The sequence below is a fragment of the Glandiceps talaboti genome, chromosome 21 (genome assembly GCF_964340395.1).
Source record: "Glandiceps talaboti chromosome 21, keGlaTala1.1, whole genome shotgun sequence".
In the NCBI taxonomy this organism is placed as follows: Eukaryota; Metazoa; Hemichordata; class Enteropneusta; family Spengelidae; genus Glandiceps; species Glandiceps talaboti.
Window position 1 is genome coordinate 18,780,212 of NC_135569.1, and position 72,089 is coordinate 18,852,300.

Sequence of the window (72,089 nt, forward strand, 5' to 3'; positions counted from 1 at the left end):
TTAAATATTCAAAATGGCCACCAAACCAGTAAAGTTATGAAATATTTTTCACATTTTTATAATTTGTATTGGTGAAAGTACAAAATTCTCAGTTTTTTATAGCATTTTAGCCCTCAATGTTACCAGCCTGTGGAATAATATAGAAATATTACATAATATGTAAAGATTTATGTATAAAATTTTGATTTTCACCCTGGTAAACGTAACATGTGGTAACTCGTTATTTTTGCATGCAATTCAAGGAGTGGAAGTACCATATTGCAGGATTGTTTGAGTCCAAACTGACCAATGATGATCTGATGAAACCATATATTTTTGAACTGGTCATAAAAAAAGCATCCCAAAAATATGCAAATATTGATCATGTGACCTCATTATATATTCACAATGGCCGCCTTTACAATAAAATTATTGAATTCTCTGCCCATTTTTTCAATTTGTATGGGTAAGAGTATAATATTTTCAATTTGTTATTGCATTTTAGCCCTCAATGTTACAAGGCTGTGGAATAATATGGAAATATTACATCATATGTAAAGATTTAGGAGCAAAACTCTGATTTTTACCCCATACAACATATGGCGGACATATAGTAACTCTTGAAGGGGGATTGTGAGAGTGACAGTGCCATATTACAGGATCATTTGAGTCTAAACTGACCATATTTGACCATACATAACCAAGTATTTTTGGAATTACCAAAAGATACTGGTCCCAAAAATATGCAAATATCAGTCACATGACCTCATTAAATATTCAAAATGGCTGCCATTACAGTCAAGTTATTGAATTTTATGCACATTTTTCAATTTGTATAAGTGAGAGTAAAATATTTTCAATTTTTTATTGTAATTTTAGCCCTCAATGTTGCAAGGCTGTGGAATAATATGAAAATATGACATCAGATGTAAAGATTTGGGCCAACAATCTTTGGTTTTTAGTCATTATTTTTCACAAATTCTTCAATTCATATTGCTGAAACCTGAAACATTCTTCATTGCACTTTGTTGTTCAATGTTATTAGCATGCAGAATTATATGCAAATATTTTATAATATGTAAATATTTGGGCACCAAATCTATATTTTTAGCCATCATGTACAGGGCAAACATATGATATATCTGTGTGACATGATGCAAAAAATGTAAATGCATGTATCATATTACAATACAAGTGTGCTTGAGTCCAAACTGGCCAAGTGTCATCTGGTATAACCATATATTTGTGGAATCAAAATGTAACATGGATCCCAAAAATATGCAAATTTTTGTCTCATGACATCATTAAATATTTAAAATGGCCTCCAACACACAAATCATAGTTTTCTTGATATATTTTTTTCTGTATTTTGAAGGTGGACATAAGACTTTCTTGACTTTTCATATCATTATATTGCTCATTATTACATGGTTGTGCCTTAGCATGCAAATATACAACAACAAACAATATCTATAACATAAAAATGATCTTTAATATTCATCAAGTGCTGAATGTATGTGGTAAATCTGAAACATCATCCCAATGACGTTTCAATTTTCCCAATCAGCAATGTCTTTAAAGGCGCGAAATCTTGTATGACATTAGGGTATTACAAAATGGCCTGTTATCACGCATGCATGCGTTTAAAGTGTTACCGAGCCGGGTGGGAAAGGTTAATAGAAGCAAAAAACTGCAGAACTGCCAGGGGAAAAAACCCCAAGGACACCCTCACCCCCAGAGGTCACCCATGCATTCAACCAACAATCAGATGCACCAAAAACCTTTTTACTGTCATAATGGTATTAAACTTTTCTTAAATATTTTCACTCTATTCTAATTTGAGATGATATTGTCTTTTAAAGATGTGAAATGTTTGCCAAGATAGTCTAAAATTGCCTTAAACTCCAAATCTCCCCTACCAATGATACTACCATTAGATGTGCTGACCTTTACTACATGTATATGATGATGCCATTTAACTTTTTAAGAACATATTTCAACCCAATGTAAGTTATAAAGAATAGTTTCTGATACTTCATTGTGCTGCCTTATAAAGCATGGATTGAGTTATTGCTTGAAAGGGTCTGAATAGCCTAAATATTGGCTTTAAGAGTAAAAATTCTCCAGGGCTTTTAGAGGGAGACCCCCTCGGACCCCCCACATGAGGTGGACATATCCCAGTCTCAAGCTCTTCCCCCTACCTTTCACTGTCAAGATGCTATCAAGCTCCTTTTGGAATACCCTGTGCAGTCAAGAATTATAATTATGATAGTGCTAACCTGGGATCTTATAAAGTAGATGCAAGACAGTCAAGCAGTCCAAACTGAGTCACGATCAAAAAATACCTGTCATGTGAATATTATATATGGGGGGGGTCATCATGTTTTAGAATTAAGTGATAGGGCTGGGGGGGGGGGGGGGTCAGCCAGTTTTTGGTTTTGCATATAGGAGGGTCAGTGAGTTTTTGCCGGCCCGATTTAAGAATCCACCCCCCCCCCCCAGGCTGGAGAAACTGACTGGTCCCTTATCAGCAAGAACTCTGTACACTTCATTTCAATCAGTGACAAATTGTGTCCACCCCTTCTGAAACCCCAAACACTGCATGAGACATAAGTAGTAACACCTTTTTTGCTTTGTTGCTTTTCAACTCTGGTGATGTATGGGAAAAGCATTGGAAAGTATTAACTATCCGTGACATATGGAATATCATCGTCATCCCCATGTCTTTATTCAATGGGTGATTACATTGGTTTCTTATCTCTTGTGTGTCTACTAATTCACTAAATGAAATTCATTGTCTAAGTTCATTAAAGTGGCCATATGGATGAGGATTGGGGATTTATTAATTTATAAAAACAATTTTATCATGGCTTCCTACTTGAAAAATTAATATGAATCAACAATTGACCAAGAGTGTGTTTTGTAACCCAATGCATTGTAAAACACTAACAAAACACATGTGAAAAGTTTGTTATTGTATGTACTATAGAATAGACAATAACAAACATTTTACACTGTATCTTTCGCAATGTATTGAGTTACAAAGGACTTGGCATATATTGTTTCACATTGATTTGTCAAGTAGGAAGCCATGATAAAATTGTTTTATAAATGAATAATTCAAAATAAATACACAATCTTCATCCATATGGCCAATTTTATACATCACCTCTAGAAGCAAAGGATAGGATCAAATTACGAGGTAATAGGATTAAGTTGAACTCAACTTTTCCAATGATTGGCCCAATAAATAACATTAAGTGACATATTATGATTGTCTACTGAAAGCGAGAGGGATTTTGATGATCACTCCCGGAAAAATAAAATCGAAAACAAATAACATAATACGCAAGAAATAGAGGTAAATAAAGAAATCAAGCCGTATTCACCACATCAGATTTCAATCAGATTGCACGACTATGTGAAGTGAAAAGTTCCTTCTGAACAGCGCTCTCAGTGGCCAAACTGTACAAACTTTTGTCTTTCTAATATAATAACCGCGTCACAGTTGTGATTACTTTGCCTCACTGGGAACAGACAGGTGTAGACCTATACCTAATATATATGTCATGTATTGACCTGACCATTGCATTTTACATTAACCATATAATTCATTGTTCAAAAACATCTATAACACAAAAACGTATTCAGTTTCAATTACAACTCACTTTGATAATCTTCTATCAACTGTTTCTGGAAGGATTTCTTTTTCATACTGAGGCATAATTGTCATTTAACTGTCTGGCCATTTCCTGTTGATCCATACATTGTGAACTCGTACTAGGTTATTTAGCTGGGCAATGACAGTCAGTCAGTCAGTCAGTCAGTCAGTCAGTCAGTCAGTCAGTCAGTCAAAATTTGTGATGACGGCATTGTGAAATTATACTAAATTGTCATTTCATTGCTAATAGCTAAGCTAAAATATCTTTAGTTAAATGTTATCCTTGCATTAATACAGCAGTGTAGTGTTTCATATCTAACGTTCTTTATGTAATTGTTTATGTATGTAGACTTACATTTAATTAATTAAAAGTGCACTATAAATTTATGTCAATAAACTAATACAATATAGTATTATACTATGTGCGAGTCTGTGCGCCACTCTCTCTCTCTCTCTCAGTCAGTCACACCATATATATTAATTAATTATGTCGGTTAATTATCATAAACCATGAAATTAATTATCCAATAGGGTGTAATATTAACGTTCAGCCTTTCATCTTCGTTAAATATTTGTTGAAGACGTCTGTCCGGTTCTTTGACATCGGCACTATATCATACAAAGTTTATAAAAATGGATGACTGTCGGGCAAATCTATAGTATAGCGGTGTGCGAGTTAATATCTTAACCACATGCACATGTGGTGTGGGCGATCTGAATGGAAGCCCGACAGATGAAACGGCGGTTGCTAGGCCAAGTCAGAGACGGCTATATCTAAACGCCGTCATTACCCAGCCACGTATTGTGATAGAATAGAAATATAAAGACTAGCCTGTCTTGTGTTTTTGTGAGAAAATCAGTGGAACGGTCCGGAACAAATCTAGGGATTCATCGAAGCGTACGGAAGAGACTGAAAACTAACCGTACTTGAAAGGCGACTCATTTATATTGTGTCACGCCACAGTGAGTTTAAAACTGCGGCTTCTTGTCCATACACCAATTACAAGCAATTGGGAAGGAGACAACAAATCAAATGGAAATCAGAAAATGAACGGTTTCTGAAATTTGATATCTAATGTAATTATATGAACAAGTGTGTTGCGTACGCTAACTTTTGAAATGTGTATTGCATATAGGGAAATGACTGCTCCAACGCCCACCCGACATTACACCGAATAATCATAACCGCTCTTTGCACTGAATGTTTTTTCCCCCGATGTTGACTAAAACTATTAAAGTTTCTTTTTATTTTCTTTATAAAAATCCGACTGCATGGGTCTTTAAACTTACAATGTGTCGTGCATATTTTACTTTAGTACACGGGTTACGTCGTGTAGTATCACGCTAATTGTTTAATTGTAATGTACTTGCTTTCCACTCTGCGGATCACTACAAAAATCACGCGACTGATGATGTAAGCAAACGGGGCACATGTGTTTTGAAAATGATTTCGGCAAATATTGCCGTTCCTCCTCTGGTCACAGTACTATATATCCTTTTCACGGATTCTGAAAGCGCCGTCTTGCGGTTTTCTGTATCGTCTTTCAACCTATCGTCTGATCGTCCTCTAAAAGTTTACGAGACTATACCATTTTGACAGAGGGGCGTTTCTGTCTTATGACAAATTTGATAGGTTTTTATACTATTTGCATTCCTCTTCAAACACTTTCATGCTTTGTAAGCAAGTCTAATTCCAAGAATATGAAAATACAACCCTGAATTTTTTACATGTTGAGTAAATGGAAGAAAAAAATGGTAATAATTGTGAAATAATATGTGCTGTGCCCTTTATTATATGATAATTTCATACCCACAATTAGTGTAATGATCAAGGCCAACAAAGGAAAAGAAGTTGGCAAATTGTATCGCCGCTCTCTGCACTTTTGCGGAAAACTCGTATGGTTGCAGTGTTTAAAATGAGGCCAGCGCGACCATTTACTGCTCCGGGCTTTCCACTGGAAGGTAAGAACATTCATTAAAAACATTAGCTTTTAAACATTATTGAAGGAACTGTGAAAATGTTTTGAGTACAGTTGCTGAACACGCGTGATGTGACGGCGCTGCAGAGCTGTACTTGAGTTCGAGCTAACACGACCGCCTTCAGAGACCTAGTATATATAATTATTATAGCAAAAAATGCACGTGTATGGTACTTACAGAGAGCTGAGAGGTAGCACAAAATATAGACATTTTATGCTTTGCAAAAATTGTGACTTTGTTGCAAAATTGTACTTGAGTGACGCTTCCTTCATTGTATCCACTGAAGCTGTATACATTGTATACCAATTTCAAATGAAATTTCACGGTTGACAAGACTCCGCGCCCGTGAAAATGAACATCGGAGATGCACCAGATGCAGCTCAGATATAGCCGATATGTTTTATTTTCAGTATATTTTTCTATTATGCTGTGTTGTACATTTTCAGGACAAGGCCGAGTGAACCAACTTGGTGGTGTTTTCATCAACGGGAGGCCTTTGCCGAATCACATTCGTTACAAAATTGTAGAATTGGCACATCAAGGTGTTCGACCGTGCCAGATCAGTCGCACTCTCCGAGTCTCCCATGGTTGTGTCAGCAAAATCTTGTGTAGGTACCAAGAAACAGGCTCAATTAGGCCAGGGACTATTGGAGGAAGCAAACCCAAAGTTGCCACCTTCGAAGTGGAAAAGAAAATTGAAGAGTACAAACGGGGTAACGCGGGCATCTTTAGCTGGGAGATCCGAGAACGTCTTTTGAAGGATAAAATTTGTGACCGAAACAGCGTTCCAAGTATCAGCTCAATAAGTCGAATCCTGCGAGGGAGATCATTAATAAAATGTGATGAAGTTATAATTGACAACGGGAAAGAACCGTCAGAAAACGAAAGTATAGACCACAGAACAAGGAAAAGTCACAGCATTGAAGGAATATTAAGCAGAAAAGGTAAAGTTTTTCATTCAAACTTCCTCGACCGCTGTAAACACACGAGCGTACGCGTGGAGCGACCGCTGTGGTACCGGGTTACACAACTTACGGTTGTTTCGGCAGCCGCTCTTCTTCTTTTTCTTTTGAAATACATAATATATTGGGATAAATGAGACAGTAGTACTTAGCAAAGCACGCTCAGTCAAACAAAACTTATTATTTTGAGGCAGACTGCCATCAAAATGATATTTGTACAAGTAATCGCCGTAATTCACCATGCAAGTATACAGGGGGAGCAAATCTTTGTCGATGAGTAAACCCTAATTAAACAGAGTCTATTTATTGAAACAGAAAAACACAATTTCTGGAGAAATTGTGAGAAATTGCGGTTTTCTTTTTCAATAAATAGACCTATTTAATTAGAGTTTACACATGTAATTCATTAAACGGACATCGTTAAAGATGACGCGACAAAACTATCTCCCCTGAGAAAAGTGTGAGCCCCAAAGACAGATAATTTTTGTTTTCGAGCAGTGGCATTTAAGCGATCCAGGCATTACACACATCGTTTACAGTGTTGTTCGTAGATAATTAAAGTGTGTGGGTAATATTTGGGAAAAGTTACACATGTACTAACAAATAACAGCGATGTTCTAGGAATGCTCGTGTAATATTTACCAGACGATTTACAAAAGAAATCAAGTGTCACTTGTACATGAGTGGAGAGGTGTGAAGTTGTTTACAGTTTTCGCAAAGTTCCATATTTTGAATGAGTAATACGTAAGAACGATGTCAGAAGAAAACTTTTAGTTTATGTACGTAGAGTCAATATGTGTGTGGAAATTTCTAAATGAACTATGATTTATATCTTGTGGCATGACAATAATTACGAGTAGAAAATAAGTAAAACAATAGTAGTGTATGCACATCTCAGTAGTTGGGATTTTCAAAAAATTGTCAAACTAAATAAAACACATTGTTGACAAACGTGTTGTGGACTAGTATTATTGTCAGTGAATTTAAAATGTCAATAAATTTCTTTTAAAACTTGTTTTCACCAATCCAAAAACAGAAACATGTAATGAGGGCTATTTGTCTTATTCAAACTGGTATTTTATGTTAGCAGAAACAATAAGGACAGAGTTATGCTTGATAAAATATTTCTCAGAAGAAATGCAAGTGAGAAAAGGTATACTGGTGAAAATGATTTAAAGTTTACTTCCTGTCAATTAAAGGTGCCTTGTTTGTTTGAAGTAATAAGCAGCAGTAAAGTTTAACTGAGTCATACTAACTAGTGAATAATTGTAAAGTATAAAATTTGAGTAAAAACTAAACTATGTGATCATTTTAACTGAATTTTTGATGGTAGATTAAGATGTTGATGTTGTATCTATACTTGCAGATTCAAATCCTAATATTGTAATAAATCAATGAAAAGTATTATTAACAAGAGGTACTCAAAAGTGGAGAATAGATGCCAAATGTGTGTGTGTTCCTCATCCCAGTACACTAAGTCTTACAATAGATGCCAAGTGTGTGTGTGTTCCTCATCCCAGTACACTAAGTCTTACAATAGATGCCAAGTGTGTGTGAGTTCCTCATCCCAGTACACTAAGTCTTACAATAGATGCCAAGTGTGTGTGAGTTCCTCATCCCAGTACACTAAGTCTTACAATAGATGCCAAGTGTGTGTGTGTTCCTCATCCCAGTACACTAAGTCTTACAATAGATGCCAAGTGTGTGTGAGTTCCTCATCCCAGTACACTAAGTCTTACAATAGATGCCAAGTGTGTGTGTGTTCCTCATCCCAGTACACTAAGTCTTACAATAGATGCCAAGTGTATGTGAGTTCCTCATCCCAGTACACTAAGTCTTACAATAGATGCCAAGTGTGTGTGTGTTCCTCATCCCAGTACACTAAGTCTTACAATAGATGCCAAGTGTGTGTGTGTTCCTCATCCCAGTACACTAAGTCTTACAATAGATGCCAAGTGTGTGTGTGTTCCTCATCCCAGTACACTTAGTCTTACAATAGATGCCAAGTGTATGTGTGTTCCTCATCCCAGTACACTAAGTCTTACAATAGATGCCAAGTGTATGTGAGTTCCTCATCCCAGTACACTAAGTCTTACAATAGATGCCAAGTGTGTGTGTGTTCCTCATCCCAGTACACTAAGTCTTACAATAGATGCCAAGTGTGTGTGTGTTCCTCATCCCAGTACACTAAGTCTTACAATAGATGCCAAGTGTGTGTGTGTTCCTCATCCCAGTACACTAAGTCATACAATAGATGCCAAGTGTATGTGAGTTCCTCATCCCAGTACACTAAGTCTTACAATAGATGCCAAGTGTATGTGTGTTCCTCATCCCAGTACACTTAGTCTTCCAATAGATGCCAAGTGTGTGTGTGTTCCTCATCCCAGTACACTAAGTCTTACAATAGATGCCAAGTGTGTGTGTGTTCCTCATCCCAGTACACTAAGTCTTACAATAGATGCCAAGTGTGTGTGAGTTCCTCATCCTAGTACACTAAGTCTTACATAAGTTTCTACACACCCAAGCTAAAACATATAGAAAAAGTTATACCTGGAGATATGATTCTTGATGTGCATGTATTTTATGCCACCCCATCCCCCTTACAGTTACTGCATATAGTTAATTTGAATATAAACCCTACAGCATTAACAATGGATGTTGTTTGACTTGAGAGACTCAGTGAAGTTTCAACACCCCCCCCCCCACCCTGTCCATTCAATGGTTCTGTCTTTGATATAGCTTGAGATCTGTTTATAACTTGTTTGTAGACTATTCAAGGTCATTTACAAAATTTCAAGAAGTGTCTGTTTTTCTACCAAGTCATAGAGTAGACTAGACAGGAAGTAGCCAGTAGGTGTGAAAAAGTTGAAAACCTGCACTGTACACCATACAGACACTAACTGCTGGGTTCTTATCTCTCAAGTTTAGATAATAGCAACTTTTGGAAAAAATATCAGAAGTGATGTGTTTAGTCTGTTTGCACTTAACATTTCTGTTAAAACTATCAAATAAAATTAGATGAAAACCATCTCAAAAGACTCTAGCTAGGATCTGTTTCATCCACTATTACACCTATGACTTTTCCCTTTCCTTACACACTAAATTATAGTCAATTAGATAGTTATTGTTTCAGTAATAGTTTATTAAAGGGACTAGTGTGTAGTGTAACCTCCTTACCTTACACACTAAATTGTACGTTAATTAGAGGAATACTTTATTAAAGGGACTAGTGTGTAGTGTAACCTCCTTTCCTTACACACTAAATTGTACGTTAATTAGAGGAATACTTTATTAAAGGGACTAGTGTGTAGTGTAACCTCCTTTCCTTACACACTAAATTGTACGTTAATTAGAGGAATACTTTATTAAAGGGACTAGTGTGTAGTGTAACCTCCTTACCTTACACACTAAATTGTACGTTAATTAGAGGAATACTTTATTAAAGGGACTAGTGTGTAGTGTAACCTCCTTTCCTTACACACTAAACTGTACGTTAATTAGAGGAATACTTTATTAAAGGGACTAGTGTGTAGTGTAACCTCCTTTCCTTACACACTAAACTGTACGTTAATTAGAGGAATACTTTATTAAAGGGACTAGTGTGTAGTGTAACCTCCTTTCCTTACACACTAAATTGTACGTTAATTAGAGGAATACTTTATTAAAGGGACTAGTGTGTAGTGTAACCTCCTTTCCTTACACACTAGACTGTACGTTAATTAGAGGAATACTTTATTAAAGGGACACAAGCTGATTTGTAGGGGGGGGGGGTTACCCTGTTTTTTAAATTGGCAGTAGCGTTAGTCATGCTGTTTTGAAAATTGTGGATATAGGGGTGGGGGGGGGGGTTCATTGTGTTTTGGATTGTGATGGAAGAAAATAATCCTTTTTCTACAATGGCATATAGCCTTGTCTTAAATGTGGTACATGTAAATATTTGTTCTTGTCCCTGTTTCTTACATGAATTCTTTAATATTACTTATTAGTTCAAACATAACTATATACATATATATGTATTACCTAGCTACCACACTAGTTACAGAACATGTCATGTAAATGTTTGGCTGTTTCACAATCAGTTCTTCACTTATATTGCACTTTGGGACAAAAGTGAACTTGATGGTTTCATAATGGTAATCTTCATAGATAGTTTATAAAAGAAGTTAATCTAAATTGTTCTACTCATCAGTATGAACTTGTCAGAAGAGATTAATACACTTTCTATTTTGGATACTACATCTCATCAGATTCAAGTTTCTATTATACACTAGGTATGACCACGTAAAGTTCTTTAACATACCAATGACTTTACTATACATGCAATATTAATGCCCCTATACCAATGTTATGGGCCCATTTTTATGTGACATGGGAAACTCATTAAAAACTTACATTTATGTTAGCTTTTCGAAGCTTGGAATTTACCTGAATAAACTAAACATTGCCTTAAAATAGAAGCAAAAAACTCCAGATCTGCCAGGGGGAAACCCTAAAGACTCCCTCACCCCCACAGGTCACTCATCATGCATTCAACCAACAATCAAATGCACCAACACCCTTTTTACTGTCATAATGGTATTAAACTTTTCTGAAATATTTTCACCCTATGCTATTTTGAGATGATATATGTTTGTCAAGATAGTCTAAAATTGCCTTAAACACCAAATCTCCCCTACCATTGATACTACCATTAGATGTGCTGACCTTTATTTTATATTTTTTATATATTTTTTTCACGTGTGGTGAGTGTATAGTTTAGGTAGTTATGTTTTCCATTGTTTTCCACATGGTCTCTGTGTTATTGGTTTCTTCCTATCATATGTACAGCCATTACAGATAGGAAGAACAGTTTTATATTGTCTTTTTAAGAAGATGTCAGTTTCAGCATCCACTATTCCTTATGAGATTTCACAATTTTGGTGATTTTATTATTTTTTTATATAAAATATGTAAAAAAAAAGTTTAGGGTCGGCAGTGAAAAACTAGATGGGGTCGGGTAACCGGAACCAAACTATTATTTTGTTTAGGCCTAGCATAATTCTAAGGACATGAGTGATTATTAGGACAATGTGCTCTCTCTAGAATTACCATTACATTTCCAATGTTATTGTGTATGGATTTCTACATCAATCACAATCACTCTCATTGCAAGTTGTCTATGGATTTCTACATCAATCACAATCACTCTCATTGCAAGTTGTCTATGGATTTCTACATCAATCACTCACATTGCAAGTTGTGTATGGATTTCTACATCAATCACTCACATTGCAAGTTGTGTATGGATTTCTACATCAATCACTCACATTGCAAGTTGTGTATGGATTTCTACATCAATCACTCACATTGCAAGTTGTGTATGGATTTCTACATCAATCACTCACATTGCAAGTTGTGTATGGATTTCTACATCAATCACTCACATTGCAAGTTGACTTTTTTTGCATTTCACATGTTTTTTGGGTTAAGTCGCATCGCAGTCTTTATTGAAGTATAACCTAGAATAACAGTGTCCAATAAATTTAGGAATATTTCTGTTAACAAAATGTTTCTTTTCTTTGGAATATAGATGTGGATTCTGATTGTGAATCACAACCTGATTTGCCACTGAAACGTAAACAGAGACGAAGTCGTACAACATTCACATGTGATCAGTTAGAACACCTGGAGAAAGCCTTTGAGAGAACTCATTATCCGGATATCTATACCAGAGAAGAGTTGGCACAAAGGGCCGGCCTTACAGAAGCACGAGTACAGGTAACATTTCAACACTTGAAATCAAAATTGCAGGCTACATTTTTTACGCTTGAAATTAACTTTATTTAAAGTTTAGCTATTTGCAAAATATATATAAAGTCTATTTGAAATATTTCCCACGTGATATAAAAGTTAAGCAAGTGTTAATTTGTAAAATTTTGTCAAGAATTCAGTTATTTGAAAGTTTTAATACCTATATTTTTTTTGTCAGTGAGAGTGATAATTATTCTTCTTAGTTACCCCAGGTAAGGTAGTGGGGATCAGTTATTGTTACCCAAGGTAAGGTAGTGAGGATCAGTTATTATTACCCAAGGTAAGGTAGTGGGGATCAGTTATTATTACCTAAGGTAAGGTAGTGAGGATCAGTTATTATTACCTAAGGTAAGGTAGTGGGGATCAGTTATTATTACCCAAGGTAAGGTAGTGAGGATCAGTTATTATTACCTAAGGTAAGGTAGTGGGGATCAGTTATTGTTACCCAAGGTAAGGTAGTGGGGATCAGTTATTGTTACCTAAGGTAAGGTAGTGGGGATCAGTTATTATTACCTAAGGTAAGGTAGTGGGGATCAGTTATTGTTACCCAAGGTAAGGTAATGGGGATCAGTTATTATTACCCAAGGTAAGGTAGTGGGGATCAGTTATTGTTACCCAAGGTAAGGTAGTGGGGATCAGTTATTATTACCCAAGGTAAGGTAGTGGGGATCAGTTATTGTTACCTAAGGTAAGGTAGTGGGGATCAGTTATTATTACCTAAGGTAAGGTAGTGGGGATCAGTTATTGTTACCTAAGGTAAGGTAGTGGGGATCAGTTATTGTTACCCAAGGTAAGGTAATGGGGATCAGTTATTATTACCCAAGGTAAGGTAGTGGGGATCAGTTATTGTTACCCAAGGTAAGGTAATGGGGATCAGTTATTATTACCCAAGGTAAGGTAGTGGGGATCAGTTATTGTTACCCAAGGTAAGGTAGTGGGGATCAGTTATTGTTACCTAAGGTAAGGTAGTGGGGATCAGTTATTATTACCTAAGGTAAGGTAGTGGGGATCAGTTATTGTTACCCAAGGTAAGGTAATGGGGATCAGTTATTATTACCCAAGGTAAGGTAGTGGGGATCAGTTATTGTTACCCAAGGTAAGGTAGTGGGGATCAGTTATTATTACCCAAGGTAAGGTAGTGGGGATCAGTTATTGTTACCTAAGGTAAGGTAGTGGGGATCAGTTATTATTACCTAAGGTAAGGTAGTGGGGATCAGTTATTGTTACCTAAGGTAAGGTAGTGGGGATCAGTTATTGTTACCCAAGGTAAGGTAATGGGGATCAGTTATTATTACCCAAGGTAAGGTAGTGGGGATCAGTTATTGTTACCCAAGGTAAGGTAATGGGGATCAGTTATTATTACCCAAGGTAAGGTAGTGGGGATCAGTTATTGTTACCCAAGGTAAGGTAGTGGGGATCAGTTATTGTTACCCAAGGTAAGGTAGTGGGGATCAGTTATTGTTACCCAAGGTAAGGTAATGGGGATCAGTTATTATTACCCAAGGTAAGGTAGTGGGGATCAGTTATTATTACCCAAGGTAAGGTAATGGGGATCAGTTATTGTTACCCAAGGTAAGGTAGTGAGGATCAGTTATTGTTACCCAAGGTAAGGTAGTGGGGATCAGTTATTGTTACCTAAGGTAAGGTAGTGGGGATCAGTTATTATTACCCAAGGTAAGGTAGTGGGGATCAGTTATTGTTACCCAAGGTAAGGTAGTGGGGATCAGTTATTATTACCCAAGGTAAGGTAGTGGGATCAGTTATTGTTACCCAAGGTAAGGTAATGGGGATCAGTTATTATTACCCAAGGTAAAGTAGTGGGGATCAGTTATTGTTACCTAAGGTAAGGTAGTGGGGATCAGTTATTATTACCCAAGGTAAGGTAGTGGGGATCAGTTATTATTACCTAAGGTAAGGTAGTGAGGATCAGTTATTGTTACCTAAGGTAAGGTAGTGGGATCAGTTATTGTTACCCAAGGTAAGGTAATGGGGATCAGTTATTATTACCCAAGGTAAGGTATTGAGGATCAGTTATTGTTACCCAAGGTAAGGTAGTGACGATCAGTTATTGTTACCTAAGGTAAGGTAGTGGGGATCAGTTATTATTACCTAAGGTAAGGTAGTGGGGATCAGTTATTGTTACCCAAGGTAAGGTAGTGGGGATCAGTTATTGTTACCTAAGGTAAGGTAGTGGGGATCAGTTATTATTACCTAAGGTAAGGTAGTGGGGATCAGTTATTGTTACCCAAGGTAAGGTAGTGGGGATCAGTTATTGTTACCCAAGGTAAGGTAGTGGGGATCAGTTATTGTTACCCAAGGTAAGGTAGTGACGATCAGTTATTGTTACCCAAGGTAAGGTAATGGGGATCAGTTATTGTTACCCAAGGTAAGGTAGTGACGATCAGTTATTGTTACCTAAGGTAAGGTAGTGGGGATCAGTTATTGTTACCCAAGGTAAGGTAGTGGGGATCAGTTATTGCTACCCAAGGTAAGGTAGTGAGGATCAGTTATTGTTACCCAAGGTAAGGTAGTGGGGATCAGTTATTGTTACCCAAGGTAAGGTAGTGAGGATCAGTTATTGTTACCCAAGGTAAGGTAGTGACGATCAGTTATTATTACCCAAGGTAAGGTAATGGGGATCAGTTATTGTTACCCAAGGTAAGGTAGTGACGATCAGTTATTGTTACCTAAGGTAAGGTAGTGGGGATCAGTTATTGTTACCCAAGGTAAGGTAGTGGGGATCAGTTATTGTTACCCAAGGTAAGGTAGTGGGGATCAGTTATTGTTACCCAAGGTAAGGTAGTGGGGATCAGTTATTGTTACCCATGGTAAGGTAGTGGGGATCAGTTATTGTTACCCAAGGTAAGGTAGTGGGGATCAGTTATTGTTACCCAAGGTAAGGTAGTGGGGATCAGTTATTGTTACCCAAGGTAAGGTAGTGGGGATCAGTTATTATTACCCAAGGTAAGGTAGTGAGGATCAGTTATTGTTACCCAAGGTAAGGTAGTGACGATCAGTTATTATTACCCAAGGTAAGGTAGTGGGGATCAGTTATTGTTACCCAAGGTAAGGTAGTGACGATCAGTTATTGTTACCCAAGGTAAGGTAGTGGGGATCAGTTATTGTTACCCAAGGTAAGGTAGTGACGATCAGTTATTGTTACCCAAGGTAAGGTAATGGGGATCAGTTATTGTTACCCAAGGTAAGGTAGTGGGGATCAGTTATTGTTACCCAAGGTAAGGTAGTGACGATCAGTTATTATTACCCAAGGTAAGGTAGTGGGGATCAGTTATTGTTACCCAAGGTAAGGTAGTGGGGATCAGTTATTTTGAAAGTGGAAAGAGTAATTTAAAAAAAGTTTTTTCGAGAGTTTTCCTCTGAGAGAATTTGAATTATGTCTTTTTTGAAACAGAAAAAAGTGTGTCATGATTGACAGTTTCTGCATAAGGCCTAACAAAAAATTGTGTGGCTCCGATTATTGTCAATTTTAGAATAGATGGAATAGGTAAATTTTTTAGTTTTAATGTTTAAAGTTTAAATGGGTCTGTACTCAGTTTAGTGGAAAGATTGTGTATCTCTTTTTTCATACAAGAAAGATTTTTTGTGTACCATGTTTGCTTTCTGGTTTTCTCTTTGTTTTTTGTTTTTTTAAAGATAGGTTTTTTTAGGCTTTTACCAGCTGCCTCGTGATAGATGTCTGATAACATAATGCCAGCCTGATCAACTGACTTCTTAGAATTATCAAAATGTTCTCTCTCAAAGTTCTTAGTCAGACTTACCTCCTGGCTCTGTAATGCATCATAGAAATAATATTTTGAATTTGTATCCCAAATGTATGTTTTCCATTGTTTTCCAAATGGTCTCTGTGTTATTTGTTTCTTCCCATCAGATGTACAGCCATTACAAATTGGAAGAATATTTTTTTATTGTCTTTTTCAGTTTTATATTATCTTTTTCAGTTTCCGCATTCCACTATTTCTTGCGAAACTTCATAATTTTCATGATTTTATTTTTTTCTTAAATTCATAAAAAAAAAGTTTAGAGTCGGCAGTAAAAAACTAGGTGGGGTTGGGTAACCGTAACCAATTTCTTTTAAATCATGTTCACAAAAAATACAGGCAGGAGATATTTGATCAATTGTTATTCTTGAAGCTCATGTCAATCTTTACTGAATGGTGGCCATTTATGCTAAAAATCAATATTTATTGCATAACGCAAAACTTTTATAAGAGACTTCATTCAAATCCCTACACCTACATGTTAATTAGATGTGAGCTTTTTATTCAAATATCAAGTATGAAGTCTTTCTTTATTCCAATAACAAAACATATCTCCATTTATCTCCAGAGGAGAGTTGCATAAATACATAACAACGAGGTACGATGTAGGTGGTATAGTGACAAGTTGTAAGTGGTATAGTGACAAGTTGTAGGTGGTATAGTGATAAGTTGTAGGTGGTATAGTGACAAGTTGTAGGTGGTATAGTGACAAGTTGTAGGTGGTATAGTGACAAGTTGTAGGTGGTATAGTGACAAGTTGGAATCTAATGAGTAAAAACTTTGGTTTTGAATCTGTCACCATGTCAACTGTACAAGTTGTAACTGGAGTATCATTTTTTGATCAGGCAACCACAATTCATTAAACTGAAAGTTGTTAAAATACCAATAATTAGACATTATTATAAATGTTTATCAGTCGTTTATATTATCCATAAGCACTACAGAAATAGGTTGAATCATGATCACTGCTATGAAGGTACCGATTATTGGGTGGGGACCCAAAAATGAAATCGATTTTGATTGTGTATACAGGCACAAAAATATGTCCATAGGGGATGCAATACTGTTGATGGTGTATGGTAATACAAATACGTTATTGTATCTAAAAATACATTTTCAAAGAAATGTTTGCAGTTGCAGTTTTGTGCAGTGATTTAGTCATAAATCATATGATTTATTTAAAGTTGTGTCTAATAGGACAGGTAGGACATATGACAACTCCAATCTAAACATTGCCAAGTTTGACAGTTTTATGACTTAAGTCAGACTAGAATTGACTGTTGTCCCAGTAATGGGAATGTAGTACACTCACTCAACTAGAAATTAGTTTACTTGTAGGGTGCATAGAACCATTTCAAATTGGAGTGCAAATCAATGGGCCACAGTTGATTACAAAAAAACACTTGATACACATACAATGGAATCTCCAAAATACACAATGGTGAAGGCATGAAATAATGAGAAACAGCCAAATCTAAAACAAGCTACTGTTTTCTCTTGTTAGTTTATCATGTTTTCTCAGAGTTCGATTTCAACGTTTATTAACTCTGAGTCACTGAAGCTTGAGGCAGCTGCTTTAATAGTCAAAATTACATTTTTGCAATTTTTTTTTCAAATGAAAAGTACTGTTAAGTGTACATTATGTATTCTTGCTACCCTCTGTCTTGTCTGTGCACACCTTTGGGACAGGAGTGCAGTAATGAGCTGTTTAGGGTTGTGGGTATTGGTGAAGGGATGGGGGTTACAACAACCAAATCAATACTCATTCATCCAGTCCCAAACTGATAAATTTCATTGACACACGGTAGGGTACAATCCATCAAAGCTAAGCATAAAGGTGTCATAATACATGTAGTGTGTTTTCATCATGTATATTCAAATTTACAACCTCACCATCTTTAATTGTTGTAAAGTAAAAACGTATTTTGAGATATATTTCTGATGATTGGTGAGATTTAAAGAGTTTCTTATGTACACCAGTAATAAAGTCATTAAAACAATTTCTCCTGTCACTTTAGGGATAAATACTATGATATTTAAAACTTTTCCCAAGTTTCTCCTGTCACTTTAGGGATAAATACTATGATATTTAAAACATTTCCCAAGTTTCTCCTGTCACTTTAGGGATAAATACTATGATATTTAAAACTTTTCCCAAGTTTCTCCTATCACTTTAGGGATAAATACTACGATATTTAAAACTTTTCCCAAGTTTCTCCTATCACTTTAGGGATAAGTACTATGATATTTAAAACTTTTCCCAAGTTTCTCCTATCACTTTAGGGATAAATACTATGATATTTAAAACTTTTCCCAAGTTTCTCCTGTCACTTTAGGGATAAATACTATGATATTTAAAACTTTTCCCAAGTTTCTCCTGTCACTTTAGGGATAAATACTATGATATTTAAAACTTTTCCCAAGTTTCTCCTGTCACTTTAGGGATAAATACTATGATATTTAAAACTTTTCCCAAGTTTCTCTTGTCACTTTAGGGATAAATACTACAATATTTAAAACTTTTCCCAAGTTTCTCCTGTCACTTTAGGGATAAGTACTATGATATTTAAAACTTTTCCCAAGTTTCTCCTATCACTTTAGGGATAAATACTACGATATTTAAAACTTTTCCCAAGTTTCTCCTGTCACTTTAGGGATAAATACTACGATATTTAAAACTTTTCCCAAGTTTCTCCTATCACTTTAGGGATAAATACTATGATATTTAAAACTTTTCCCAAGTTTCTCCTGTCACTTTAGGGATAAATACTATGATATTTAAAACTTTTCCCAAGTTTCTCCTGTCACTTTAGGGATAAATACTACGATATTTAAAATTTTTCCCAAGTTTCTCCTGTCACTTTAGTGATAAATACTATGATATTTAAAACTTTTCCCAAGTTTCTCCTGTCACTTTAGGGATAAATACTATGATATTTAAAACTTTTCCCAAGTTTCTCCTGTCACTTTAGGGATAAATACTAAAAACGGCATTGTAGTATTTGTGTTGTGTGTTCACTATGAAGCTTACTATGTAGAATCTACCTAAGTTCCCAAGTCATTTCACCAGGGTTCCCTACCAGTGTTTTTGTCATGGGTGGTAAGTAGGTAAAATCTATCTGAGTTCCCCTGTCATTTTACTAGGGTTCCCTACCAGTGTTTTTGTTAAGGGTGGTACACTGGTAAGTAGGTAAAATCTACCTAAGTTCCCAAGTCATTTCACCAGGGTTCCTAGCAGTGTTTTTGTTAAGGGTGGTAAGTAGGTAAAATCTACCTAAGTTCCCCTGTCATTTCACCAGGGTTCCCTACCAGTGTTTTTGTCAAGGGTGGTAAAGTAGGTAAAATCTATCTGAGTTCCCAAGTCATTTCACCAGGGTTCCCTACCAGTGTTTTTGTTAAGGGTGGTAAGGTAAAATCTATCTGAGTTCCCAAGTCATTTCACCAGGGTTCCCTACCAGTGTTTTTGTCAAGGGTGGTAAAGTAGGTAAAATCTATCTGAGTTCCCAAGTCATTTCACCAGGGTTCCCTACCAGTGTTTTTGTTAAGGGTGGTAAGGAGGTAAAATCTATCTGAGTTCCCCTGTCATTTCACCAGGGTTCCCTACCAGTGTTTTAGTTAAGGGTGGTAAGTAGGAAAAGTCGGTGAGGTATAAATGGTATGTGGTATATATAGATTAGAGGTGAAATGCCAGAATACGAGGTGAGATATACATGTCGGTGTAGGATCGTTATATCCATGTAAGTCCATATATATATATAAACTATATATATATATATATATATATATATATATATATATATATATATATATATATATATATATATATATATATATATATATATATATATATATATATATATATATATATATATATATATATACATACATACATACATACATACATACATACATGTACATACATACATACATACATACATACATACATACATACATATGTTGAGGGTAGAAGAAAATCAAGTCAGGTTTTTCGTCTCTACAAGCCTGTTTCGTGAGTAAATCACTCGTCAGGTATGTACATCAACATCTCCTGACGAGTGATTTACTCACGAAACAGGCTTGTAGAGACGAAAAACCCGACTTGATTTTCTTCTACCCTCAACATATACTCCGCTCTGCGTGCAGACGTATCGAGCACTGTACTACGGACAAATCTTACCACTGACTTCCTATATATATATATATATATATATATATATATATATATATATATATATATATATATATATATATATATATATATATATATATATATATATATATATATATATATATATATATATATATATATATATATATATATATATATATATATATATATATATATATATATATATATATATATATATATATATATATATATATATATATATATATATATATATATATATATATATATATATATATATATATATATATATATATATATATATATATATATATATATATATATATATATATATATATATATATATATATATATATATATATATATATATATATATATATATATATATATATATATATATATATATATATATATATATATATATATATATATATATATATATATATATATATATATATATATATATATATATATATATATATATATATATATATATATATATATATATATATATATATATATATATATATATATATATATATATATATATATATATATATATATATATATATATATATATATATATATATATATATATATATATATATATATATATAACATGGGTTTTGGATGAGAAATGCGTCAATCATGAAGATTTTTGTTTTTCGGATCGACAGGTCTACAAATTTGTTTTGAAGTTTCAGATGTCTGTAGGTTGTCAGTATTGTATTTTTCTTAGTAAACAAAAAGAACTGTTCCACCAGATTAAACTGTGTGGTTTAGACTAAAATCCTGCCAACCCTATTTTTCCTGTAAAGTGCTATCATCTCCTTACAAAGTAAAGAAACCTACAGCACAAAACACATCTAGGCACTCTTTTCAAGTCAATAGCCTGGGTAAATTATTTTGCCTTCATCTCAAGATTTCACCCTGGGGTAGAGTTAAGATGTTATCACAAACTTTGTGTATACTTTAACTTCAGGTGTGGTTCAGTAACAGAAGAGCCCGCTGGCGGAAGCAAGTTTCAATGCATCAACTGAATGGTTATAATCCATGGTATGGTCCTTTGACCACTACAGCACCATTAACTTGTATGTCACCAAGTGCTCCTTGCTTGTTACCAGAAGTAGCCAACGCATATGCTGGAACTACACAAGGTAAACAAAGATTTGTATTGAAATTCTCTCCAATAAAAAACATTTGATTTGCCTTTGTCAGTCAAAATGATGAAATATCCATTTTTATTATAAAATAGCACATAGTTAAAAGATTAAGATATGCAGGGATGTATATTTTGACAAGTTGCTCTTTGTTAATCATGGTTAAATTGGATTAAAAATGGCAATGTAGTATATGTGTTGTGTGTTCACTATGAAGCTTACTATGTAGAATCTACCTAAGTTCCCAAGTCATTTCACCAGGGTTCCCTACCAGTGTTTTTGTTAAGGGTGGTAAGGAGGTAAAATCTATCTGAGTTCCCCTGTCATTTCACCAGTGTTCCCTACCAGTACCAGTGTTTTTGTTACGGGTGGTTGTTGCATTGTTTGGCACTATTACAGTGCTTCCAAACCATTGCATTGTTTGACACTATTACAGTGCTTCCAAACCATTGCATTGTTTGACACTATTACAGTGCTTCCAATCCATCGCATTGTTTGACACTATTACAGTGCTTCCAAACCATTGCATTGTTTGGCAATATTACAGTGCTTCCAATCCATTGCATTGTTTGACACTATTACAGTGCTTCCAATCCATTGCATTGTTTGACACTATTACAGTGCTTCCAATCCATTGCATTGTTTGACACTATTACAGTGCTCCCAATCCATTGCATTGTTTGGCAATATTACAGTGCTTCCAATCCATTGCATTGTTTGACACTATTACAGTGCTTCCAATCCATTGCATTGTTTGACACTATTACAGTGCTTCCAATCCATTGCATTGTTTGGCAATATTACAGTGCTTCCAATCCATCGCATTGTTTGACACTATTACAGTGCTTCCAATCCATTGCATTGTTTGACACTATTACAATGCTCCCAATCCATTGCATTGTTTGGCAATATTACAGTGCTTCCAATCCATTGCATTGTTTGACACTATTACAGTGCTTCCAATCCATTGCATTGTTTGACACTATTACAATGCTCCCAATCCATTGCATTGTTTGGCAATATTACAGTGCTTCCAATCCATTGCATTGTTTGACACTATTACAGTGCTTCCAATCCATTGCACTGTTTGACACTATTACAGTGCTCCCAATCCATTGCATTGTTTGGCAATATTACAGTGCTTCCATTCCATTGCATTGTTTGGCAATATTACAGCGCTTCCATCCCATTGCATTGTTTGACACTATTACAGTGCTTCCAATCCATTGCATTGTTTGGCAATATTACAGTGCTTCCAAACCATTGCATTGTTTGGCAATATTACAGTGCTTCCATCCCATTGCATTGTTTGACACTATTACAGTGCTTCCAATCCATTGCATTGTTTGACACTATTACAGTGCTTCCATTCCATTGCATTGTTTGGCACTATTACAATGCTTCCAAACCATTGCATTAATTGGCACTATTACAATGCTTCCAATCCATTGCATTGTTTGGCACTGTTACAGTGCTTCCAATCCATTGCATTGTTTGGCACTATTATAGTGCTTCCATTGAAGTATGAACGATGAAGTACTGCCATATATTGATACATTACTGAACTTGTCTTGATGCATTAATGTAGATTTAGCTATAGTAAAGTCACAACATTGCCTACTCAGCAGCAAAGTTGAATAACAGTGTACTTTGATAATGCTGCCAAATGGGTGTACAACATTCATTGTTGTAAATAAACCCTGTCTATTGGTAGATATCACCATGACTAGATGTACAGAGTGATGTATTAGACAACAAACCTCAATAACTGTAAGAGGTGTCAAATTTGAAATTTGTTATGATTGAAGTTATCAATAATATGATGCACACAAATGTGGCACACCTTGAACACAGGCAAGGAAGTTTCTTGTCTGTGAGCTAATCCTACTAAATTCTGTACAAAGACACAGACCAATTTTGGTAATGTATCAATGTAATGTATGATGTAGTAGTTTGTTGTTCATACTAGTATAAAGGAAGGGGTCAATTTGTAAATATAGGGTCAAATACAAAATACAAACATCTACCCATCCAATTTTTCCACTCAGAATTGTTTATTTTGTCATGTTCATTTCAAAAAATTAGTTCTAATTATAATAAATAAGAATAATTAATTGATAAGGACTGTTGTTTTTGTTGATCTAGATTCATCTTTCCTGTCTGCACCTCATCCAGCAGTATCACAGACAAGAATGTTTCAAAACAGTTTATTTAACAACACATCCAGTCCCACCATGTGTACACCTGCAGCAAGATTTAACTTTCAAAGTTTTGCCGACCCCACACTTGTTACTAAACCTGTCAACAGATTGGCACATCATCAGGTAAGGCAATATTCACCAATATTTTTCTTTGTTCAGGCAAGGAAAGTACAAGTGACATATGGGGCCTTGTTACTTCAAGTCTCAAGTATTTTCCAACTGTCAATGAGTGATATTATGTCAAATGAATTTAAGAAAAATTGGGGGGAAATAATGACAATTGTAATTCAGAATGGTTTGACTTATATTTTGAGCACTACGTAATAAATCATGTAAACATGTGTTGTTGTGATATAGCTCTGCCAGACAGCTGGATTTCACACCAAAAATCTATGCCCTAATCTGACCTTGGTTTTTACATCATGAAAATATTAAATATTGTAAAACTATGTCCCTGGGGAGCATACAATTCAGTGCAGCCTCTGTAAGCACATAGGATTAAAGCATTCACATAGCAACCTCTATCCTATCAGGTCCCCATTTATAGCATACAGCTGAGTTTACTGGGTCACAAGCATGGTTAAAGTAACGACAGTGGCACTTAGTGAGAACCTGCAACCTATAGATACCAGGATGGCTGTACACTCTAACCTTTGGACTGTGTGTGTGTGTGTGTGTGCGTGTGCGTGTGTGCGTACGTGCGTACGTGCGTACGTGCGTGCGTGTGTGCGTGTGTAGAGATAGGCTAGGAACCTATAGATTCCAGGATGACTACACTCTAACCATTGGACTGTGTGTGTGTGTGTGTGTGTGTGTGTGTGTGTGTGTGCGTGTGCGTGTGTAGAGATAGGCTAGGAACCTATAGATTCCAGGATGACTGTACACTCTAACCATTGGACTGTGTGTGTGTGTGTAGAGTGTAGAGATAGGTTAGGAACCTAGGCTATAGATTCCAGGATGGCTGTACACTCTAACCATTGGACTGTGTGTGTGTGTGTGTGTAGAGTGTAGAGATAGGCTAGGAATAGATTGCACCTATTTACACAAGCATCTAAAGATTGTGAATTGCTTTCAGCTGACATGAGACAGAGGTACTGCAAAGGTTAATAAAAATGCTACACTTGTGTGATTTGATACAATAGGGAGATTGTTACTATTTATCTACATTGTATCCATCACAGCCCAATCACACACAAATAGCATAAATAATTGTACTCTTTAGTTCAATTTGGAACCATGTATTGTTGGCTATTGAACAGGTCCACATCAAACTATTTCAACTGTGGTTTTAATGGCTGACTGTTTAATTCATAAAAAAAAGGTAAAGGATAATTTGGTAAAATGAAGTCTTGACCTTGACATTGGAATTATAGTGCTAATAAGGCTATGGAAAACTGAACTATGTATATATATATATAGTCTATTAGATATACATGTCGTTTCAGTACTTTCATAAAATCAAAATAATAGAAACTTATGTCAGAATAAGACGCATCTTTCCCAGTCAAAATTTAAAATAAATAGTTTCCTAAAGAGTTTAAGCAAAAATAGCGAAACTACTGAGACTGCAGGCTTATTTAAGGATTCTTGACTTCAGTAATAATGGAAAGATGAGGAACTTGTATGTAAGTTTACCAGGTTCCTATAAGGGATACGATTGTACAATGTCAGACAAGCTCAATTAGAGGGTGAGAATGGGTCTGGTAAGTTTACCAGGTTCCTATAAGGGATACGATTGTACAATGTCAGACAAGCTCAATTAGAGGGTGAGAATGGGTCTGGTAAGTTTACCAGGTTCCTATAAGGGATACGATTGTACAATGTCAGACAAGGTCAATTAGAGGGTGAGAATGGGTCTGGTAAGTTTACCAGGTTCCTATAAGGGATACGATTGTACAATGTCAGACAAGCTCAATTAGAGGGTGAGAATGGGTCTGGTAAGTTTACCAGGTTCCTATAAGGGATACGATTGTACAATGTCAGACAAGGTCAATTAGAGGGTGAGAATGGGTCTGGTAAGTTTACCAGGTTCCTATAAGGGATACGATTGTACAATGTCAGACAAGCTCAATTAGAGGGTGAGAATGGGTCTGGTAAGTTTACCAGGTTCCTATAAGGGATGATTGTACAATGTCAGACAAGCTCAATTAGAGGGTGAGAATGGGTCTGGTAAGTTTACCAGGTTCAAAAGTGCCTACATGTAAGTTCAACAACTTAAAAGTCTACACGCTAGCTTACATAGTATATTGTGTTGGTTAAAACCAGAACTAGCTGTCTCAGTGAGTCAGTGCACTAAGTCATCATCATTGCATGAATGTTGGTGTTATCTTGGCTGTGTAACTGTATGGTGTGGCTAATGACATTGTAAACATACTAGAATGAAGTAATTAGGTTGAGTAGTACATAGTTAGTAGCTCACTTAGTAGTTGACTGTTACTAAGTTGAGTTCAACTTGGTACATTGTCGCTGAATGTAGTAGTTGACTGTTACTAAGTTGAGTTCAACTTGGTACATTGTAACTGATGTAATAGTTGAGTGTAGCTAAGTTGGGTTCAACTTGGTACATTTCAGTAGTATAGTTAAATGTAGCTATTATAAGTTGAGTTCTACTTGGTATATTGTCACTGATGTATATATAACTGTAGCTAAGTTGATTGAGTTCAACTTGGTACATTGTTGCTGAATGTAGTAGTTGACTGTTACTAAGTTGAGTTCAACTTGGTACATTGCAGTAGTATAGTTAAATGTAGCTATTATAAGTTGAGTTCAACTTGGTACATTGTCACTGGTGTAGTTGACTGTTACTAAGTTGAGTTCAACTTGGTACATTGCAGTAGTATTGTTGAATGTAGCTATTATAAGTTGAGTTCAACTTGGTACATTGTCACTGATGTATATATAACTAGCTAAGTTGATCAAGTTCAACTTGGTACATTGTTGCTGAATGTAGTAGTTGACTGTTACTAAGTTCAGTTCAACTTGGTACATTTCAGTAGTATAGTTGAATGTAGCTATTATAAGTTGAGTTCAACTTGGTACATTAATTGTCACTGATGTATATATAACTGTAGCTAAGTTGAGTTCAATTTGGTACATTGTCGCTGATGTAGTAGTTGATTGTTAGCTAGGTTGAGTTAGTACATTGTAGCTGATGTAATAGTTGAGTGTAGCTAAGTTGAGTTCAACTTGGTACATTGTAGCATGAAGTAGCTAGGTTGAGTTAGTACATTGTAACTGATGTAATAGTTGACTGTTGTATATACACACTAGAATGAAGTAGGTTGTAACCTTGAATTAGGTTTGAATGAGTACTATGTTTGTTTAAGTACTTAACTATCTACTTTGTTGAATTGCTTCTGTTTGCTATTGATCTAATTAAAATCCCATTACAGAGATAAGAAAGGTTCTTTAGTCAGCCATTTAGATACATATCAAGTTTAGGAGAACAGTCAAAACATCTGTCCCATGGCAGATGTCTGACTTCATGTACATAATCTCACTTCAACAGTTGTTCATTTCTTTTCCTTGCTTTGCCTACTTCACTCTGTGGATGAAATCATTTTTCCTTGCTTTGTCCGCTACAATCTGTGGATGAAATCATTTTTCCTTGCTTTGCCTACTTCACTCTGTGGATGAAATCATTTTTCCTTGCTTTGCCTACTTCACTCTGTGGATGAAATCATTTTTCCTTGCTTTGCCTACTTCACTCTGTGGATGAAATCATTTTTCCTTGCTTTGCCTACTTCACTCTGTGGATGAAATCATTTTTCCTTGCTTTGCCTACTTCACTCTGTGGATGAAATCATTTTTCCTTGCTTTGTCTACTTCACTCTGTGGATGAAATCATTTTTCCTTGCTTTGCCTACTTCACTCTGTGGATGAAATCATTTTTCCTTGCTTTGCCTACTTCACTCTGTGGATGAAATCATTTTTCCTTGCTTTGCCTACTTCACTCTGTGGATGAAATCATTTTTCCTTGCTTTGCCTACTTCACTCTGTGGATGAAATCATTTTTCCTTGCTTTGCCTACTTCACTCTGTGGATGAAATCATTTTTCCTTGCTTTGCCTACTTCACTCTGTGGATGAAATCATTTTTCCTTGCTTTGCCTACTTCACTCTGTGGATGAAATCATTTTTCCTTGCTTTGCCTACTTCACTCTGTGGATGAAATCATTTTTCCTTGCTTTGCCTACTTCACTCTGTGGATGAAATCATTTTTCCTTGCTTTGCCTACTTCACTCTGTGGATGAAATCATTTTTCCTTGCTTTGCCTACTTCACTCTGTGGATGAAATCATTTTTCCTTGCTTTGCCTACTTCACTCTGTGGATGAAATCATTTTTCCTTGCTTTGCCTACTTCACTCTGTGGATGAAATCATTTTTCCTTGCTTTGCCTACTTCACTCTGTGGATGAAATCATTTTTCCTTGCTTTGCCTACTTCACTCTGTGGATGAAATCATTTTTCCTTGCTTTGCCTACTTCACTCTGTGGATGAAATCATTTTTCCTTGCTTTGCCTACTTCACTCTGTGGATGAAATCATTTTTCCTTGCTTTGCCTACTTCACTCTGTGGATGAAATCATTTTTCCTTGCTTTGTCCACTACAATCTGTGGATGAAATCATTTTTCCTTGCTTTGTCCTCTACAATCTGTGGATCCTTTTTCCTTGCTTTGTCCGCTACCATCTGTGGATGAAATCATTTTTCCTTGCTTTGTCCGCTACAATCTGTGGATCATTTTTCCTTGCTTTGTCCGCTACAATCTGTGGATGAAATCATTTTTCCTTGCTATGTCCACTACAATCTGTGGATCATTTTTCCTTGCTTTGCCCACTGCAATCTGTGGATGAAATAATTTTTCTTCCATTTGAAATCTTTTGAAAATAATTTCTATTTTTCCTTGCCCATTTCAAATGTTTATTTGTAATGATAGTATTGGTTAGGGAGATACCAGATTTATTCCTATCCTTCCTCTAAAGTGTTGTACCTTATGTCCATTCCTACAAAACCCTTGTTTTATTTTTAATGAATGCAAAGACATATCCAAAGTAGTTATTCAAAACACACAACGTTTTGAGCTCCATGCTCTTCTTTTAAGTGTCTACAACAATAAAAAGTCTAAGAGGGGTTAAAATACTGGAGGGAAAAATTGACCACTGACAAAAAACAGAATGGAGTAAAACTATAAAAATTACAAGACTCTTTATCTCCCTGGTATACCAACTTTATGTCCATAATTGCACAAACACATGCAGACAGACAGACAGACGTACACAGACAGACAGACACACAGACAGACAGACAGACAGACAGACAGACAGACAGACAAAAAATAAATAATGGACAAACACATGCAGACAGACAAACAAGTAACAGACAAACACATGCAGACAGGGACAGACAAACTAATAAATGATGGACAAAACATATACATACTTACATACGTATGTACATATATACATATACATACATATGCACGCAAGCATGCACACAGATGGAAAGACAGGCAAACAGATAATGGACAGACCCAGACAGAGTCACCATGACTTTATTAGGAAAAAAAAAGAATTGTTTCTGGTCATGACAGTTAGTCTAAAATGGTGTGACGACTCAATTTTTTTAAAAAATCTGAACAAACCTGTCACCCAGTCTACTATTTATAGCAGTTACTGTTCTTTTTATTTAGTAGTTTAGAGCAAGTGTGTATGTAGGGCAGATGTAATTTGCTTGTTCATGCTTGGCTCTGCAGTTGTCTTCACTGAAGTAGGGAGGGTTATTTTTGTGTTTCCCCCTAGATCTGCAGACTTCATGGGCTTGATAAAAACACAAAACAACCAAAGTAATGTGCACGCTGACCAGAAACATTTTTTTGGTCTAAAGATCTGTAGAACCCGATGCTTTATACGTAGATTGTAATTGTTTATCTGGTAATATTCAATCAACTACAGGTAATTCATAATAAGGGACCGGCCAGTTTCTTCGGCCTGGGGGGACCGTTGGATTGGGAGGGGGTCACCCTGTTTTTGAAATTGGCAGTAGGGGGGGTCATGCTGTTTTCAAAATTGTGGATAGGTGGGGGGGGGGGGGAAGCATTGTGTTTTGGATTGTGATAGAAGAAAAAAATCCCTTTTCTACAATGGCATATAGCAAGTTGTCTGAAATGTGGTACTTTTAAAAAGTAGATGTAGATTTATACTATCAATTAATTAATTCACAGATCCAAAGTAACATAACTGTAAGGGTGACTATACTAAAATTATCACCAAGTATAGTGTAGCCAAAATGTAAAAGTGATGTGACTATAATGGTGACTATACTAAAATTATCACCAAGTATAGTGTAGTCAAAATGTAAAAGTGATGTGACTATAAGGGTGACTATACTAAAATTATCACCAAGTATAGTGTAGTCAAAATGTAAAAGTGATGTGACTGTAAGGGTGACTGTACTAACATTATCACCAAGTATAGTGTAGCCAAAATGTAAAAGTGATGTGACTATAAGGGTGACTATACTAAAATTATCACCACGTATAGTGTAGCCAAAATGTAAAAGTGATGTGACTATAAGGGTGACTATACTAAAATTATCACCAAGTATAGTGTAGTCAAAATGTAAAAGTGATGTGACTGTAAGGGTGACTGTACTAAAATTATCACCAAGTATAGTGTAGCCAAAATGTAAAAGTGATGTGACTATAAGGGTGACTATACTAAAATTATCACCACGTATAGTGTAGCCAAAATGTAAAAGTGATGTGACTATAAGGGTGACTATACTAAAATTATCACCACGTATAGTGTAGCCAAAATGTAAAAGTGATGTGACTATAAGGGTGACTATACTAAAATTATCACCAAGTATAGTGTAGTCAAAATGTAAAAGTGATGTGACTGTAAGGGTGACTGTACTAAAATTATCACCAAGTATAGTGTAGTCAAAATGTAAAAGTGATGTGACTATAAGGGTGACTATACTAAAATTATCACCACGTATAGTGTAGCCAAAATGTAAAAGTGATGTGACTGTAAGGGTGACTATACTAAAATTATCACCACGTATAGTGTAGCCAAAATGTAAAAGTGATGTGACTGTAAGGGTGACTATACTAAAATTATCACCAAGTATAGTGTAGCCAAAATGTAAAAGTGATGTGACTATAAGGGTAACTATACTAAAATTATCACCACGTATAGTGTAGTCAAAATGTAAAAGTGATGTGACTGTAAGGGTGACTGTACTAAAATTATCACCAAGTATAGTGTAGCCAAAATGTAAAAGTGATGTGACTATAAGGGTGACTATACTAAAATTATCACCACGTATAGTGTAGCCAAAATGTAAAAGTGATGTGACTATAAGGGTGACTATACTAAAATTATCACCACGTATAGTGTAGCCAAAATGTAAAAGTGATGTGACTATAAGGGTGACTATACTAAAATTATCACCAAGTATAGTGTAGTCAAAATGTAAAAGTGATGTGACTGTAAGGGTGACTGTACTAAAATTATCACCAAGTATAGTGTAGTCAAAATGTAAAAGTGATGTGACTATAAGGGTGACTATACTAAAATTATCACCACGTATAGTGTAGCCAAAATGTAAAAGTGATGTGACTGTAAGGGTGACTATACTAAAATTATCACCACGTATAGTGTAGCCAAAATGTAAAAGTGATGTGACTGTAAGGGTGACTATACTAAAATTATCACCAAGTATAGTGTAGCCAAAATGTAAAAGTGATGTGACTATAAGGGTAACTATACTAAAATTATCACCACGTATAGTGTAGTCAAAATGTAAAAGTGATGTGACTATAAGGGTGACTATACTAAAATTATCACCAAGTATAGTGTAGCCAAAATGTAAAAGTGATGTGACTATAAGGGTGACTATACTAAAATTATCACCACGTATAGTGTAGCCAAAATGTAAAAGTGATGTGGCTATAAGGGTGACTATACTAATATTATCACCACATATAGTGTAGCCAAAATGTAAAAGTGATGTGACTATAAGGGTGACTATACTAAAATTATCACCAAGTATAGTGTAGTCAAAATGTAAAAGTGATGTGACTGTAAGGGTGACTATACTAAAATTATCACCAAGTATAGTGTAGCCAAAATGTAAAAGTGATGTGACTATAAGGGTAACTATACTAAAATTATCACCACGTATAGTGTAGTCAAAATGTAAAAGTGATGTGACTATAAGGGTGACTATACTAAAATTATCACCAACTATAGTGTAGCCAAAATGTAAAAGTGATGTGACTATAAGGGTAACTATACTAACATTATCACCAAGTATAGTGTAGTCAAAATGTAAAAGTGATGTGACTATAAGGGTAACTATACTAAAATTATCACCAACTATATGTAGCTAAAATGTAAAAGTGATGTGACTATAAGGGTGACTATACTAAAATTATCACCACGTATAGTGTAGTCAAAATGTAAAAGTGATGTGACTGTAAGGGTGACTATACTAAAATTATCACCACGTATAGTGTAGCCAAAATGTAAAAGTGATGTGACTATTAGGTGACTATACTAAAATTATCACCAAGTATAGTGTAGCCAAAATGTAAAAGTGATGTGACTATAAGGGTGACTATACTAAAATTATCACCAAGTATAGTGTAGTCAAAATGTAAAAGTGATGTGACTATAAGGGTGACTATACTAAAATTATCACCAAGTATAGTGTAGCCAAAATGTAAAAGTGATGTGACTATAAGGGTGACTATACTAAAATTATCACCACGTATAGTGTAGTCAAAATGTAAAAGTGATGTGACTATAAGGGTGACTATACTAAAATTATCACCACGTATAGTGTAGCCAAAATGTAAAAGTGATGTGACTGTAAGGGTGACTGTACTAAAATTGTGCTGTACTAAAGTGCAGTATACAGTAGAAAAATGACGACTAGTATTTCATACAGTAGAAAAATGACTTGTACTGTGTACAAAATTAGTTTGAATTTCCCCAACTAGTAATGAAATTATTGGGTAATTCTATGCAATGTACCTTCATGAAGTTGCTAAGGAAACCTTCACTCGTAAGATGTGATATAGAAAAAAACCCACTGTACTTGCAAAAGTGAAGATTGTCCCATTTCTTGAATTAATTGCTTGAAGTAGCACGTCTATGCACATGAAATTAAGATTTTCCACCAAATTGACCACTGAGCAGACATGCATTGTCAGTAGCTTCCTAAAGCTATGGGGTATTGTTAAGTCACTGGCATTGCCTTAGGCACAACTGATGAACTGGCGCCCACCCATACAACACAACAGAAGTACTCACTCTCTGAAGTGGTATTATACTAATAGTGACCCACAGGCAGAAATCAGACAATATCAAACAGCTCCCTCCCACTACACAGCTGTTGAATCAACTTTGACTTTTGTTTGGTTATTACACTGGCCATACTATTTAAGTGCTTTGTTTCTCAACATAAACAATATAGGAAAGGTCTCTGTGGAGAATCACGTCTATTCAGTGGCCATACTATTTCATTGCTTTGTTTGGTTATTACACTGGCCATACTATTTCAGTGCTTTTTGTTTCTCAACATAAACAATATAGGAAAGGTCTCTGTGGAGAATCACGTCTATTCAGTGGCCATACTATTTCATTGCTTTGTTTCTCACCATAAACAATATAGGAAAGGTGTCTGTGGAGAATCACATGTCTATTCAGTGGCCATACTATTTCATTGCTTTGTTTCTCTCCATAAACAATATAGGAATTCTTAAGGTCTCTGTGGAGAATCACATGTCTATTCAGTGGCCATACTATTTCATTGCTTTGTTTCTCTCCATAAACAATATAGGAAAGGTCTCTGTGGAGAATCACATGTCTATTCAGTGGCCATACTATTTCATTGCTTTGTTTGGTTATTACACTAGCCATACTATTTCATTGCTTCGTTTCTCAACATAAACAATGTAGGAAAGGTCTCTGTGGAGAATCACATGTCTATTCAGTGGCCATACTATTTCATTGCTTCGTTTCTCACCATAAACAATGTAGGAAAGGAGAATCACATGTCTGTCTGTTCACTGGCCATATTTATCATCATTTTGTTTCTTACCAAAACTAATCATGAGGGAACATCGCTTTTACCAGCAAAGTGCAATTCTTGCACTTTCTTATCAATCCTTATCAGCTCATTACCATAACTAAGTGTTTGCTTTTTGTAATTACATCTGATAAGCCTGAGTCATCGCTGGTACAGGTACTAGGTCAAGACTGAAATGCTGTCGAGGTTCCGCCGCGAGGCACTTCTGGCTTGGGTGAAAGGTCACGATTTGGCTTGGGTGAAAGGTCACGATCCGATCGCGATCATAACATTAGGATACATCGCGCATCGTACATTGACGATGTTACATGTGGTATATGGACATCAGATATGGGAATTTGCTATTTAAGTATCTCTGTGCTTAATTTTTCAAAAAATTATTTAACTATAAACTATGGAACGAGAAAAACTGTAGTTCCGAGTGCAAGGTTACTTTCAAGGAGTGAATCGTTTGAGTCAAGGGACATTATCAGCTGTTACAACTTTTATAATCCTATTACAGTTGACATTGCAAACAGATTTAAAGATTGTCAACAACCCGACTTGCCTATTGATGAACTCGGTTATCCGTAGTTTGGTTTTACCGAGGCGTTTCCGACATATTTAGGAGAAAAGTGCATATTGAATAAAACTTGTCTACATGCAAGGGCCGATGATACCTTTATCATCAGTCTATTTCTAACCAAATATAATGTCGGAGAAAAGAGCATACATGTACACATTTTGAATAAAATTTGTCTGTATGATAAATAATTTGTCATACTTTTTAGCTCCGCTGTCAGCGAAAGCTGAAAGCGTAGCTTTAGGTATAGGTGGGTATTGAGGTATAGAGAGTAGAGTGAATCATAGGTGTCCGTCAAACTTTTATATTTTTACTATCTACTCCGGAAGTGACAGTCGGAATTCTTCGATATTTGGTGTGCATGTTCCCTGGGGGGAGGCTATTCAGATTTGTTCATGCCAAGTTGATCTGTGCCATTTTCAATTTTTTATGATTTTTTTTTCATAAAATGTCATTTTCATCAACTCCTTGAAAACCTCTTATTAGATTGCTTTGATATCTGGCGTGTTGATGCGCAGGGGGTAGCTTACTCAGATTTGTTAATTTCAAGTCAGCACATCCTCATTTTTATTTTTTATGATTTTTTTTTTGTAATTTGAAAAAAAAATGAATATGTTAATGAGCATAATGACCGACGCCATATTGGAAATCAGTCGACGAGACTTTAAGTAAACTGCCACTTTTCAAAAGACACTATTGACGTCAAACAAGCAATGTAATATGTGCTATAGTCATAATTCTACGCATTGGGCGCCCAAATGACAAGCGTTTGTTCGAAAAAGGGTTGTAAACTTCAAATCCAATTCTGCACCCTTCTACATAATCAGCCAGTCCGCAACATCCTCATTTGCATACTCTATCCTGATTCGACCAGAAGCTGTAGGTGACCTCATTTGACCGAGCGATTTTCCACAGCAAGTATCTTGAGTATCAGCACAGGACGTTCTTGGTACTCACTAAAATCACACTTCAGACCCACTATAAAAGTGTGATGTTTTCAGATAACATGTAACTTGTGGTAATTCTATATTGTCGTGCAATTTGGAATGACAGTGAACCAGAATTCAGACAACTTGCGTAAGGAAGGGCATGCCAGGCATGCGGTTGAAGTTATGGCCGACAGTTCACATGTAAAGTTAAACGACATGAACGTGTCTTGCCTTTCCAAAATGCAAATATTTGGCAAGTAAAAATAATTAAAATAATTACAACTTTAATTTGGCTTTAGACTTTGCATTATGTTTTGCGTATCTTTCCCCGTTTTACATGTAAATCCGGAAAGGTTCTCTCTCATCATGTCATCAGTGTCAGTGATCATACCGCGCGGGGCTGCTTTGAGTACGAGCGAAGTGAGGCATGTTGAGGTATTTTGTTGAGAATTATAAATATTGCGAAATGTCAAGTACAAGGTTTAACATGGAATGATGAAAAAAATGGCAGAGTCTGCTGACAGGCGCCGGTCACAAGAAACACTGTGAATTAAAATATCAGACGATGTATGTATTAATCGCCGACAATCCACCCGTATGCACGAGGGACTAACCCGGAAGCAAGTCGTTGTCAGCCATACGTTACAGTGGTAACATCGTCCGAGAAATCGCTGCGTTCAGAGTGTCATTATTCACAGAATTGTTGTTTTCGAGTGAAAACCCGTCTTGAATTGTATAACTCTAACAAATGAAGACATGTCAAGTTATATTTTGAAAGTTGTATCGCTAGTTTGAGACGATTTTCTCACGTACTATAGTACTATCGAGGCTTACTTGGAAGTAGTAGGACCTTACTCCAGTTCATCGGGAAGTTTAGCCAGTCCGATAATTCTTTCTGGTTTAGTTTACAACACTTTTGATCACGCAGATTTTGTTGTTGTGATGAAAAGAAATAAAAAAAAGATAATTTCAACCATTTCGTTGTGTTTTCTTTGTGAAAGGTAACCGAACATGAACGAGTGTTACCACTGTAACGTATGGCTGAGAATGACTCTCTTCCGGGTACTTGAGATTGTCGCCGTACGGAAACTAAGATGGCGATTAATACATTTCTTCCCTATATATATCTACCACAACTAGTACAAGTTGAATGTTGTTGACTTTGTAAATTTGTTAGAAAATTGAAATTGAAATTGCCTCAAAATTATTTTAGATCCCTAGTTTATTTCATTCATCATTAAAATTTTCCAGGGTTACAGCTGTAAGACACTGGAATTATTTATAGCCAACCTCAAAATCCTCTTTTTTTCTTTTTCTTGTGTGCATTTCCCAGTCATTTTTTTCTGAGATTTTGTGCAATTTTTCATAACAGTAGATTTTTGTCATAAAATGGTGACTATGGTATAAAAGTACAATACATTACCAACTTCTGTGTAAAATGTGTTTTATAGTGAGACATCATATGAAACCACTAACCACTTTATTGCATCGCTAAAACAAAACTGCATAGTGAAGAGCTGAAGACCTGAACCACTTCTACATGTCACCAAAATAAAAAATTAAATTAAAAAAAAAAACAGCGGAGCTATTCTGACCGATAGGTCGCTTGTTCACTTTTAGTTTCTATATCCATAACCAGTGTACCCCAGTAGGAAAATATGCAGAAAGAGTCACATTTGTGAGAGAGTAGACACACTGGCCATTCTTTTTTACTTGTTAGTTTCTATAGACACCCAAGGTGTCTATCAAATAATATACCCACCAACTATCATGGCAATCGATCCTGTGGTTTTTGACTTTTAATAATATACCCACCAAATATCATGGCAATCGATCCTGTGATTTTTGACTTTTAATAAGTTGTTTATACACACAGACAGACATTTTACCATGCCTATAGCACTACTGAACCTTATCAGTTCAGTTGTGATATTCACGTTAGATGTCATCAGAAAACACATCTCTTATAAATGGACAAAACACGTTGATTCAGAACATAAACAAAAATAAACAAAATGTAGTTAAGGATATCGCGTATGGCCACAACTCTGAGAAATTTTCGAAACAATGAAATTTTGCCCCAAATTTTCTAATGACTCATGTCATGTTACAGAAACTACATTCATGGTAATAAAATGAACAAAGAGGTGATATCGGGTAATAACCTGATCCCATACACTAGATGGATATGGCTTGCCAGTTATAAGATAATTTGCATAATTAATTAAATTGACCAACAAGGTCACATGTCATTAATGGCTGCTAGATATTATTAAATATGTTTAATGTTAATTTTCAGAACAAATAGAGATAACTGAAAAACGTGAATGCAACCTTTCTAATGTGAAACACTGGGTGGCAACATGAGTGGTACATTAATATATCTATTTTCTATCACTGGGTGGCAACATGAGTGGTACATTAATATATCTATTTTCTATCACTGGGTGGCAACATGAGTGGTACATTAATATATCTATTTTCTATCACTGGGTGACAACATGAGTGGTACATTAATATATCTATTTTCTATCACTGGGTGGCAACATGAGTGGTACATTAATATATCTATTTTCGATCACTGGGTGGCAACATGAGTGGTACATTAATATCTATTTTCTATCACTGGGTGGCAACATGAGTGGTACATTAATATATCTATTTTCTATCAAAATACAACTTTAAAATAGTTGGTAAGTGTTGACGGAGGGTGACATCCATCCTACACCGACTGGTCCATGTTTGATGTCTGTATAGTGGCACACTATTAACAAGAAACTGTATTCATTTGATCTAGGATAATCTTGCAGTATAGCATGTGCAGTACATTTCTCATTAGTTTCTGCGTAATTTTATCAAACAGAGAGAGTGAACAGTAATCTGCAATGAACTGCAATTCCATTGCTTGGTATAAATATGTTAAATATATATATATGTGTAATTTGGGTACGGCATTTACATTGCTTGGTATAAAAATGTTAAATATATATATATATGTGTAATTTGGGTATGGCGTTTCCATTGCTTGGTATAAATATGTTAAATATATATATATATATATATATGTGTGTAATTTGGGTACGGCGTTTCCATTGCTTGGTATAAATATGTTAATATATATATATATATATATATATATATATATATATATATATATATATATATATATATATATATATATATGTGTGTAATTTGGGTACGGCGTTTCCATTGCTTGGTATAAATATGTTAAATATATATATATGTGTGTAAGTTGGGTGTAAAAATTCAGAACCATTAGCACATACATAAGAACAAGTTGTATTTATTTTTTGGCATAATTTTGATTATAGATATCGATACCAAAGTACTAGCAAATATACATCTGACCTAGAACATTTTTTTTTTGGGGGGGGGGGGGGGGGGAGGGTAATGATTTCAAATTTGATGATAAAAATACAAACTCTTAAATCAGAACAATTTGTATTTTTTGCCTTAATTTTGGTATGCAGGGCTTGAAATTATCTGTTTTATTTGGTAGTCCTAGTGGGCTACTAATTTCAGAAAAATGGTAGCCCAAGGATTGTGACCTGTAGTCCGATATTCCTGAACTGAAAACAGATTTTCTCTATTGCAAATATGTGTGTTATTAATTAAAATACTTTCATATAATCAGTTGTAGCCTGAGTGGACTATTAGCTGCAAGTTATGCTTCCCCATGACAAGAATTGGTAGTCTGTGGACATAGACAATCGAACTACTAATTTTGAGTCCTGGTATGATTTAACATTTAATGACAAAAAGTGTCGCAAAAAAAAATCAGTGATTGCATTTATTGATTTGATGACAAATCAGAACAATTAAGTTGTATTTTGACATAATTTGGATGACTGCGATTAGAAATTTGAAGACCAAAACTGAGCCTATGGAGTGATCATAAGGCTGTTTTATTTTTTACATAAATTGGATATGGTTGGATAAAGTTGATGACAAATGGAAAATATATTCCAATAATATTTTGTAGCATAATTTGGATATGGTACAGAAGTTGCAGCTAAAAAAAACCAAACAATTAAATGCAAGCCATTAGTAAATCTGTCTGGACATGATACATCAACAAGTGGTTGTTGAAACTTTCCACTCTATCATATGTATAGAATAGATGTAAAGAAACAGAAGACATTCAATTTTAGTATTATGTAGCTAGTAATATGAGAGTTGGACATTAAGAGTACTGAAGTCATTTTAATTTGATCGTTACATACATAATTGTAATTTTAGACCATCTGTTTATGAACATGATGAACATTTACAGTAGATTTGCAAGCCTAGCCTACAGCAGTCTACATGTATGTGTATTGTCCAACACACAGGGCTTACTTTTACTGTAACAATGCCCCCGGCCAACCAGTCCTAGTCTGTATACTCACAACACGCCATGATGTCTGACTTAGACAAGCTTCTGTATTTTGGGCTACATTCCTGTTGTAGCAAGCTACGTTAACATTTCCAAACATTCCAGTCCCTTTACAAGTGTGTATAGCCTACTAATTTAGTGCGGTAGATCTGGTATTGTGAGTTGATGTAGCATGCTTAATGGATAAAGGAATCTTGATAGCTGTCTGTATAATGTTTTTCTTAGAGACATGTCGTCCCAAATGACATTCTTTAACCAGTGTGAAATGGATGAATTAAAGGTATTTATCCGTCGCCTACTTTGAATGTTTCCATACAAGTGAGATTACTGGCCAAAAACAAATATTAATGTTCCCTCCAACAGTCAGGTTTAAAGTAAGTCTTAAAATATATGCACTTAGAGTTACTGTCACTTTACAAGAAACTAGGTTCTGTTGAAATAGTTCATGTAAAAATAAAAGGAGAAACTACCAAGAATCATCTAAGTGGTGTTTATCTTGAAAAAAAAAATAATTTTGCACTTTATTTCCTAAAAAGTCATAGAAAAACTGAAAGTAGGTAATGTATGCATATGAGCTCTACTTGAGTGATATGACAGAGTCCCCATGTATGGTGTACTCAAGGTAATAAGAATGATGTGCCCAATACATTTATACACATAAGATCAAGTATGATACTAGTATGAGATATATATCTTCATGGATAAGTTTGGGTAAGAGAGAACAGCTTGAGGTGCATACAATGTGGCAAATTGGAATCCATTACTTGGTAGCAAACCAGTATGGTAGGGAGAAGGCAGAGTTACTTGGTAGCAAACCAGTATGGTGTGGAGAAGGCAGAATTACTTGGTAGCAAACCAGTATGGTGTGGAGAAGGCAGAGTTACTTGGTAAAAAACCAGTATGGTAGGGAGAAGGCAGAGTTACTTGGTAGCAAACCAGTATGGTAGGGAGAAGGCAGAGTTACTTGCTAGCTAACCAGTATTGCGATTGAATTCTAATAAATGTAATAGCAACTGAAAACATTGTATTGTAGGTATAGTACTAACATAATCAGTGTATCATTGTGAATAAAGTGTTAGAGTTCTGCCAAACTACCAACTACCATATACATGTAGACTCTTATTATCTTACCCATCACCCATCTCATGTTTAAATCTTTACAATATGTAACTGAAAGATAACTTTTTCAAAGTACTGACTTAACTTTTCTGATTTGACTTCTACTCCTAAACTTATAGTGAAAACCCAGCACTGGAAATAGAGACCACTGTTTGTTTAGTGAAAACCCAGCACTGGAAATAGAGACCACTGTTTGTTTAGTATAGTAACTGTGATCAAACTGTTCAGTATTAAGGCCCGGTTACACGATGCAAATCGACGAGCAACGCACCATGCAATTCGTCTCATGCGACGAATTGCATCATGTACTTGCTCCGTCGCAGGGTCTTGCGCCGTCGCTGTGCATCGCAAGGAAACCGACATGTTGGTTTTTCTGCAACTCGTCGCAAGTTGCTTCTTGAGTTGCTTCATGAGTTGCACCACGTAACCACCTCATCGCGTCGCAAGTAATAACCTTTGATATATACCTATGTGTCAAATGACGTTCAATGTTATGGCCGCCATATGTTTTTAGTATAAATATTCTATTTCGGCAAGTATTTTTTTAAATATAATTTCGATTTATCATCATGATTATCACTTATCACTGGTATACAACGTCTATGAATGTTTGATCTCCGCTGAGTATCATTTGATATCTAACTTGAATGCGAGTAGCAACGTCGGAAAGATCAACATCGCCCTAGATGAACTTCGAATTGAATATAGTTTTACTATCGATGGGATACCTCAACAAGTTTCAGTCATTTTATTCGTAAATATTAGCAATTTCATAGCATTTCTGCAAAGTTCCTGCCACTAGAAGACATGACCTCTATGACCTGTAAATTTTATATATCTACGCATGTGCAACAGTAAGCACTTGCGACTCACCATGCAACTAGTTGCTTCGTGTACGTGCTCCGTTGCAGTTGCTAGCCTCGTCACATGTGACAAATTGCTTCATGAGTTGCATTCTGTAACTGGGCCTTTATGGTATAGTGATACCAACACATTGTAGTTAATTAAACAACACATTGATACATTTTACCCAATCACACACTATTATGTTGTATTCTGGTTAAAGTGAACAAAATAATACATGTTTGTAAATTGGGCTGAGCTTACAAATTACACCTATCTAATCTAGTGATGTACCTAAATTGCCAATGAAACTATTTGTAGTTATTTGTATACAAAATTATTGCTTAGCAAAGATTATATATTAAGTACATGCAGTGCATTTACAGGATATAAGTAGTGTTCAATAAGAGATATCTTCATAATAATAATAATAATAATAATAATAATAATAATAATAATAATAATAATAATAATAATAATAATAATGATGATAGTTAGTTTTTATATAGTGATTTCCCACTCTGTGCTCAAATCGTTTTACAATTATTATCCCTAGCTCAGATGAGGGGCATGAGGCAACAATTCTGGTGAAATCCGAAATTGATAATGATTTACAGGTAATAAAGGCCCAAGTTAGCTATGAGTCACATTTACATACTTCTTTATTTATAGTATATTTTAATAAAATCATTATACACGTCTACACATATTTGTTATTTGGGTATGAGGCCAGAAATGATTATATGTATGTACTTGTACACTTTCTGGTCTTTTAAAAAATGAAACATTTTTAATAATCGCAAAAAAGGTTTATAAAATATGGAAGACTCCTAAAAAGAATAAAGGAAAAGAAAGTATACAGAGAGACATGGTGCAAAATCGACGCTTAGTGCGCCTGCGACAGCTGACGCGCTACTTGCCGTGCTTGAGCTCAAATGCATTCCTTGCTTAAACTAGTAATACAGAGGGGTAGGACACAGCACCGAATAAACCAACCAGGACGCTTCAAATCAAACATGTGACCCATAAATTTTCTATCAAAGCTTGATACCACCTGCTGCTCTCTTGTGGTGAGATATATATTTCGCATGTTGCAGTACATTATGGAGTTTGCGGGACATTAAAACAGATTGCTGAAACAGAATATTATATGAACTGAAGCTCTAAAACGGTATGTCTTTTGCGAGGGAAATAAACAAAAACATAATTGATAATATCTTGGTCTAATCAATATTTGGTGCGAAGAGTTGCGGTAGGCTCGAACACACAGTCAATTCTGGTCTATGTTATTTCCATAAAATTACGTAAAAATAAACATTAGTCGTCATATGTGTTTCTCTTCAAAATATACCTTTGAATGAACGAGAAAACGTGACAATATCATTTGACAGATTAAACAAATACTCGTAAGTTTGCCAGAAACAGAAAGCGTCTGTGAACGAGGGCAATGTGGTTTCAATCTTTTGACGAAAAAGAACACCAAAGTGTCCTACCCCTTCTTTTTTTAGCAAATGAGCAAATTGAGCAAATGCTAAATTCCAGTACTTTTATGGACGTTTGCCAAGATTCGAATCATTCGAGCTCTTGATCGCACGACAAGACAGAGAAGTAAATTCTATGACCGATGGGGTGCTATTTAATCAGTACACTCCACAGTGCAGAGTCACATATATTCTATTTATATTCCAACTCAATTCGATCTAGTTAATTATATGTGTATTATAATTAGATATTAATTAGCGATTCAAGATACTCAAATAATTATAAACAAGAACTTGACAAAACATTTTGATGTTGTCTTTATTCATGTTATTCAATATTGTTATAGACACCAGAATTGTTGCCTCATACCCTTGATCAGATCTGTAGCGACATAACGACCCTTTATACTTCCTCAACTCCCTGGGGAGCATACAATCAATTGCAGCCTTTATGTGGAGTCATGATGGGTGAATGGTTAGCGTAACCGACTTGGAATATGCAGGTTGCAGGTTCAAGCCCCGTCGCTGCCTGCTGTCTGTTTCTGAGTGGCTAAAGTCCTTGGGTAAGATTTGAACCATGACTGTGCATTAGTCAACCTAGCTGTATAACTGGGGACCTGGTAGGATGTAGGTTGCAATGTGAAGGTTTTAATCCTATGCGCCGCAATGGCTGCAATGGATTGTATGCTCCCTGGGGAATTGAGGAAGACTAAATGGCCATTCTGTTGTCATTCTGATCCGAGCCAGGGGTAATAATTGTAAAGCGCTTTGAGCACGGTGTGGGAAAGCGATGCTATATAAGAATATTATTTTTATTATTATTATTATAATCGCATAAGATTAAAGCATTCACATTGCAACCTTTATCCTACCAGGTCCTCAGTTGTACAGCTGGGTAAGTTTTGGCTTAGTGAAGCAGAGCCAAACATCTATGAAGACCATCAGTTAAAATGACTTGGAGGCCAGCCATTGGTTGGTTTGATTATTGACTGACAAAATGGTCACATTTAATGGGGGTGGGGTACAATAGTTTGATTATTGACTGGCAAAATGGTCACATTTAATGGGGGTGGGGTACAATAGTTTGATTATTTATGGTGCAAAATGGTCCCGGGGGGGGGGGGGGGGTACAATAGTTTGATATGCAATATCACCCCCCCCCCCCCCCCCCCCACCCACCCCCAAGCCAACCACTCTAACCATTCACCCATCATGACTCCATATTTGGTAGCAGTGGTAGCAAACTATTCATTTAACCAGGTTTCTCTTCTCAGTCTTATATTAAAGTTCAATGTTGGGGGAAATATACACTTTTATCAGCCTTTCCTGTCTCCCTATTACCAAACTGTAGTGTTTGGGAATTACATGTACTTTTAGTAAAGTTTACAAGATAATTTCACTTTCTGTGAAGGGAAAATGGTACATGTTGAGGAATAAGAAAGTGTCATCAAATTTCCCCTATTTTGGAAATTAACAGTTAATCAGATTTCCCCTTCCCTCTCTTACCAAACCTGGAGGCATTTAGGAAATTTTATTTTCTCTTAAATATCTATCATGCACGGGAGAGAATTTAAGATAATACTTGAAAATAAGAAATTTTACTAGATTTAATTCCTTTTTCACTTTCTGTTAATTTCCTAACATGTATAGGGAGCTGAGGAAATAATTGATCACAATAACTTAGGAGACATATAAACTGTTTTGGCACCCAACCACAGTCACTTCAGTTTTGGGTATAGAAAGGAATTGAGGCAAGTCAAGTTATCCCAACAGCTGGTATGTTGTCTGAAAACCAATGTGACAAAGCCCTCTAATCAAAACAATCTCACTTGGTCAATATCTCTCAGACGGCAGTACACTCAACCTAAAATAGCTTAGGGGTGCATCTTGTGTATGTTCTAATGGGGACTTACAGGAACAAAGCAATGGGGGATGCAACTTTACTAAGCAAATAATAAAGAGTGCAACAAATGGACTTAGTCCATGTAATGGGATCTCATTGTTGTGTCAGTAAACATTAACTGGTACACCCAGGGCAAGCTATAGCCAATGCTACTGTACATGTATACTAGGCAACTCAATGTGCTGTTTCACTCGGCTATTAGCAGACCTGTATCATTATAGTGTTTCCCATGGTTTGATAAGAGAGTAGGGAAAGCATGTAAAACATGCCAAGTCAGGGCAAGGTATAGGCTTGCAACTCTAGCGTCTCTTTCAACTACCCTATTCACAACTTGCATCTCTTCCAACTACATGTGTAGCAACTTGCATCTCTCTCAATTCCATGTGTAGACAACTTGCATCATTCTCAACAATGATTTGCATTTCTTGCAACTTTATAGACAACACATATTTCACATCTCAACATCAACTTGTGCCTCTCTTAACAGCAACTTAGTACCTCTCTCAACAGCAACTTGTGCCTCTCTCAACAGCAACTTGTGCCTCTCTTAACAGCAACTTGTGCCTCTCTCAACAGCAACTTGTACCTCTCTCAACAGCAACTTGTGCCTCTCTCAACAGCAACTTGTGCCTCTCTTAACAGCAACTTGTACCTCTCTCAACAGCAACTTGTGCCTCTCTCAACAGCAACTTGTACCTCTCTCAACAGCAACTTGTGCCTCTCTTAACAGCAACTTGTACCTCTCTTAACATCAATTGTGCCTATCTTAACAATAACAGCAACTTGTGCCTCTCTTAACAGCAACTTGTACCTCTCTCAACAGCAACTTGTACCTCTCTCAACAGCAACTTGTGCCTCTCTTAACAGCAACTTGTGCCTCTCTTAACAGCAACTTGTACCTCTCTTAACAGCAACTCGTGCCTCTCTTAACAGCAACTTGTACCTCAGATCTTAACAGCAATTAACTTGTGCCGCTCTCAAATATAGGCTTGTATCTCACTTCACTATGGACAACTTGTATCTCACTTCACTATGGACAACTTGCATCTCACTTCACTATGGACAACTTGTATCTCTCTTCACTATGGACAACTTGTATCTCACTTCACTATGGACAACTTGTATCTCACTTCACTATGGACAACTTGTATCTCACTTCACTATGGACAACTTGTATCTCTCTTCACTATGAACAACTTGTATCTCACTTCACTATGGACAACTTGTATCTCTCTTCACTATGGACAATTTGTATCTCACTTCACTATGGACAACTTGTATCTCACTTCACTATGGACAACTTGTATCTCACTTCACTATGGACAACTTGCATCTCTCTTCACTATGGACAACTTGTATCTCACTTCACTATGCACAACTTGCATCTCTCTTTACTATGCACAACTTATAAAACATCTTGTAAATAATAACTAGGTGCCAATTGTAAAGTTGCTGAATTGGTTTTGACAAGATTTGGCATAGAAGTAGAACTAGTCCATATATAGTGGAAGTAAAACCATATCAGCTCTAAGGCATAGAAGTAGAACTAGTCCATATATAGTTGAAGTAAAACCATATCAGCTCTAAAGCATAGAAGTAGAACTAGTCCATATATAGTGGAAGTAAACCATATCAGCTCTAAAGGCTAAATATATATAAGCTTTACTTTCTCCTCTTTGTAGTAAAATGTTTAAATGTTAATACCTAAATCTATAGGTATCTCCCCTCCAACTCCCTCCCCTCATTTTGAATTCTTACCATTTTTTTGGACCAAAGCTATGGCACTCTTAGAGAACTAAAGCTGATCACTGATATTGAATGTTTTAAACAAGAACTAAAAACTCATCTTTTTAAATAATATGATAAACTGTATTAATGTATTACCATGTTTGTTTTACTAAGTTGTCATTTTAGCCTTTTTACTATGTTTTTAAATCTATTGTATGTACAGCACTTTTAAATCTACTGTATGTACAGCACTTTTAAATCTATTGTATATACAACACTTTTAAATCTATTGTATGTACAGCACTTTTAAATCTATTGTATGTACAGCACTTTTAAATCTACTGTATGTACAGCACTTTTAAATCTATTGTATGTACAGCACTTTTAAATCTATTGTATGTACAGCACTTTTAAATCTATTGTATGTACAGCACTTTTAAATCTACTGTATGTACAGAACTTTTAAATCTATTGTATGTACAGCACTTTTAAATCTATTGTATGTACAGCACTTTTAAATCTATTGTATGTACAGCACTTTTAAATCTATTGTATGTACAGCACTTTAAAATCTATTGTATGTACAGCACTTTTAAATCTATTGTATGTACAGCACTTTTAAATCTATTGTATGTGCAGAACTTTTAAATCTTTTGTATGTACAGCACTTTTAAATCTATTGTATGTACAGCACTTTTAAATCTATTGTATGTACAGCACTTTTAAATCTACTGTATGTACAGCACTTTTGAATCTATTGTATGTACAGCACTTTTAAATCTATTGTATGTACAGCACTTTTAAATCTATTGTATGTACAGCACTTTTAAATCTACTGTATGTACAGCACTTTTGAATCTATTGTATGTACAGCACTTTTAAATCTATTGTATGTACAGCACTTTTAAATCTATTGTATGTACAGCACTTTTGAATCTATTGTATGTACAGCACTTTTGAATCTATTGTATGTACAGCACTTTTAAATCTATTGTATATACAGCACTTTTAAATCTATTGTATGTACAGCACTTTTAAATCTATTGTATGTACAGCACTTTTAAATCTATTGTATGTACAGCACTTTTAAATCTATTGTATGTACAGCACTTTTAAATCTATTGTATGTACAGCACTTTTAAATCTATTGTATGTACAGCACTTTTAAATCTATTGTATGTACAGCACTTTTAAATCTACTGTATGTACAGCACTTTTAAATCTATTGTATGTACAGCACTTTTAAATCTACTGTATGTACAGAACTTTTAAATCTATTGTATGTACAGCACTTTAAAATCTATTGTATGTACAGCACTTTTAAATCTATTGTATATACAGCACTTTTAAATCTATTGTATGTACAGCACTTTTAAATCTATTGTATGTACAGCACTTTTAAATCTATTGTATGTACAGCACTTTTAAATCTACTGTATGTACAGCACTTTTAAATCTATTGTATGTACAGCACTTTTAAATCTACTGTATGTACAGAACTTTTAAATCTATTGTATGTACAGCACTTTTAAATCTATTGTATGTACAGCACTTTTAAATCTATTGTATGTACAGCACTTTTAAATCTATTGTATGTACAGCACTTTTAAATCTATTGTATGTACAGCACTTTTGAATATTAAAAAAAATAGAAATAGGGACTTTCAAAAATAACTACACTTTAAACTTTGTTGGAAAGTTTTGTTAAAAATAAAAGTCATGTTGATGCATTTCTATAAACATCAATAATCTTGCTATGAGTCTGAAAGTTCAGATAAATCATAAGAAAACAATTGTAGTATCAATTTGAAGTACTTGTTTTCTTCAACAATTTTGTCAAAATGAATTATTTCTTCACATCCTTTAGATTTTCTAAATGACTATTAAAGAATTTTGTCTTATTGCTCTAATAAAATAAATTACTGAAATTTAAGACTAAAAGTGTTCATACTGATAGCATTCAGTCGTTTCTTAAAAGACTTAAATCCAAATGTATAAAATATAAATTGTGCGCAACACATTTAGATAAAGCTGTTGGAAAACAGAGAATACCTGTTGATTTTCTCTACCTTAGAATAAGCCGAGTTTGCTATGTTGACAAATTGACTATTTTTGCTGAAATTTAAAATGAAAAATTCTAGGATAAAATGTCCACTATATTTCAATACAGTGTAGCATGCCCAGTAATGTGCAACAAGTTGTGTTTGGCAACTAGCTACTTCGAACAACTTAAAGTCACAACATTTTCTTATGGAATGTGAAATATTGAGTGGCCACCCCAGGCAAAGGGTGGAGATGGTCTGACTGGAGACACAGATCTGGTATAACATAAAAACCAACTTTGACTGGTAAACATACCTTTATTTCAACTAAAATGCATACCTTGAATACTTGACATGTTATTTAAACAGAGAAAGAAAGGCAGTCATGGGGGATAGTGGTATTCAATTAAGTGAGTCCATCATAAAACAATATTTTTCATGGTGATTACATGATGTTTTTCACATCGTACTGTACTGTTTACTGTGGGTACTATGTTTGACTGGTGTTCCTGTGCACTATTAGACCATGTATCAATATTTACGAAGCCTGGCTCCTCAGGGACCGATTTTGCCTAATATACAACCACTTCAGTTCTCTAGTAGTAGCAGACAAGATGAAGCTGCTGAGGTATACATTCTGTATTAGGTAAAATGATATAGACTCACACACCACTTCTTAACTCATGATTTTATTCAGTGTTTTTTACTGGAATCCTGGTAACAGAAAGGGGAATACGGTAAAACTGGCATAGTTTCCAATACAATATTGTACAATAATATTGGCAAGGAAAATTGATAAAATGATTAGAGGAACTCAGGTAGATTTTACCCCCCCCCCCCCCCCCCCCCCCAATAAAAACAATGGTAGGGGAACCCTGATAAAATGATTGGGAAACTCAGGTAGATTTTACCTGCATATCACCCTTAACAAAAAAAAACACCATTAGGGAACCCCTGTAAAATGACAGGGACCTCATGCAGTTAGATATTACCTGCATATTTGGTGTAACTATAGTACTAGGATGATGAATACTTTAAAAGTGGCATATAATAACACAATGCGATTAGTATTTGACCTAAGAGGTGCAGTCAGCATTAGTAATATCTGTGTAACCAGTGATATTTTGAATTTTTCATCGCTCCACCGAAAGTTGCTGTATACATTTAACAGACGTATTGTTGAGAGCCACAATACTTTAATTCGAATCTGCATTGCATTCTTTCGTTCAAACTTTTGGAGAAAGTATAGGATTGTCATGTATAGTACAAGATAGTTGCTAGTTTAATATTATTTTTATCTGCCTCTTTCTTTGTGTTTGTATGTTTTTTATATTTTGATGGGACATTTTGGTGGCCTGAATTAAAGAAATAATAATATATAAATATCACCCTTAACAAAAACACCATTGGGGAACCTCTGTAAAACGACAGGGACCTCATGCAGTTAGATTTTGCCTGAATAATTGCCCTTAACAAAAAGCACATGTATTTTTGATTGTTACAAACTACATGGATTTCATTAAATTCTTGTTATTTATTTGACTACAAATAATGTCAAGTGGTACACTCTCAGTTATGTCAAGTTTCCTGTCACTACAAACAACTTTAAAGGGCCATATTTCAATCCCGATCAAGATACAAGAAAACTTCATTATCTCACGTAAGGGAAATTACGGTGACATGGTTCCATACATTAAACTCATATTGAAATAACGATGAAGATACAATATAAAAATATACACTCGGTTTATGTCTTAAAAAATGAAATACAAACTTTAAAAGACTCCCAATACGCAATTAAATGCACACTATAAATGACTAAGTTTACCATTAATATCTTCTAAATATTACACTGCCTTGACCTCTGTAAGTCAGATATATTGATAAAACAAAGCAATGTAGAGTAAAGATCTTTTTCAGAAATCATCTAGTTTGGTTTAATATTCTGATTGAAGTATACACAAAACTTGATTTGCTTCTGACTGTTCTGAATTTTGGGACACACATTTTGCATTACTGTTATCTTAATAAGGATTACATTTTTTTTTTGTATGGACCAATATAATATTGATGTTGATACATGCCTTCTATAACATTACAATTGTCTTCGTGCATTGTTAGAACAGCTTATTGCATATGTAGGTTCACGTTGTTTTCATGTAGAATAAATTTTGTCACTCACGTACCAGGAGTGACTATTTAAAGTGACAATACCAGGAGTGACTATTTAAAGTGACAATACCAGGAGTGACTATTTAAAGTGACAATACCAGGAGTGACTTTTTAAGGTTGAGATGCAGGTTCGTCAGCTCATTTTTCCTCCATCACATTTCACAGTAAAGACAAGATAAATACACCATTTTTTTCATTAATTATGTCGAGTCTTTGTATGAAGTTGTGGTTTCTGTGGTGATTTTTTACATTTATAACCATATTATTGATCTATACCAAAAACTCTATTTTTTTTACAATTTTCACTTAAAGCTATTTAACTTTTACAAACAGTTGAATTATAGTCCTCTTTTCGACTTTAAATGAAAGCTATGTACATAAGCAAAAAAACGTTCCTCCGGATTTTTTATTTTGTCTCTCATTGTCTTGTTATAATCATCCAAAGTTGTATTTTTGTGTTTTTTGCATAAATTACCGCTTTTCACACTTCTCAACGCAATATCTCTTGATTCCCTCAAAAACTAAACAATCCGGAGGAACCTTTTTTTTGACACACTGTCTCCGAGTATTGTCTCCAAATTTGACACAGCTGGGACGTTCTGACGCAAAGTTAAATAGCTTTGAACTTCACACAGTATACAAAATAAAGAACGCAGAAAAATGCTAATTTACACAATTGGTCTCCTTCCACCCGACAAAACCTTTCAAAAGCTTTCAAATTCGACAGACATTGCAACAGCTTTTTTCTGTGACTTGCAAATATGTTACTCAATCCTTGTCATTTGGTTGTGTACGTTGCTTTGCTACAGACATGAAGAAAATCGGGTATTTTAGGAGGGTCATGAAATGCTACAGATAGAAACATGTTTGTTTCCCGCGATAAAGGTGTCATGTCATCTATTATTCATCTACGGGTGGAGACTTTGGTTTAATCTTTTAATATGGTACGCATGCCGTTCTCGACATTACATAGTATACTTTCTGGTTTGGATTCGAAGCCCTTGCTCTACGCAGTTGGTGTTCGTGTTCGTGTTTTGACTCGAATATGGGCTACGTTCTGATTTGAAGCCATATTCCTGCTCATGTATTAGGCATTGCTACGCAATTGTTGTTGGTGTTTCATTGAAGACACACAATAAAAAAAATTAACCTTTTCCCTGAAATTAAATTTCCACACCACGACACCGTACGACATCGGGAATTTTATACAAATTGTAAGGAGTGTTACAAAACTACGGTATAAATAATGGTACTAGACGAACTCACTTCAACAGTTTTTCTTCCACTGCGAGTGACGTTTTATGATACTCGGAGTCGTAGTAGACATTACCTCATTTATTTAAACTACTTGTACCTTCAAAATCTCCGTTTTATAACTTTAATAGCCATGAGGATCGCTCGGTGCCAAATTCTTAACGGGCTTGCCGTTCATGTTTAGACAGCGTCATCGTACACGCAAATAAACAACGCTACGCACGTATACTACTACAGTACATGTGACTCGGTGTCTCGAAAGTTCACGAAGGATCGAGCCGTGATAAGCCAATCATTAGAGTGTGGTTGCCACAATTTATAGGACCTTCACCCTAATAATATAATATAGTATGTGAAGAGGACGTTGTCAAAATCCACCAACGCGAAAGTTCAAAGCTAATCTATGGCCACGTTCTGTGAAACTTACAGAAATGTAATACCCGGAAATCGCCGATGCAATGTCACGCATCTGACATGAACTCTCAAGTCTCGAAGATAGCGTGGTTCATTTTCGATGCGCCAACGTGTTGATTAAATCGTTTTATTTTTGTAAACATCAATTTTTTTCGATCGGCTAAAACAATTAGCCTGCAATACTGTTAGATTTTCGAGATTTGTATGTTATAACTTTTTTTACATGCATGGTACTTGAAAACCGTCATCTAATACATCGCCGTCGCATCGGGTACACTTGAAGGCTGTAGTGTAGGCTGCTTTACTGAAACATTTTTAGCACTGGTCAAATTCAACGTGCATAAGTCCGGGTTCAAAGGAGGTATTTTTTACTTTTTATTGGTTATAACCAAATTTACCGAGTTTGATTGGTTTTGTACAACAACCCAGCTAAGAGATCATGTCACGTCAGTCATTGCACAGAGGCCTACTAGCTATGGCTCATTTGCATAATGTAAAGACACTCTTCTGTAATCAACATATCTGTCAATCTTCTTTACATATGCAAATCCTTGTACATAAACATTCAGGAATGAAACCATATAAAACACACATAGCGTTAGAGTTCATGTCATTTTTTTTCATTTCAAATTTATTAATAGAATTTATTAATATTTTCAAAAAATCTTTTAACCAAATGATGGCACATACCATGAAGCTTCATAATGAGCAAAAAAAAAAAGGCCAAAATTCACCAACGAACCTGCATCTCATCCTTAAAGTGACCATACCAGGAGTCACTATTTAAAGTGACCATACCAGGAGTCACTATTTAAAGTGACCATACCAGGAGTCACTATTTCAAGTGACCATACCAGGAGTCGCTATTTAAAGTGACCATACCAGGAGTCACTATTTAAAGTGACCATACCAGGAGTCACTATTTCAAGTGACCATACCAGGAGTCACTATTTAAAGTGACCATACCAGGAGTCACTATTTAAAGTGACCATACCAGGAGTCACTAATTAAAGTGACCATACCAGGAGTCACTATTTAAAGTGACCATACCAGGAGTCACTATTTAAAGTGACCATACCAGGAGTCACTATTTAAAGTGACCATACCAGGAGTCACTATTTAAAGTGACCATACCAGGAGTCACTATTTAAAGTGACCATACCAGGAGTCACTATTTAAAGTGACCATACCAGGAGTCACTATTTAAAGTGACCATACCAGGATTCACTATTTAAAGTGACCATACCAGGATTCACTATTTAAAGTGACCATACCAGGATTCACTATTTAAAGTGACCATACCAGGAGTCGCTATTTAAAGTGACCATACCAGGAGTCACTATTTCAAGTGACCATACCAGGAGTCACTATTTCAAGTGACCATACCAGGAGTCACTATTTCAAGTGACCATACCAGGAGTCACTATTTAAAGTGACCATACCAGGAGTCACTATTTAAAGTGACCATACCAGGAGTCGCTATTTAAAGTGACCATACCAGGAGTCGCTATTTAAAGTGACCATACCAGGAGTCACTATTTAAAGTGACCATACCAGGAGTCGCTATTTAAAGTGACCATACCAGGAGTCGCTATTTAAAGTGACCATACCAGGAGTCACTATTTAAAGTGACCATACCAGGAGTCACTATTTAAAGTGACCATACCAGGAGTCACTATTTAAAGTGACCATACCAGGAGTCACTATTTAAAGTGATACGGGGAACTTGGAATATTCCCATTAGATATATTTGTGAAGAAAAAAGCAATATAATATCATGCCCATTCAATGAATGCAATAAAAAACATATTACAAGAAGTTTTCAATTTCAACATTGAACATCAATTACAAACAAACTTCATCTCACCGTAGGAAAACAGTTTAAATAACAGTGAGGAAAATGGAAATAATAACAGTAAACTTAGAACATACAAACTCATTAAATCAGATTTAAAGCTTGAACCTCCTGAACTAAGAATAATAATCAGTAAATTTAAACTAAGCGACCACAAGCTTGAAATTGAAAAAGGCCGTTACAACAAAATACCAGCAAAAAGTAGATTATGTAAAATATACAATTCAACACAAATAGACGAAAAGACGAAGACGAAAAACACTTTGTTCTACAATGTTCCATTTATGATTTACACAGGCAAGACCTATTTAATGAAGCATATATATATATTGATAATTTTATAAACTTACCAGAAGAACAAAAAAACAATGAACAACACAAATCTAATTATTGCACTTGGCAAATATATCAAATTAAGCAATATACAAAGAGACCACCATCTACAAAATAATTGTAATACATAATAAAATATACATCTCCATAAATCTGTCTAATTACCATACATTATTTTTCTCTTTCTTTTCATTAAATATTATTTTCCTTTTATGTTTTGTACCATTAACAACTTCCCAGGGTTTTGTTAGATGTACTCAAATAAATAAATAAATAAATAAACTATGTCAAGAAACTCTAGCCCAGAGTCTATAAGTCTAGGTAGGCTTCATGTATATCATTGCCTGATCTGAATATGAATGAATCTGTGTTGGTAAACAGAATCAGCCAATCACAAAAGTATATACATGTGATGGACTTGGATGTATCAGTGGAGGGTTGAAACATCGCTTCATGAAAGATAAATAGGCTATGAGTCTGGCATACCTTGTGTACACTACATTTATCCATGCAACAATTACCTTGGATCTTCACAGGTATTGCATCCAGATCAAGAATACACACAGTCAGTAGCTACCCATCCCATCGCCATGACAACCATGCCATCCATGCCAACACTACCAACCACTCATTGCCAGTCCATGACATTTCCTTCCCCACCATGGGATGTGATCCCACCTGTGTCTTCATCCTACCATCAAGTTTCTCAATTCAGTCCAACACATGGTGAGTCAAAACTTTTCAAACAGTCCATTTACCCACGATTCAAGAAGCCCCACTTATCTAAATGTCAACACTTGGTGGCGCTATTCACATGAACAGAAGCCACTTTCATGATTACTAGTTGATGATTAATAGCTTTAATAGTTTTTTTTCTACCCATAATATATAAACAAGATCCTCTGTGTGATTTTAATATGCGTATCTCTCTCTGACTTTGCTGTGAAAGAAATCTTTGTCTTTATCTACTGACTGCTAATTTTTTGACTCGGTGTACAGTTGTAAATATTATCATTATTGCAGGCTTGGCAACAAATTCCTCAGAAGTGGAAATCTTTAGCTGCTTTTAGTTGTAATTGTTATATTTTTCAAATAAATTATTGAGTCTTGCAACAGGCAAGAGTTATAATCGTGTAACATTTTCTAAAGTCATCTTTTAATATTATATTATTATAGTTGTGTACTCTTTGCTTGTAACCACAAAATGGACAACATGCTTCTTTCAGAATGTGGAAAAACAAAAGAAAGCCAATCACTTGATGGAACTCAAAAAAAAGCAATACATAAAAATGATAGATTTATTATATTAAAGAGTGGTAATCCAATAAATTTTAGTAGTGATGGTAGAATTTCAATGGCGTGACCAAGATTCTACTCTAAACTGATAAAGTTGAAAGTTTGTCCAGAAAACTTTTCAGATATATGTATATACCGGAGTTTTCCGAAAACAAGCCCATCCGTAAAGTCGCCCATGGGCAATTATTTGGCGAGTGGGCATCTATTTGGTTTTTCAGATTCACTACGGCAAGAATTTTGCCTTGTTATATTGGTAACATTAGTTTTTATTTAGTTCGAATGTTCAGTTGAAAAAACCATAAACTTAGAGTGCCAATAAAAAATGGACGTTTTTTCCACGAGAAGAATGTGACCGTGAAGGTAGGTACGGACACTTTTGTGCTGACACCGATCATCAAGCCGGCAGATGACTCGGGATGATCCGCAGACGTCACTGTCAATGACACACTGCATCTAAAATAGGTCAGGGTAATTTGCATGTTACGTTACGAGTGGGCACACAAAGTGAATTTAACATCAAGTGAGAGTTGATGTAATGTGTAATGTCATGTATAAATGAGTTCATGGAGATTTACAGCATGGATTGAGTGGGGATGGTTTGTTTGGTAGTTTTTTGTCTCCAAGGGAAAAAATACTTTTAATTTCCCAATCATAAAACGATAGTACAGTGATGACAGACAACAAAATGCTGGCCGGTGGCTCGGTAATGGTAGTTCTCTTTTTGGAGTATGTGGTGGCCCTGAAAAGGGCCGTTTGGTTTGGGTTTCAACATGTTAAATCTGAGGGTACCACACTTACTCGGTAATAGTGTAGTCAAGTGCAGTACAACGGAGGATTTTTCGTACTGTGACTTCTTTACTCTCGGATAGGTAAAACCCAAGATTGCTAATCTGGGCAATACCTACTCTGCGAGAGTGGACGAATGCATTTTTTTTGGCTTGATTAAAACACTGCCAAATAATCGCCCTGGGCTTCTATTTAGTTCCGCTGTTGTGGTTCCGAATTTGCCGATTTTCCGAATAGTGGCCCAGGGCTAGTTTTCGGAAAACTCCGGTATATATATACAAAAATGTAGCTTTTTGTGAAAAGATTTTTTGTAAATCATTCCTTCATTCATTAACAATCATAGATGATATGTGATGTGATTTTTATTATAAATTCTCATAGAGACAAAGGATGAAATTAAAAGACAACTCATTTGTGCATTTAAAAAATAAAGTCCTTATGGTTGAGCTTTAGCTATAGCTCAAATTTAGAATTTAAGAACAAACTTTATTTAATACTAGTTTTCAAAAATTACAATCCATGTTTTTAACATTCTAGGGAATGGACCGACAGAATTGACAACATCAGCAACTGGTATTGCTACATTACGAATGAAGTCACGTGAACATTCAGCAGCACTTGGTTTGTCTATGCAAGCAGACTAAATAAGATGTTGAATGAGAGATCTTGTGTTTGGTGTATGCTAATATATCCTATCATATCATTGTTAGAGCTACCACAGAGTGCCTAGATTTAAAGACACCATGAACAGCTATCATTGTTATGGTTACCACAGAGTACCTAGATAAGACACCATGACCTGGTCACTGTTGTAGCAGTCATGGTGACTGTGGTCACTGCAAGTAAACTTGTATGATTGACATGTACAATATAAATTGATATCCTAATATAACAACCATTTGTACTGTTGTTTGTACCAGTTCACTTTGCCATGATGTAAACAATAAATGTTTAATAAGTAGAAGGCATGAAACTTTGGAAATATCAATCTGTATCTTTGTTATTGAACTTATTAACAGTTTATTAGGTATTGATTAAGTTATTGTTTCTTTTTTCTCAGTCTCAATAGGTAAAGCAGGTAAGGGTCATGTATGGATGCATCAGATAGTAGCTACAAGTTTAGATAGTAGCTACAAGTTTAGATAGTAGCTACAAGTTCAGATAGTAGCTACAAGTTTCTGGTCTTCAAGGAGAGATCACTATAATACCCAGTTTATGTTTTCAATGTCTTAAGTTTACTTTTAGAATTAAACTTTGATTACTTGTTCAAATTATAAAATTATAATAGTTTTTTCAAATTCATTATCTCTTTCCCCTCCCCTATCAAATTCATTATCTCTTTCCCCTCCCCTATCAAATTCATTATCTCTTTCCCCTCCCCTATCAAATTCATTATCTCTTTCCCCTCCCCTATCAAATTCATTATCTCTTTCCCCTCCCGTATCAAATTCATTATCTCTTTCCCCTCCCGTATCAAATTCATTATCTCTTTCCCCTCCCTATCAAATTCATTATCTCTTTCCCCTCCCCTATCAAATTCATTATCTCTTTCCCCTCCCCTATCAAATTCATTATCTCTTTCCCCTCCCCTATCAAATTCATTATCTCTTTCCCCTCCCGTATCAAATTCATTATCTCTTTCCCCTCCCCTATCAAATTCATTATCTCTTTCCCCTCCCCTATCAAATTCATTATCTCTTTCCCCTCCCATATCAAATTCATTATCTCTTTCCCCTCCCCTATCAAATTCATTATCTCTTTCCCCTCCCCTATCAAATTCATTATCTCTTTCCCCTCCCCTATCAAATTCATTATCTCTTTCCCCTCCCATATCAAATTCATTATCTCTTTCCCCTCCCCAGTCAAATTCATTATCTCTTTCCCCTCCCGTATCAAATTCATTATCTCTTTCCCCTCCCGTATCAAATTCATTATCTCTTTCCCCTCCCGTATCAAATTCATTATCTCTTTCCCCTCCCGTATCAAATTCATTATCTCTTTCCCCTCCCCTATCAAATTCATTATCTCTTTCCCCTCCCGTATCAAATTCATTATCTCTTTCCCCTCCCATATCAAATTCATTATCTCTTTCCCCTCCCCTATCAAATTCATTTTCTCTTTCCCCTCCCGTATCAAATTCATTATCTCTTTCCCCTCCCTATCAAATTCATTATCTCTTTCCCCTCCCCTATCAAATTCATTATCTCTTTCCCCTCCCCTATCAAATTCATTATCTCTTTCCCCTCCCCTATCAAATTCATTATCTCTTTCCCCTCCCATATCAAATTCATTATCTCTTTCCCCTCCCCTATCAAATTCATTATCTCTTTCCCCTCCCCTATCAAATTCATTATCTCTTTCCCCTCCCCTATCAAATTCATTATCTCTTTCCCCTCCCATATCAAATTCATTATCTCTTTCCCCTCCCCTATCAAATTCATTATCTCTTTCCCCTCCCCTATCAAATTCATTATCTCTTTCCCCTCCCCTATCAAATTCATTATCTCTTTCCCCTCCCCTATCAAATTCATTTTCTCTTTCCCCTCCCGTATCAAATTCATTATCTCTTTCCCCTCCCCTATCAAATTCATTTTCTCTTTCCCCTCCCCTATCAAATTCATTTTCTCTTTCCCCTCCCCTATCAAATTCATTTTCTCTTTCCCCTCCCCTATCAAATTCATTTTCTCTTTCCCCTCCCCTATCAAATTCATTATCTCTTTCCCCTCCCATATCAAATTCATTATCTCTTTCCCCTCCCCTATCAAATTCATTATCTCTTTCCCCTCCCCTATCAAATTCATTATCTCTTTCCCCTCCCCTATCAAATTCATTATCTCTTTCCCCTCCCATATCAAATTCATTATCTCTTTCCCCTCCCCTATCAAATTCATTATCTCTTTCCCCTCCCCTATCAAATTCATTATCTCTTTCCCCTCCCGTATCAAATTCATTATCTCTTTCCCCTCCCCTATCAAATTCATTATCTCTTTCCCCTCCCGTATCAAATTCATTATCTCTTTCCCCTCCCCTATCAAATTCATTTTCTCTTTCCCCTACCCTATCAAATTCATTATCTCTTTCCCCTCCCGTATCAAATTCATTATCTCTTTCCCCTACCCTATCAAATTCATTATCTCTTTCCCCTCCCCTATCAAATTCATCATCTCTTTCCCCTCCCCTATCAAATTCATTTTCTCTTTCCCCTACCCTATCAAATTCATTATCTCTTTCCCCTCCCCTATCAAATTCATTATCTCTTTCCCCTCCCCTATCAAATTCATTATCTCTTTCCCCTCCCGTATCAAATTCATTTTCTCTTTCCCCTCCCCTATTTATTTTAACATAATAAAAGCATAATTTCGCTCTCAATACTGTCCTTGACAAAATTATAAACTGTCAAACATTCCAGGGTAAGATTTATAATATGGCAGATTCCATGGCATTTCATCAACATGCAATATTAGCTTAGATATCATTTTCATTCAAACTCAGCAGTGGAAAAGTGAGATACTTGGACCACTACATATTATCTATCATATTAACACAAATGTGACTTCAAACTTTGATCCTGAGTGTCACAAAGCTAACTACCACCGTATATACTGCCAGATTTGAAGTGCCATGGAGACTACAAAGACATCTATAGAGTTTGTTACTACTACAAATACTACAGTCTGGATCTAAAATAACCTTGTATGTCATGTGACATTATGATAAAGACAAAAGATTACATAGTTTGGACACTAGGAATGCTATTTAGAAAGTGTTGGTGTGAAGGCCACAACAGCCGAGTCCAATAGGCTATCATTATGAAATCTCTAGCTCTCTGATGTCAATTGTCATTGATGACATTGTCAGCCAGTCTTAACATTTCACTGCATTTATTTTAAATCATGTAATTTTTAGGATTTTGTTAGGCCTAATGACTAACTTACAATTTTGTACACCATGAACAGTATTGAACCCTAAGTGATCCTTATTGGGAACTGACATGTTATACAACATTTATCTTTGCAAACTTATCACAATGTATAGTGTAAATAAACCATTCTGTTTATAATGATAGCGACAATGATAAGAACTGAAACAGAAAGCTCCAACAAATATTTACCCATCGGTAAATGTTTAGATATATTTATTTTACACATAGATCATATCCGAATGGGGGAAAAACAGAGAAAAGTTCTCATGCCAAGCAATGCTATCATACAATAATTATATGAAAATAAAGTATTTTTGAAGTCTCCAGGTGACATAACAGTTATTGTTTGGTATGTTTAGGATACTTGTACTCTGTACAGTATCAAGTACTTATTTGTATGGGATACCATATACAGTCACCCTTGTGCACAGACTGAAAGATGCAACCCAAGGTCATCTTAAAGTGGCTTAAAGTGTGAATGAGGATTGGGCTATTTATTTTGGATTTTTAATTTACAAAACAATTTTATCATGGCTTCCTAATTGCAAAATTAATGTAAACAACATATGCCATTAGTCCTTGTTTGTACCTCATTAAATGGCAAAAGATTAATAAATGTGTAAAATGTTTGTTATTGTATGTAAAACGTTTTTACATATTTTTAGTGTTTTCCAATGTACTGAGTCTTCAAATACAGACTCAGTTAGTGTTGTTTCACATTGATTTTTTAATTAGGAAGCCATGATAAAAAAATTCTATAAAATTAAAATCCAAAATAAATACTAAATCTCCATCACCATATGGGCACTTAGAAAACACAGACAATAGTACAATGTGTTCCATTATTCAATGAGAAAATATGGTCAGACTTGTGACATTGAGACATAGTCAAGGGTATATGGGTCCCTAATCTGTGACTTGAATTTTTTCTGCATAGTGTGATCCATAGAGAATTGTTTTTAGTTGTATAAGGTACCTATCACCCAACAGTATGATAGAATGAAAAACTTTCTAATCTTTGAACAAAACATTAAAATTTGAGCAAAAAACCTGTGATTTTAAAATTGTATACAACTACTGTTTAACTCTCCACTTCAAATTTGATCAGCTTCATATTTAAAGACTCAAAAATGGAAAATAAGAAGAAAAAACTTTAAAAATTTTATCATGAAATTTTTCATACCTGTAACCTGAATTTCCAGAAAATTAAATAAAAAACTGTTGCACTATCACTCTAATTTCAAACACATAATATTTTGAAACAGGGTAGAAGAACTCCTTTTAAAACTCTTTTTGAAAGTTTACCTTACAGTTCTAAAAACTTTTTTAACATGTACTTATTAAAACTTTGAAATGTTTTTAAACAAGTAAATATTATATCTTAACAAGTTATGCATCTCAACTTTGTTAACAAGTGGCTGCATTTTTTTAAAGAAATGGATTTTTCTGAGAGTTTGAGAAGTTTATATATATAGAAAAAAGAGAGGAAAAGTTTAAAGTTGGTTTTATAAGCCATATTCACATATTACTTCATTGATGAGAAAGGGGATATAGTCTATGTAGTTGTCAGCTATTCTTACCATGGTGATATAGTCTATGTAGTTGTCAGCTATTCTTACCATGGTGATATAGTCTATGTAGTTGTCAGCTATTCTTACCATGGGGATATAGTCTATGTAGTTGTCAGCTATTCTTACCATGGTGATATAGTCTATGTAGTTGTCAGCTATCCTTACCATGGTGATATAGTCTATGTAGTTGTCAGCTATTCTTACCATGGGGATATAGTCTATGTAGTTGTCAGCTATTCTTACCATGGTGATATAGTCTATGTAGTTGTCAGCTATTCTTACCATGGTGATATAGTCTATGTAGTTGTCAGCTATTCTTACCATGGTGATATAGTCTATGTAGTTGTCAGCTATCCTTACCATGGTGATATAGTCTATGTAGTTGTCAGCTATCCTTACCATGGTGATATAGTCTATGTAGTTGTCAGCTATTCTTACCATGGTGATATAGTCTATGTAGTTGTCTGCTATTCTTACCATGGTGATATAGTCTATGTAGTTGTCAGCTATTCTTACCATGGTGATATAGTCTGTGTAGTTGTCAGCTATTCTTACCATGGTGATATAGTCTATGTAGTTGTCAGCTATTCTTACCATGGTGATATAGTCTATGTAGTTGTCAGCTATTCTTACCATGGTGATATAGTCTATGTAGTTGTCAGCTATTCTTACCATGGTGATATAGTCTATGTAGTTGTCAGCTATCCTTACCATGGTGATATAGTCTATGTAGTTGTCTGCTATTCTTACCATGGTGATATAGTCTATGTAGTTGTCAGCTATTCTTACCATGGTGATATAGTCTATGTAGTTGTCAGCTATTCTTACCATGGTGATATAGTCTATGTAGTTGTCAGCTATTCTTACCATGGTGATATAGTCTATGTAGTTGTCAGCTATTCTTACCATGGTGATATAGTCTATGTAGTTGTCAGCTATCCTTACCATGGTGATATAGTCTATGTAGTTGTCAGCTATTCTTACCATGGTGATATAGTCTATGTAGTTGTCAGCTATTCTTACCATGGTGATATAGTCTATGTAGTTGTCAGCTATTCTTACCATGGTGATATAGTCTATGTAGTTGTCAGCTATTCTTACCATGGTGATATAGTCTATGTAGTTGTCAGCTATCCTTACCATGGTGATATAGTCTATGTAGTTGTCAGCTATTCTTACCATGGTGATATAGTCTATGTAGTTGTCAGCTATTCTTACCATGGGGATATAGTCTATGTAGTTGTCAGCTATCCTTACCATGGTGATATAGTCTATGTAGTTGTCAGCTATTCTTACCATGGGGATATAGTCTATGTAGTTGTCAGCTATTCTTACCATGGGGATATAGTCTATGTAGTTGTCAGCTATTCTTACCATGGTGATATAGTCTATGTAGTTGTCAGCTATCCTTACCATGGTGATATAGTCTATGTAGTTGTCAGCTATTCTTACCATGGTGATATAGCCTATGTAGTTGTCAGCTATCCTTACCATGGTGATATAGTCTATGTAGTTGTCAGCTATTCTTACCATGGTGATATAGTCTATGTAGTTGTCAGCTATTCTTACCATGGTGATATAGTCTATGTAGTTGTCAGCTATTCTTACCATGGTGATATAGTCTATGTAGTTGTCAGCTATTCTTACCATGGTGATATAGTCTATGTAGTTGTCAGCTATTCTTACCATGGTGATATAGTCTATGTAGTTGTCAGCTATTCTTACCATGGGGATATAGTCTATGTCAGCTATTCTTACCATGGGGATATAGTCTATGTAGTTGTCAGCTATTCTTACCATGGGGATATAGTCTATGTAGTTGTCAGCTATTCTTACCATGGTGATATAGTCTATGTAGTTGTCAGCTATTCTTACCATGGTGATATAGTGTATGTAGTTGTCAGCTATTCTTACCATGGTGATATAGTCTATGTAGTTGTCAGCTATTCTTACCATGGTGATATAGTCTATGTAGTTGTCAGCTATTCTTACCATGGTGATATAGTCTATGTAGTTGTCAGCTATTCTTACCATGGTGATATAGTCTATGTAGTTGTCAGCTATTCTTACCATGGTGATATAGTCTATGTAGTTGTCAGCTATTCTTACCATGGTGATATAGTCTGTGTAGTTGTCAGCTATTCTTACCATGGTGATATAGTCTATGTAGTTGTCAGCTATTCTTACCATGGTGATATAGTCTATGTAGTTGTCAGCTATTCTTACCATGGGGATATAGTCTATGTAGTTGTCAGCTATTCTTACCATGGTGATATAGTCTATGTAGTTGTCAGCTATTCTTACCATGGTGATATAGTCTATGTAGTTGTCGGCTATTCTTACCATGGTGATATAGTCTATGTAGTTGTCAGCTATTCTTACCATGGTGATATAGTCTATGTAGTTGTCAGCTATTCTTACCATGGTGATATAGTCTATGTAGTTGTCAGCTATTCTTACCATGGTGATATAGTCTATGTAGCTGTCAGCTATTCTTACCATGGTGATATAGTCTATGTAGTTGTCAGCTATTCTTACCATGGTGATATAGTCTATGTAGTTGTCAGCTATTCTTACCATGGGGATATAGTCTATGTAGTTGTCAGCTATCCTTACCATGGTGATATAGTCTATGTAGTTGTCTGCTATTCTTACCATGGTGATATAGTCTATGTAGTTGTCAGCTATCCTTACCATGGTGATATAGTCTATGTAGTTGTCAGCTATTCTTACCATGGGGATATAGTCTATGTAGTTGTCAGCTATCCTTACCATGGTGATATAGTCTATGTAGTTGTCTGCTATTCTTACCATGGTGATATAGTCTATGTAGTTATCAGCTATCCTTACCATGGTGATATAGTCTATGTAGTTGTCTGCTATTCTTACCATGGGGATATAGTCTATGTAGTTGTCAGCTATCCTTACCATGGTGATATAGTCTATGTAGTTGTCAGCTATTCTTACCATGGTGATATAGTCTATGTAGTTGTCAGCTATTCTTACCATGGTGATATAGTCTATGTAGTTGTCAGCTATTCTTACCATGGTGATATAGTCTATGTAGTTGTCAGCTATTCTTACCATGGTGATATAGTCTGTGTAGTTGTCAGCTATTCTTACCATGGTGATATAGTCTATGTAGTTGTCAGCTATTCTTACCATGGTGATATAGTCTATGTAGTTGTCAGCTATTCTTACCATGGGGATATAGTCTATGTAGTTGTCAGCTATTCTTACCATGGTGATATAGTCTATGTAGTTGTCAGCTATTCTTACCATGGTGATATAGTCTATGTAGTTGTCAGCTATTCTTACCATGGTGATATAGTCTATGTAGTTGTCAGCTATTCTTACCATGGTGATATAGTCTATGTAGTTGTCAGCTATTCTTACCATTTTGATATAGTCTATGTAGTTGTCAGCTATCCTTACCATGGTGATATAGTCTATGTAGTTGTCAGCTATTCTTACCATGGTGATATAGTCTATGTAGTTGTCAGCTATTCTTACCATGGGGATATAGTCTATGTAGTTGTCAGCTATCCTTACCATGGTGATATAGTCTATGTAGTTGTCTGCTATTCTTACCATGGTGATATAGTCTATGTAGTTGTCAGCTATCCTTACCATGGTGATATAGTCTATGTAGTTGTCAGCTATTCTTACCATGGGGATATAGTCTATGTAGTTGTCAGCTATCCTTACCATGGTGATATAGTCTATGTAGTTGTCTGCTATTCTTACCATGGTGATATAGTCTATGTAGTTGTCAGCTATCCTTACCATGGTGATATAGTCTATGTAGTTGTCTGCTATTCTTACCATGGGGATATAGTCTATGTAGTTGTCAGCTATCCTTACCATGGTGATATAGTCTATGTAGTTGTCAGCTATTCTTACCATGGTGATATAGTCTATGTAGTTGTCAGCTATTCTTACCATGGTGATATAGTCTATGTAGTTGTCAGCTATTCTTACCATGGTGATATAGTCTATGTAGTTGTCAGCTATTCTTACCATGGTGATATAGTCTATGTAGTTGTCAGCTATTCTTACCATGGTGATATAGTCTATGTAGTTGTCAGCTATTCTTACCATGGGGATATAGTCTATGTAGTTGTCAGCTATTCTTACCATGGTGATATAGTCTATGTAGTTGTCAGCTATTCTTACCATGGTGATATAGTCTATGTAGTTGTCAGCTATTCTTACCATGGTGATATAGTCTATATAGTTGTCAGCTATCCTTACCATGGTGATATAGTCTATGTAGTTGTCAGCTATTCTTACCATGGTGATATAGTCTATGTAGTTGTCAGCTATTCTTACCATGGTGATATAGTCTATGTAGTTGTCAGCTATTCTTACCATGGTGATATAGTCTATGTAGTTGTCAGCTATCCTTACCATGGTGATATAGTCTATGTAGTTGTCAGCTATTCTTACCATGGTGATATAGTCTATGTAGTTGTCAGCTATTCTTACCATGGTGATATAGTCTATGTAGTTGTCAGCTATCCTTACCATGGTGATATAGTCTATGTAGTTGTCAGCTATTCTTACCATGGTGATATAGTCTATGTAGTTGTCAGCTATCCTTACCATGGTGATATAGTCTATGTAGTTGTCAGCTATCCTTACCATGGTGATATAGTCTATGTAGTTGTCAGCTATTCTTACCATGGTGATATAGTCTATGTAGTTGTCAGCTATTCTTACCATGGTGATATAGTCTATGTAGTTGTCAGCTATTCTTACCATGGTGATATAGTCTATGTAGTTGTCAGCTATTCTTACCATGGTGATATAGTCTATGTAGTTGTCAGCTATCCTTACCATGGTGATATAGTCTATGTAGTTGTCAGCTATCCTTACCATGGTGATATAGTCTATGTAGTTGTCAGCTATTCTTACCATGGGGATATAGTGTATGTCAGCTATTCTTACCATGGGGATATAGTCTATGTAGTTGTCAGCTATCCTTACCATGGTGATATAGTCTATGTAGTTGTCAGCTATTCTTACCATGGGGATATAGTGTATGTCAGCTATTCTTACCATGGTGATATAGTCTATGTAGTTGTCAGCTATTCTTACCATGGTGATATAGTCTATGTAGTTGTCTGCTATTCTTACCATGGTGATATAGTCTATGTAGTTGTCAGCTATCCTTACCATGGTGATATAGTCTATGTAGTTGTTAGCTATTCTTACCATGGTGATATAGTCTATGTAGTTGTTAGCTATTCTTACCATGGTGATATAGTCTATGTAGTTGTCAGCTATTCTTACCATGGTGATATAGTCTATGTAGTTGTCAGCTATCCTTACCATGGTGATATAGTCTATGTAGTTGTCAGCTATTCTTACCATGGTGATATAGTCTATGTAGTTGTCAGCTATTCTTACCATGGTGATATAGTCTATGTAGTTGTCAGCTATTCTTACCATGGTGATATAGTCTATGTAGTTGTCAGCTATTCTTACCATGGTGATATAGTCTATGTAGTTGTCAGCTATTCTTACCATGGTGATATAGTCTATGTAGTTGTCAGCTATTCTTACCATGGTGATATAGTCTATGTAGTTGTCAGCTATTCTTACCATGGGGATATAGTCTATGTAGTTGTCAGCTATTCTTACCATGGTGATATAGTCTATATAGTTGTCAGCTATTCTTACCATGGTGATATAGTCTGTGTAGTTGTCAGCTATTCTTACCATGGTGATATAGTCTATGTAGTTGTCAGCTATTCTTACCATGGGGATATAGTCTATGTAGTTGTCAGCTATTCTTACCATGGTGATATAGTCTATGTAGTTGTCTGCTATTCTTACCATGTTAAAATAATTGAACTTGTATTTGAATAACAAGAAGTGTTTTGTTCTTCAATCGGAAAGATTAAAACAAAGGTCAAATAAAAAGTTCAGTCCGGTTTACATATATATATATAACATTAGTGAAAAAAGATAATCTTTTCTACATAGAGTAGGCATACTGGAAGTAGCAAATGGTCCAAAAATTTGGTTTCTAGGAAAGCATAAATTGATCACAGGTGAAAGTAACATGTTGTTTTATAAATCACACACAAGCCTCTGGGGTGAAAAGGTTGGTCAAAAATATGGAATATAGGACCCATGGTTGTTGTGAGTCACAACAGTGTGCATGTATGACATTCAGTCTACGTTGCTTGAAATATAGGGCACTGTTATTCAGCCCAATTTTTCATCATTATGAAAATATAAAAACATGTAATTATACTCTGTCATAATTTGTTACTTGTAACATCTTAGACTCAAAGAGACAAGGCCCCCTAGGTTAAAGAAAGTTGGGGAATAATATCTAATTATTATCAGTTCTAGAAACACCATATTTATTTCATTTGGACTGATCGATCTGTGTAACTATGTTTAATATAATTCATTTCTTGGTGTCATGTCGTCCCCCCCCCCCTACAAATATATCTTGCTATTTTACACAATTTGAAGAGAGAGCTTGAGAACAAGTACCAAGTGTAGAATTTCAGGAACTGTCGTGTATATTATGATAAGGCATCAGTGAACAAAATGATATCCATTCTTCAAGTTCACCCTAAAAGATTATCAGTGTTTTTTTGCGTATAGTCATCGTTTTACAGTTACTGTTAGTATTACCATATATAGTCATCATTTTCCAGTATTACCATATATAGTCATCATTTCCAGTATTACCATATATAGTCATCGTTTTCCAGTATTACCATATATAGTAATTGTTTACAGTAGTATTACCATATATAGTCATCATTTTCCAGTATTACCATATATAGTCATCATTTTCCAGTATTACCATATATAGTCATTGTTTACAGTAGTATTACCATATATAGTCATCATTTTCCAGTATTACCATATATAGTCATCAGTAGTATTACCATATAGAGTTAGTATTACCATATATAGTCATCCACTTACAGTAGTATTACCATATCAGTGTTTTCTTGTTTATGACACCAAATATGGTATTATTGCATTACCATATAGAATGATTGTAGGCAATGATGTCATATCACCGGTCTTCGCTGATAATGACCATATATGGTACTTGTAGGCAATGATGTCGTATCACTGGTCTTCGCTGATAATGACCATATATGGTAGTTGTAGGCAATGATGTCATATCACTGGTCTTCGCTGATAATGACCATATATGGTACTTGTAGGCAATGATGTCATATCACTGGTCTTCGCTGATAATGACCATATATGGTAGTTGTAGGCAATGATGTCATATCACTGGTCTTCGCTGATAATGACCATATATGGTAACTTTAAGAAAATATAAAATGTATGAAGGACCTTTGATAGTTGAGGCTAATGTGAAGAGAAATGATGTCAGGCTGTGGTTTTTAGTGTTGCATATACCACTTACTTTTACGTAAAGTGTTTTTTGTATTTCACAAGTTGCATTGTACTAGAGTTCAATAATTTTTCAAGTGTTCGTTGTATTTTCAAATATTCTTATATTTCAGTAATTATTGTTCCTTGTTTACATCAAAATATAGAGTACATGATGTGTTAAGTTAGACTTGTGAATAGTCAGCAATTGTATATATTAGGTGACTATTATCAAATAAAATACCACTCATGTATTACACTGTATCAACTGTGGTTTGCCTTTTATATAGATTTAGTATGTACATTAGGGCAGACTTTATGTTTAGTCTCCCCAAAGGGACACTATTACAGTCGGCTCCATCCTTGCGTGCGTCTCCGTAATACGTCACTTCTCAGACATGCAGCGTCCAATTTCTTTCAGACCTGGCATAAAGGTGACATGTGATATATTATATGGGACATATGCATATCACTTTGTTTTGTGGCATATGCAAATTTGACCAAAATGGCAGCCATATTTGTAGTCAAAATGGCAGCCATATTTGTAGTTAAAATGGCAGCCATATTTGTAGTAAAAATCAATATTTATAACATAACTAAACAAACCGATACATGTGTCTACTCCTACATTATCAGGTACAAGTTTTCTTTGTATTAAAGACATTGAACTTTGACATTGACCATGATGTTCAAGTTTATTTATCAAAATCAAGCCATTTCTTGCCTATCATAGATGCTTTATAGTAATTATTAGCTGCCAATTTCTTATCAATCATGTTTACAGGTAACACAAGAAAATTAATGTATATGCAAGCATTTGTTTGGTGTTCATATGACTTTTTCCTGCATAGTGGCCAGTTAGAAGTTACAAATCAATATATTATTGCAAAACTGTGATTTATAAAGACTCCATTCAAGTGTCTAACCCCATATAATCAAATGTAAGCATTCTAGTAACAATGACCTTTGACCTTAACCTTCCTAGTCATGTATCAAAATCAAGCAATTTTTTCCATATTGCAACAGTCTATAGCATCTATGTGTGGCCATTTTCTTTTCAAATATTTGAAGGTAAAGCAAAACAAATGACAAAAGATACACCTGGATTACCTTTTGTGCTCGTATCACTTTTTACTGCATAGTGGCCATATTGTTATTACATAGAGACTCCATTCCAGTGTCTTTATATCATTCAGTGTAAATTTTCTACTTTGTCCTTGAATTTGACCTTTGGGGTAAATTATCGAATCCAAACATTTGCTATACATCAAAGACTTTTTATGTTGCCATTGATTTCTTAAGGTCACCATTAATTCAGTCACATAGAAGTAAAGTATTTGAGGGAGAGGGCTGTGTCTTCTATGAAGAATTGTTTGCTTCTTGTCCTTAAAAATGATAGGTTTTGGTCAGTTGGCTAAAAATTATGAAAAAATGTGTATGTGTACATGTTGGTGATGCTTTTTTCATTTTACTTAAACGGTCTAAATGACTTCAAATAACAATTATAAATTCAGAAAGAAACTGGACGATATATTTTATATCATTTAACACATTGTGTTCATATAGCCAGTGATTGCCAGGCTTATATCATACTACATGGTACACTAGACTATTCACCCATAAGTGACCTAAAATTTGCATATAGGGCACTACTAGTGTTCTATTTCAGTGTTGTTACAAATCATCTGTCATTTTATTAACACCATTGGTGACAAATATTATGGGTTTCCCTGACAAATCTACTATATGTATACTAAACTATTAGTGTATGTGCCTAGTTAGAAATACTGAGGTTTTGAGTTCTACAACAACAAGTAATAGTTTGGGAGGTTTTGAGTTCTACAAGTTCACCAAGTAATAGTTTGGGATGTAGATTACACCACATCTATATTTTAAATTACACAAACACACTCTATAGTCACCATGATCATTTTATGTAGACTACACCACATCTATATTTTAAATTACACAAACACACTCTAGTCACCATCATTTTATGTTGAACGCTGTAATCATTGTAATGACTGTAAATGTTCACTTTCTGATTTGTATTTATTACAAAATTTATTGTTCTATTGTTGAAAAGAAATAAAGTTCAATTTTGTTCATGTTATGAATAATGCATATATTATTATATATGTACCTGAGATAACAAACTATTGTACCCCCACCCCACCCACCCCCATTTGTGACCGTTTTGCCAGTCAATAATCAAACTATTGTACCACCACCCCACCCCCATTTGTGACCGTTTTGCCAGTCAATAATCAAACTATTGTATCCCCACCCCACCCCCATTTGTGACCGTTTTGCCAGTCAATAATCAAACTATTGTATCCCCATCCCAC

General features: G+C 35.3%; 1 protein-coding gene across 1 annotated transcript; it reads left to right on the forward strand.

The window, feature by feature from the left end:
* Nucleotides 1–5,556: 5,556 nt before the first annotated feature.
* On the forward strand, nt 5,557–57,512 carry LOC144451323 (paired box protein Pax-3-like). The gene is made up of 7 exons (XM_078142126.1): nt 5,557–5,602; nt 6,067–6,564; nt 12,152–12,339; nt 21,281–21,455; nt 23,604–23,782; nt 55,323–55,512; nt 57,406–57,512. Exons 1-7 carry the CDS (start codon nt 5,557–5,559, stop codon nt 57,510–57,512), a joined length of 1,383 nt encoding a protein of 460 aa, XP_077998252.1.
* The last annotated feature ends 14,577 nt before the right edge of the window (nt 57,513–72,089 follow it).

Bases quoted from the DNA above. Each gene is read 5' to 3' on its own strand.
- LOC144451323 (XM_078142126.1), top strand. From the start codon at position 5,557: ATGAGGCCAGCGCGACCATTTACTGCTCCGGGCTTTCCACTGGAAG. The intron at 5,603-6,066 runs GTAAGAACATTC...GTACATTTTCAG, and splicing joins TCCGGGCTTTCCACTGGAAG to GACAAGGCCGAGTGAACCAA. The intron at 55,513-57,405 runs GTGAGTCAAAAC...TTAACATTCTAG, and splicing joins TCAATTCAGTCCAACACATG to GGAATGGACCGACAGAATTG.